We start from the raw sequence: 72089 nt of genomic DNA on the forward strand, positions 1-72089 counted from the left end.
GGGCATGGTACTTAACCTTGGTTTTGTTCAATATAATTTAGGATTAATAAGAAGGCTATCATCAGGCTCTGAGGATTAAATGAAATAATGCATGCTAAGTGTGTTATATATTGTCCTGTCGGCCTGCCTCTTCTTTGGGCTAGAGAAAGGCACCATTCAGCCCTTCAGAAAGCTTCAGCTTAAAGGTAGTGGTGGTGGTTGGCAGGGGCGGGGGGGGGGGGGGGGGAGGGGGGGGGGAGGGGGGGCAGGGAGTGCTACAGATCTTAGGATCTATTAGCCCCTCTCTGAGCTAAATGTTTCTCTGGCCAGTCTGTTCTTCCCTTCTCATCTTACCTGGGACATTGTAACCCTGAAGTTGGGTGATATAGGAGAGCTCATTTTATTTTACTTCATTTTTTGGTGTTGAAGCCATACCCAGAGGTGCTCATGGCTTACTCCTGGGTCTGTACTCAGGGACCACACTTTGATCCTCAAAAGACCATATGACTGCATGCAAGGGGAGGATCTTATGCCCTCATACTAATCTCTTTAAGCCAATAGAATACAATTTATGTTTTTTTTGTCATTTTTTTCTATGAGGTCACATCCAACAGTGCTCTGGGCTACCAGAAGTACTCATTTTAGATGGCCAAGCTTGGTAAATGTTTCCTCCCTTAGAAGAGAATCAATGTCACTCCTTTGGAAGGAGATGAAAAAGAGATAACCAGAATAGTTTAAGACTTAAAGCCTTTAGAATATACAATAAGTATGCTGCAAATCCAGGCTAGAAAGGGAAAAAAAACACCCACATATAACCTGAATGAAAATTTCTTCACGATCTGAAGTGGAAGCTTAGCCTCCAAAGCAGGAAATTTTACGTACTTGGAAAATTGGATTTGTTAACCTTTGAGATGTTGGAATTCTTGGATAACTTAACGGGGTGTGTGAAATGTGGGTTCCTGTGAATGATGACTGTGAGCGGTGCCTTTCTAACAGTGGGGACATGTTGCTATGGAAACCCTGAAGCTGGAAGTTCCTCCAGGCCTCAGAAAGGCTGTCAATTAGATCCATGCACTCGGGGAGTCTAATGAAAACAGACACTTGTCATTTTTCCAGAAGGCATCTAACATCATATACATTTAAAATATGTCCAGTAAAGAAAAACCCGTGGTTAAGATTAGCTGTTTATTTTAAGAGAATTCCCCTGTGTGGATTTGACGGGTCAATGTTTTTTTTTTTCTCTTGTGCTGTATTAGAGGAAAAAGTGAGACCCTTCAACATTGAGCAGAAATACAATTAGGAGAGTCACTTAAGGTAGGTGATTCTTTCGAGACAGAGGAGCTGTACTCTACAACTTTTTTTTTTTAAGACACCACAACAGTTTGAGAGATTTTCTCTACACTCCCCTTCCCATTCAGCCCTCTCAAACAGAGTCACCAGGGCTTTTTGGTATTTTGAATCTACAGTGACTGACTAATAGGTACTTTTGTTTTAATGGCGCAAATTAGAAAAGAAACCTTCATTAGACACCACTCTTTTCAAATGTCAGATGCTGAGGAATAAGGAGTCATGGTTTTTGCTTAGACTGACCTGCCTTCTGAGGCCAACTGCTGGGATCTGCCTTTCTCTGAAAACACAAATCAATACTCAGTTTGGAAACCGCAGACAAAGAACAACTAGTTCCAAGATTGGCTGTTACGGTTTGTTTTCGATAGAAAGTATGTGGAGACATCTTTGCTGATTTTTATGCAAACATGCCATTTTTCAGTTGAATTTGCCAAATGACTATCATACATCTTACTGAGGGTAGAAAAATAATAAGGTAGGAAAATTGTGCTGGGATCTCAGGCCCTGATGGTCATGGACAAAGTCAGGCAGAAAGAAAGATCTGAAAGTGGATATTTAATTAAGACTGTCTTAGCCTAAACCATCAGGCAGACCATTGGCAATTGAACATTCAGTTCCCCACACTGAGAATTAATGATGAGTGCCTCCTTGACTTCTGATTTCAGATTGTCGTTCCATTCTACTTTTTTTTAAATGTCATACCCTAAGCAGGTCAATAGAACCAGTGTTGTTAGTTTTCCCATTAAGTTGGTATATTAAGAAAGAAGCAAATTTTATTACAATTGTTTTTCAGTAAAACTTCAAAATTGCCTTATGCTTGAGACATGATTATATCTATGGAATATCACATCTATGTTTGTGGCAGAGAAACAATATTGATATGAAAAGGCATAGATAGTGTGTGATCTTACTGATTGAATTGGAAGAAGGGCAATAATTACACATATCCCCAAAGGATCTATATTATGCAGTCCTGGATAAAGATTCACGGTCACGGTCCTCATGTTGTTCATCGATTTGCTCGAGCGGGCCCAGTAACATTGTGAGACTTGTTACTGTGTTTGGCATATCGAATACCTCACGGGTAGCTTGCCAGGCTTTGCCGCGTGGGCAAGATATTCTCGGTAGCTTGCCAAGCACTCCAAGAGGGGCGGAGGAATTGAACTCGGGTCGGCCATGTTGGCTGCATGCAAGGCAAACACCTTACCTGCCATGCTATCGCTCCAGTCTGGATAAAGATTATGCTAAGAAAAACCTTCTTGGTATACAGTGTACTTAACTAATTGTGGGAGTTAGCACAATAAAAATAGGAAACAGCAAGCCCAAGTCAAATATCTGTCTCTACAGCACACTTTTCTGTTATCAAACTCTGAGGATGGGCGGTTGGCAGAATAAAATATTAAATATAGTGAAATAGCAAGGGGGACTGGAGAGATAGTATTTTTGGCAAGGCATTTGCTTTTCATGCAAGTGACTTGTAATCAATCTTTGACAGTACATTGCGTCCCTTGAGCTTCACCAGGTGTGGCCCTAGAGTCAGGAGCAACCTCTGAGCACAGCTGAGTGTGTTCCCCAAACAAGAGACAGAGAGACAGAAAAAGAGAGAGAAGGAAGGAAGGAAGGAAGGAAGGAAGGAAGGAAGGAAGGAAGGAAGGAAGGAAATAACTAACATAGGAAGAAATAGGAAGTGTTGTTAAATGGTTAGAACATAAGATTTGGGCTCTACTGCTTGTTGACTTTGTAGTCTTGGGAAATCACTCTACCTTATCTGGCTCTTGGTTTTTGCCACTTATATTATGAGCATTTATCTACTTCAACACATGGCTTCTTTTTGATTCTCTAGGTACAAAGCATATAGTAACTGTGCAATGATGTATTCCTCATGAGAGAAGAGTGAACTTCCTGCAACATCAGGTGTTATACTACAGCTACCCAGCTTATGATGGCATATGTGAACTAGAACATTTGTCCTGATCCTGCATAGCCCTGGCATGTATGTAAACACAATACTCATCTGTAAGTGCTCTTGCATGAAAAGAAGATATATGGTGCTCTGAGTGGGTCTTTTAGTTGGTATTTATAGGATTGGAAAGGAAAGTTGTGGCCACAGGCAATAGCTTAGATCCGAGATGTTCCCAAACTTATTTATACTACCAGCCACTTTTCAGAGGAATAATTGCTCAGCTGTTCCCTGAAAATTCAGGGATGTTTCCATAGTGCTCAGGAGACCCAGGTCCCACCTGAAATTCTTTGCTAGTTGGGTCAGAGACTGAATGCAAGGTCCTGGAGATACAGAAACATGCATCTAAATCTCTCTACTATCTCTCCCATTCTGGAAATTTACCTTCTTTGTGGTAACAAACAGAAAGCGTCCCCCGAATTGTACTCTGGAGTGTTCCAGCAGAGCTCCTTTCAGAGAGGAGGGAATAGTATTACCAACTTTGGGTAGCACTGACTTAGAGTCTCTTAAATTTTGTGATCTACTACTTGACATGGTAGCACAAAATTAGAAATCTGAAAACTAGCAAAGGTGTGGTTGTCTTTTTGATAAGCTCTATAATTGGCAATCGTCTTATAGAGAAAATTGCTCCCCTCTGGCCAGTGCCTCATCTGGCTTGATAGTTTCTGTCAGCAAAAGGTGAAATTATAATTATAAGCCTGATTTTGGCTGTGACCCCTAAATTGACCCTTTATAGGAACCTGGGATTTTTCCTGGCTTGGTTTTCTCTGTAAGGGGACAGGCTGACTTGAAAATTGCTTTTAGGGCCCTATCATGCCATCATGAAACTGCAGTTAGTAATCTTGCTAACATTTTTTTAGATCTGGTACAGATAAGCTTGAGCATATCTAGTTCCCTGCTTTCCAATGTTACTTAGAGAATTGGATGATTTAAAGTACTTATTTTTTTTAACTCAATTCTCATCATAATCCATCAACATCATAGTTCTTTCATTCTCCATTTTATTTTGATAAGATCCTATTAGTTGGGAGTAAGTCAAGTCATACTTTTCTTTACTACAGCCCTGTCTCCTCTTTGTCTTTCTGGAAATTAGGAATTATATACTTTTCCTACATCAAAAGACAGCCATCTACAGATCAACAATTTTCATAAGCCTAATTTCCTTCTTTCTTCCCCCCCCCCCCCCCCCCCAGAGATAGAATGGGCTGGAGCAAGAGCACAGCGGGGAGGGCATTTGCCTTGCATACGACCGACCCGAGTTTAGTTCCTCTGCCCCTCTTGGAGAGCCCAGCAAGCTGCTGAGAGTATCTTGCCTGCATGGTAAAGCCTGACAAGCTTCCCGTGACGTATTAGATGTGCCAAAAACAGTAACAACAAGTCTCACAATTTGTTGTGAGACGTTACTGGTGCCTGCTCAAGCAAATCAATGAATAACAGGAGAACAGTGCTACAGTTCTACAGAGATAGAATGAAGGCAGTTTAGTTTCTGTTCCACAAATGACATTTTCAGCAATATCTTTGAATCAGAGAACTGAAGTGCTTCCCTTAGAGAATAGATACTTTTGCAATCCATTGTGTCTTTATGCTATCTGCTGGAAACATGAGAGAGTTTAAAAACTAAGAGTGAGTCGAGCTTCCAGGCTCTAAGGAATATGGCCCCAGCATGACTTCTGTGTAATCTGGGACATGTGAAAGACTTTTGGAGATATGCATTTCTTGGCAGGTTTCCATGTGATACTAATGTTTGCTGTTGTCAAAGAGGTAGCGGCACTGAGTGAACTTACACAGAGTTGAGGACACTGGCCTGCTTACAGGAAATGTCATTTTTCCCCCTAAATGACTTGCCTGTGTTACAGGCCAAGATAGGAATGCAAATTTTACATCTCCACCAAAGGCCAAATAAGGCCAAATAAAGGCAGTTCCCTCCTGTATAGCCTCCTCTCTCCTTTCACAGCAGTAGAGGGAAGTGTGATAAATTGCCAGTTAAGTTAAATTTTATAAAACACTCATGGAGAGTCTGCTGCCTTGGAGAGACTGAAATGAAGAAGTGATAAGTCAGCCCCTGGTGATGCGGTGTTGCAAACTTGAGTGCATCTTATGTTGGATATACCAAGACAAGGTCCAAGAGGAAAGGGAGGACATAAGATCACAAATGATAAAAACATGAACCTGCTCTGGAATTTCCCCCCCCCCAGGTAGGTGGCTATCATTGTTATATACAGCTTAAGGAAAATTCCAGTACCTTACATCCTTCTTCTACTTCTTCTTTCTCTCTCTCCTTTTGGGCATTGTGGTTTGCAATACAGATACTGAAATCAGTATTTATCTCTTTATCTACTTTTAACATTCAGTTCTGTCCAGCGTGATTGTTTCCAACTAGTATTGTCATACTATTATTGTCATACTGGTTCCTTCTCTATCCTAATTACCCTCCACCCCGAACGCAGTTGTGGTAGATTCAAACCATTGATCAGTCCTCTTAGCCCCTATTTCCCCTGACTTTGTATATTAATGTTTTACTATACGCATTTTTATGTACCACAGATGAATGTAGTCATTCTATATCTGTTACTCTCCTTCTGACTCATTTCACTCAGCATGATACTCTCCATGTCCATCTTTTTATAGGCAAATTTCATAACTCCATTTTTCCTAACAGCTGTGTAGTAAGCCATTGAGTAGATGTGCCATAGTTTTGTATCCATTTGTTTGTTCTTGGGCACTCAGGTTTTTTTCTGGATTCTGGATATTATGAATAGTGCTGCAATGAACATAGGAGTTCAGATGGTGTTTCTGCTGTGTGTTTTTGCCCCCCCCCCCCCATGTATATTCCCAGAGGTAATTGCTGGGTCAAATGGAAGCTCAATTTCTAGTTTTTTGAAGAATGTCCATATTGTTTTTCACAAAGGCTGGACCAGTCAGCATTCCATAAAGATAATACCCCTGCTCATGGATTGGGAGAATTAATATTGTTAAAAAAGCAATACTTTCCAAAGCATTATACAGATTTATTGTGATCTTTATAAGGATACCCATGATATTTTCAAGGAAATTGATCAACACTACTGAAATTCATATGAAATAATCAACCCCTGTGAATAGCTTAAGAAATCCTTGGGAAAAAGAAGATGGGAAGCATCATCTTCTTCAACTTCAAACGTTACTACAAAGCAGTAGTAATTAAAATAGCGTGGTTTTGGAATAAAGATAGGCCCACAGACCAGTTGAATAAATTTGAATATCCTGACACACACCCTAAATATATGGTCATTTACTTTTTGATAAGGGGAGCAAGAAATGTGAAGTGGAGCAAGGAAACTTCTTTAATAATTAGTGCTGGGAAAACTGGACAGCTACATGCAGATAAATAAATAAAATGCACTCAGATTTCTATCTAATGCCATGCATAAAAGTCAGATCAAAATAAACTAAAAACCTCAACACCAGACCAGAATCCATAAGGCATGCGGAAGAAAAGATAGGTAAAATTCTCCACAATATTGAAGCTAACGGTATCTTCACAGATGAAACACCAGTGCCCAAGCAAGTGGAAGCAAAGATAGACAAACTGGACTATATTAAACTAAGAAGCTTCTGCAACTCAAAAGAAGAGTGATCAGATACAAAGACAGCCTACAGAATGGGAAATGTTATTCACCCAAAAAAGGGTTAATATCAAAGATATACAAGGCACTGGTAGAACTTCACAAGAAAAAAAAATCCAACACCATCAAAAAATGGAAAGAAGAAATGAACAGAAATTTTCTCAAATGTAAAATTCTAGTACCAAAAAGGTACATGAAAATATTATCAGGGAGATGCAAATCAAAACACCAATGAGATATCATCACACACCACCACAGAGACTGCTACACATCCAAAAGAACAAGAACAACTAGTGCTAGCATGGATGCTGGAGGAAAGGAACTCTCATTCCTTATTGGTGGGAATGCCCTCTATTGCAAAATTTATTTGTTTATTTTTAGTTTGGGGTCCACATCTGCAGTGTCTAGTGTTTATTCCTGACTCTGAACTCAGGAATCATTCCTGGCTGGTTCTGGGGACCATATGTGCTGGGGATCTAATCCCAGGTCTCAACTTCCATACTATCTCTCTGATTGCAAATGCAGATTTAGACGCAATAACTCCTGTGATACAGAAAGAGTATCATCTATTTTTTGCCTTGTTTTGTTTTGTTTTTCATCTGAGAAAGGTATACGTAAATATTCGGGGGAAAGTCAAACTCTTCATGATCAAATGACATGGCTTTCTTAGGAAGGCCCAAGAATATCATTTGTCACATTAAATATACACTATTTCAGCCTTGACACGCAAGGTGTAAGGTATTTGAGATAACTGACTGTATCTTGGAGATATGCCAGTTGAGTGAACCACCTGAAGTCATAGCAGTCGTCTTCGCTGGCATTATCAGTGCCATGGAAAGAAACTGCCTTTATCACATCTTTCATTTCTGAAGACTTGTGTACACATCTTTCTCGTTGGAAAACAGAATGATTTGCCTACCAAGTTCTTCCTATAGAACACTGATATGGTATGCACCCAGAGACTGAATGAGCAAATGTATATTTTAAAAATAAAGATACACTATTAAGATATAAAGTTTTAACTTAATCATTATAAAGAATAGAACAAAATGCAAATTGCAAAGTGTGGATTGTTGTATGATACAGAACATGTAGGGGGCGCTCCAGTGAAGATTTCAAACAATGCCTTTTAGTATATTGAGGTTTTGATGCTGTCAGACCTGTCTTAAATGATTTTTTAACTCTTTCGCAAAGGAAGATGATTGATTTTGATAGCCATCCTTTAAAACTCAAATCTGCTTTAGCTCTTTATACCTTTTCGGAGTAATGAGAAAGAGAAAAATTCATTGGTGATGTCTTTGCCACATAAATGAAAAGTGTGGAAAAAGACCAGAAACTTCCTGAATTTACAGTGTGTATGTGTGTGTGTGTGTGTGTGTGTGTGTGTGTGTGTGTGTGTGTATCTGTGTGTGTGTATGTGAAAAATGTTCCATGACTCCTAGAAAGTTTCTTAAGACTAGAGGATAAAGATTGCATTGTAGATGTTAGTGGTCTTAATTAGGAAAATTGACAAGAAAATCCTTATTTTTTTTATATAAAATGACAAGACAACACAACTTGGGGAATTTTTTATTTGTGATTGAAGAGGAATCACATTTTCACCTTACATATTTGTCTTAACCTGATTAGTTATTAAAAAAAAGTTTTTCTTTAGCTTCCTAGATTATGAATATTCTGAATGCTTAGCTTTTCTTATCAGCAAAGAAAAGAAATTTATAACAATGAGTCCTGAATCAACAGAATATTTTGGACTCTTTGCAATTTTCCTACTATAGAAGTAGAATCTCTGCTCAAATGGGAAAATCTCTTTTTCCAATTCCATGTTTTTCTTAATCTAAGAGAATGGGGCACATTTAATTTTCTGATTTTTTAAAAGAAAAGTAAAGTGTATTTTTAAATTCTAAAATACAAATTCAAAGATGATTTTATATCTCCATTGTGTCTCCTAATATAATCATTTATTCACTCTCTCTCCTAAAGGAGCTCAAAGATTTGTCAAACATTTCTGAACTATAAATTCTGAAACATATGCAAGAACTAATTTATCTTGTACAAGTCAGTAATTTCATCCAACAGTAAAGAGGCATATCTACTGTCATATGTGATATTATTTGCTATTGAAAATGTACAAGTCTGTTGAGATTCTCTGAGCACAGTATTTCTTACTATTTTTTTTGTTAATCACAAAAGTCTTACTATGAAAAATAGTTTGTATTTTTTCCTAATATGAAACATCTTTGAAAAATATCTTTTGTCTTTTGGTCTAATACATGATCTACCTGACTAAAAGATTTTGGGACACTAGAAATTATTATTGTTGCTATTTTTCTAAAGATCACACTATATCTTTGAAAATGAACCAAGAGAGGCTGGAGCCATAGTACAACTGGTAGGGAGTTTGTCTACATGCTGCTGACCTGGGTTTAATCCCGGGCATCCCATAAGTGCACTTCCAGGAGTAATTCCTGAGTTCAGAGCCAGAAGTAAGCCCTGAGCTTTGCTAGCTGTGGCCCCCAACAAAAAACAACAACAGCAAAATGAACCAAGAATGTTTATTACTTCTTGGTGTTGCTAGTTAAGATTTTCTTATAGCATGAGATGGCTTTAAGGGTTCCTTGGGAAAGGAAGAAGACATTAGGGATTGATCAGAGGTACCTATTTTTCTTTCTACTGGTTGATGTGGAAGTGGTATTGCAATTGCAAATTTTACATTGATTTACTAATGAGGAGATGGGAAGACACTGCACTGCACTGTCCTCCCGTTGTTCATCAATTTGCTCAAGCGGGCACCAGTCTTTATTGTGAGACTTCTTGTTACTATTTTTGGCATATTGAATACACCATGGGGAACTTGCCAGGCTCTGCTGTGTGAGTGGGATAGTCTCAGTAGCTTTTTGGGCTCTCCAATAGGGACGGAGGAATCAAACCTGGTCGGCTGCATGCAAGGCAAACGTCCTACCCATTGCTTCAGCCCATGGGAAGTTCCCATCATTGAACTGATGGGAAGACATAATTTTTGTAATTATATCCTTCAAATATGGGAAAATTCAGTGCATATTTTCCCAAAGTAGTAATGTAAATCCCCCCCCCAACTCCAGTGGCAAAACTATGAATTTTGTGGATGGTATATCTGTCTGGACCCTCTCTGTCTTACATCACAGGAGCAACAGATCTCAGAAACAAGTGTGGCAAGCCCCAAATGTTAGCCTGTGATTGGCCAAAGGCATGCTTCTTTAATGGTTCTGTTCCCTTTGCCAAACAAATTAGGAATTTGAATAGGTGTATTTATTGTATTCTTTAACCATAAATAGCACTGTAGCACTGTCCTCCTGTTGATCATCGATTTGCTCGAGCGGGCACCAGTAATGTCTCCATTGTGCGACTTGCTGTTACTGTTTTTGGCATATCGAATACATTACAGATAGCTTGCCAGGCTTTGCTGTGCGGGTAGGATACTCTCAGTAGCTTGCTGTGCTCTCCTACAAAACCTATTAATGGATATAGAATAACACACTAATAAGAGGGAGTTAATAAAATGCTTAGTTCAATTAATCCATATATTTTATATTTATTTATCAGGTAATTTCTAGTAATATTATATTTGCTAGGGCTACCTGCTAATTCACTGTAGGTACAGATTCACTATCTATCTATCAATCAATCTATCTATCTATCTATCTATCTATTTATCTATCTCCATGAAACATCAGGGGGAGTGATACTACATTTTCAATCTTTTCAGTAATTTTATCGAAGTAACTGATTAATAATAAAATGCACAGAGTATACAATCTGTTAAGCTTTATAGATACATAAATCTATGAAACCATCAAGAAACCATTTTATACTCATGATAATGAAAATATTATTCTCCAAAGCTATCCTATACTTATTTGTAATTCTATTCTTCAGGGTCTCTATTCCTAGACAGCAATTTCTCTGCTTTCTATTATTGTTACTTTGCACAATGGGAGAATTTAACATAATAGAATAATATTAAAGGTGCTATTTTTTTCTGGCTTATATTTCTTCAATAATTATTTCAAGAGTAATCTGTTTTGTGTATGCTAGTAGATTTTTTATTTTCTAATTTTGTTGTTAGTAGGATTCATTTATATATACTTAGAGTAATTTCTTTATTCAATTGATAGTCAATAGATATTCCTATTGTTTATGGTTGTTGGCTACTCAAACCCAATTATTATTAACCTTGTTAATGTCTTTGCATTGGCATATGCTGTCTTTTATTATGGGCACATACTTTAGAAGGATAAAATCTGCAGCATTTATGGCAGATATATGTTTAACCATTATAAAATGATAAATGTTTTGCAATGTGTTTATACCATTATAGATTTCTACCAGTAGTGAAAGAGGATTTTAGTGCAGAGCATTAAGCATTAAGTCAGTTTTTAATTTCTATATTTATGGCAGTAAAAGTGGGTTTGATTGTGATTTCAATTTGTTTTCCTAAATATTAATGTTTAGCTAATGATTTCAGACTAAGTTGTATGTACTTATTTTCTGAACTCATGATGAAGAGCAAGAAAATTCTCTTCAGCAAATAGTGTTTGGAAAACTGGACAGCTACGTACAAAAAATTAAACTAGATCCCTATCTCATATCATACAAAAAATTAAACTAGATCCCTATCTCATACCATATAAAAATGTTAATTCAATATGGATTAAAGAGCTTGAAATTAGATCAGAATTCATAAAACACATTGAAGAAAAGCATAGATAGAACTCTCTCTAGGATATGAACCTTTGGAGGTGTCCAGTCATTTGACGCCACTGGCAAAGAAAACTGAAACAAAATAAACAAATGATGTTACCTCAAACAACAACAAAAATGCCTGGCAAAAGAAAAAAAACTCACTTCAATACAAAAAAGGTATTCTATTATATGGGAGAAAATATTTGTGTATGCCAAATATCAGATAATGGATTAATATCCAAACTATATACATAAATATATATACATATTTTGTAGACATATTTTGTATATGTGTGTGTGTATACACAGAACTCAACAACAAAAACTCCAGTAAACCAATCAAAAAATGAAAGAGGAATGGGACTGAAAAACTGCAGTTGTTAGGCCATGCATGTATGTGATTCCTGGTTTGAATGATCACCATGACTATATGTGGTCTGCAAAGTCCCTCTTTGAGTGATCCCTGAACACAGCGCCAGGAGTAAGCTCTAAGCACCACCCGTATCCATAGTGTTTTTGTGTGTCCTGACCACACACACATACACACTCACAAACAGAGGGAAGAGAAGGTGAACAGAAACTTCCGTGAAAAGATGAAGGAATGGCCAGAAAACATATGAAAAAAATGTTTATTGTCACTTATCAGGGAAGTGCATATCAAAATAACAAGGAGATATCATCTCATACCAGAGAGAATGGCATATATCAAAGGACGAGAAATAGCCTTTTTTTGTGGGAATGAGGTAAAAAGGAATAGTCTTCCAATATTGGTGAAAATGTCATCTAGTTAGTCTCCCTGGAAAATGTCTGAAGATTTTTTAAAAAATAATAGAACTTTTTTTATAACACAGCTATTATATTTCCTGGCATCTCACTTCAAACACAAAAGCATTAATTTGAAAAGATATATGCAAAGCACTAGGTGCAATGGATAGATAAGGAAACAAGCCATATGCCCAAGAACAGATGACTGGATAAAGTAGTTTTGGTATATAATTACCCAATGAAATACTATAGAAAACAAGACCAGCTATAAGAAAAGATGAAACCTTGCAGTTTTCTGCAACTTGGATAAAACTGGAAGGTGTCATCTTAGATGAAATAAGTCATAGGGGCAAACACTGGATGTTCTCACTCATCTGTAATATAATAGAGAAACAAAACAAGGGGATAGTATTGAATGATGACAAAACTTTGGTTTTTGAGTACAAAATAGACTAGCAATGAGTGTGAGTAGAGAGTTGGGGAAAGAAGAGGTGGACTATTAAGGAAATTAGGACATAGTGGAGGGGGGTCTTGGACACTTTGATAGTGGTGAAGATGTAGTAACTTCTAATTAATAATAACACCTTAAATTAATACCAACATTTTAAAAATTAACGTTAACACTCTTGCAACCACAATACAAAAATTACAATAAATGTTTTTAAAGATAGTAAACAAAGGATGACTTTTAAAATGAATACATTCGTATTGCATCATCTCTGATTATCAGGGAAATGCAAACAAACATAACGAGAGATCATCTTATAGCAATTACAAGTCCCACCTCAAAAGGAATGGAAACAATGATTATAAAGGATCTTCCTTCACTCTGGGTGGAAAACTGTTCTCTCGGTCAGTCTTCGTGGAAAACAATTTGAAAAATCCTAAGAAAAATAAGAACAGTACTTCTATGTGATCCAGCATATCCCTCCTGAGCGTCTAACCCCAAAACACTAGCACATTAATCCACAAGGACATAGACATAGCTCCATTAATCATAACATTAGCCTCAATTTCCAAGAAACAACCAAGGTGCTGAACAGCAGATGAGTTAATAATGAAATTGTGTGTGTTTGTATGTGTGTTTGTGTGTGTGAGAGAGAGAGAGAGAGAAGAAAGAGAGAGAGAGAGAGAGAGAGAGAGAGAGAGAGAGAGAGAGAGAGAGAGAAGGAGAAGGGATTATGACTTCTGAGAAAAGGTGAAATCATGCAGGTTTTTACCACCTGGGTGAAATTGGAGGACATCATGCTAATAGTCAGAATGAAAAAATAAACAAATACCAGATAATCTTTCTCACATGTCAAGTATAAAGAAACAAAGGCTTAGAGAGTCTTCAGTAGAAACAAATCTCGAGACATTGCCGACACAACAGCAAACTGAGGCTACAAAACAGGGAAAGGAAGAGATTTCAGGATAGTGGTGTAGGGTTAGTGACACTCTAATGCTTGAGGTGATTATGTAGCCTTACATAATTAAAACAGTTATTTGGAAACTGTTGTATCCCCAATTACTTGATTAAAGGAAAAAGTTTATCTTGATTTTGGCTGGGGATATAGTTTAGTGTAAAGTACTAGCCTTGCTTGTCTGAGGTGCCAGGTTTGATCCTGGGTTCTACATGGTCCCCAGGAGTTATCCCCTAAGCACCAGAAGCAACTCCAAGCACAGCCAAGTGTGGCTTAAAACCAAATATATATCATGGAAGAGAAGAAAACAAATCTGAGAGGCAAAAACAAAAATTGAAAAAGAGTATCAGTTATACAGTGAAGGATAGAAACTAGACTTTTAGTAGTATACATAGATATCGATTTATAATGTTGTATACTTGAAACTTTTATAATTTTACCTCAAGAAACCATATTACTTCAAGAAAAAGCTTTTAAAAGTTAGTTTTTAGTGACCCTTAGATATAGATAGATAAATAGATAGATAGATATAAAACTTTCAATGTATCACTGCCTGTGTTGAATTCCAGTACTTTTGATCTGTTGTATTTTTGGTGTCAGTTAAAAACAATTTCCCATTTTGATTTCTTCATGATCCATGAATATTTACAAGCACAATTCAGAGATAGAGAATTAAATATACATGTAAATGGGGAATTAAACACTCATATTAGAGCTTGCTCAGAAATGCCCGCCAGTGCCTACTCTCAGAGGATTAACCAAAATGAGTGAGTTCAGTGAGTCCAGGAAGAGTTGCCCCTGATAAAATGATTTCCAAAAATATGGTCTTACCATCAGTGAAAAAATATATTGGAGCAGATTTGGGTTCTGATAATTTGGAAGAGTGATAATTGAATATCTGAAATAAAAAGACCAAAAATATACAAAGCCAGAGTGGTAGTCCTGGGAAGTGTCTTGCTTTCTGTAATGACAAGAAAAGAACAGTCACTGGTGATTTGTTAAGGATGAAGAAGGAAGCAGGTGGGGAAATAAATGATCTCACAGAAGCACAGTAGGATAGATAGAATCTCACTGGAACACATTCTAACCTCCTGCATTTAATTATATTCACAAAGATATTTTACTCTCTGTCACCAATGAGGGGGTGGGGCTTGAATTAACAAACCGATAGATTCCAAAATTTCTAACCCATCCTACAGAAGGATGTCAGTTTTTGATCTGGAAAACCAGAAGACATATAAAATGAAAGAAAACGATATCAGCATTCAAATAAATCATCTCTAAACAGAAAATAAAATGTGAGAATCAATATTAGTAAACTTATACTAATGCCCTCCTAAAATTAAAATAAAGCAGGGAAACAATAGCATAATGCTGTAGAAGGAATTCAGTATGATTAAACTTAGATTTGCAGGTATTAAAGTAACACTTTGGTCCAAAAGTGTTTCATTTTTAATTTAAAAAATTTACAAGAGAAATGAAGCACAAATTTGGAAAAAGAAAGGTGAAACAATGATTGATCAAATTCAGTAAAGGCTTTAATAAAAAGGACAAATCTCGGTTGCTAACACAACTCAATGGTTTAAGCACATGCTTTGCATGTGGAAAGCCCAGGTTTGATCCCTAGTACTATATAGTCCCCAGAGCACTGCTGGGTATGGCTCCTAAGCATAGAGTTGGGAGTAGCCTTGAAGTACCACTGGATATAGACCCAACACTGAAAGGAAGGGAGGAGGAAAGAAGGACATATAAGAAATAAAGTACTAAGTTTTAGTGTGAAAGAAGGAAGGAAAGATGGCAGTCTAAGAAAATACTATATTTTAAGTGCCTTGAAGGAGAAAGGAATGAAACAAAACACTAGAAAAAAGAAATAGATATAATTAAGCAAGTGGTTTCAAGAATCAGTTTTTTTCAAAAGGTAAGCAAAGAAAACACATTAATGTGGATTCTCAAATGAAGATATGGAATTAAACTCATATGTAACCTATAATCTAAGACAGTGCTTTTCAAACACTTCTCTGTGGGCCAGTGCCAATCTGCAGATATAGAGACTGAAAATCACTGACTAAAACAGTATGTAAATAAAAAAAATCTGTAGATATATATCTAAATGCTAGTGTGTATTTGGAAAATTGGTCAGTAATGATCAGTTGTGAGACAGATTGGTGAAGTGTATATATATATATATATACACACATACATATATATATATACATGTATACACACATATCTTGTGTACCTCTAGGAAGCAAAGGAAAAATCAAAAGAAGAGTTAGCTGAAAAGGAAAGAGAATCAGAGTGAAATAAAACTTTTTATCGCTATCCTAGAAGAGGAGCATCATTTAAAGAAATGCAAGGAAAAAAATCAATGATAAACAAGAACTTTATGCCCAAATTCTTCTTCATGTAATACAGATATAAAAATGTGAACATTCAAAAACCCAGGAAATACCGCTCTTAGAACCCCTCTAGACAATCTATGAGAGGTAAACATCACTTATATCAAAAGTGGGTTGAGAGTTTTGGCAAAGAGCTAGTGATTACTCTAACCTCTGACCCACTTCCTCTCTGTCCTTATCTTAAGGGCATGCAAGTTCAATTCTGTCTGTGTACTGTACTAGTATGGCTTTCAGACATGCAGACTAAATGGGCAGACCAGAGATCAATCAGGCAGAGATGTTCTTTGTGATTGTTGCCTGTATGTGAGCTGCTTATTCTTAGAATACAAACTGAAAATGTTGCTCATTTCAAGAGGAAAATATATTCTCTGTGGACTCTTTTCCCAGTTGCAGATGCTTAAGATAATAGATAACCAAATAACAGAAATGAAAGGCAGAACAGGGTATAAAAGCAACAGTCTATCTGTGAAAATTTGCAGAAGAGAATTTATGAATTTCAGTCACGCAGACAGGACCAGACTTGTCTTACATAGAGGAAATAACAAAGGTGAGAAGTTCTAGTTGTTTACAGCATTCCTTAGTGGGTATTTAGATTCTTCTATTGTTTCATAGACTACGCCCTGTCATATTATGTTAAATTGCACAGGGGTTTCATTAATACCCTAAACCCATATAAAATCCAGGGTACCAGGAGTAGGAAATGGGCATCACTGGTTGCTAATAATTTTATCCTTTTGTTTATATTCCCTGTAACACAAATCCATACTATTCAAACTGTGTCTAATGCCAGCAGTCTTAGCCCTAGTGAGGAGATGCTAAATTTGTCTATATAAATATATATATTTATATATTTTATATATAGCTATGTTTTGGGGGAACACCCTGTGGTTCTCAGGGCTCACTCCTGGCTCTGCATTCAGGGATCATTTATGGTGGCTTGGGGAACCATCTGGGGTGCTGAGATAGAACCCAGGCCAGCATTGCAATGGTAATATCCATTGTACTATCACTCCAGTCCCCTGTCAGCATATTTTTTTTAACTTTTAAATCTGAATTTTTATTTTCTTCCAAATTTTATCTTATTAAAGAACTGTGAGTTATAAAGTTATTCATAGTTGGATTTTTAAACATACAATGTTCCGTCACTGATCCCACCACCAGTCTCAACTTCTCTCTCCCCGTGTACCCAGGTTTCTTCATAACCCCTTGCTCCAGTTGTCAGCATTTCTAAGGTGTGTTTCCAACTTTCATACATGTTCAGACTATCTGTATATCTTGTTGAGAAGCAAGTTTAGGTTCAGAAGCCTGGTGTGAAGCATCTTTAATAGACTTTCAAGTGATTTCAAAGCGGTGATCCCTTCACCACATTAGTTGTCTTATGGTCATTTCCCTTCTTGAAGGACTAATTAAGAAACCCTATATAATAAGTCTTGATAAACTTAGTGTTTCATGTTTCTGTATATATATTAAATAAGAACAATAAGACATTTTAAGTAGAAAAAATAAGAATCATATGAGCAATCAGAACTGTTATCTATAGTGGTTAGTCCTAGACTGAATGTCTCTTGTCTTCTCAGGAAATCACATGAGTCATGGGTCATAGTTATTCATGCCTGTTTGAGATTTTATTAATCTTGTATCCATTGCACAGATTCTAGTAAAGACTGATTCTTAATGTACAGTTGATTTTGTTTTAAAAGACATTAGTAGAGTATATGATGGTCATGTAAAATCCAGCAACAAAGAACAATACAAACCAATAGTGCTTTATCTTGATTGCTGGTCATAATCACACAGGGCTTTTTTTTAAAAATGAAGGTTTCCTGGATCTCACCTCAAAACTATTTATTCAGAATGGGGGTAACTAACCAGTTTCCATATTAAAAAAAACCACAAAACCTTCCTGGGGAAGGGTCAGGAAGGTTCTGGGCTCAAAGGGCCAGAGAGGGAGGCCCATTCATCCCTGGCATTGCATGCTGCCCAGCGTGGAGAAACCCACACACACTGCAGGATGTGATTTAAAAAAAAAAAGAACAGCAAATTAACCCAAAACAAAGTAAACAAAACAAAAAAATTTCTGGATAATTCTGATGCATTCAGTTTAAAAACGGTACTTTTCGTATAACCTGGTGTTATAAGGTCAGATGGACAGAAAATGAACAAGGATAATAAGACAGCGATGATTCAGATAATCCAATTAGCAATTTAGTCTAATGGAGAAACACAGAACTGAACAGCTAGTTCCTGGAAAATATCCATTTTTCAAACAGACATGTAATAATTGCCAAAATTGTTCACATATTAGGGTATTAATCAAATTTTAATAAAAGCTATAGTGATTAGTCTTATAATCATAGATTACCTTTTCTATCATCAATACAACATTTTAAAAGAAAAGATTTCATGTTTCACAAAAATGGAAAAGCACAGCTCTAAATAACAGGTCAAAATAAAATTATAATTAATCCTAGAAAATGTTTGGCATGGAGATATAACAAAACCACTAAATATTGCACTTTGTGGGAAACAAAAAAGTGGTAATTCCAACTTATATTTAGAGAAAAAAACATTTGAAAATCCAGTAACTAAGACTCCAATTTATGACATTTGAAGTTTTGATAGTAGACTGAAGACAAAAAGGACAGAAAATAAGAAAATATAATGCAAAATTTTATCTTTGAAAAGATCACTGGAAAAATATTCAGCAAGACTGAAGAGTGAAAGAAATATATTAAGAATTTAGGAGGGCATGTGTACATACATAACAGAGATTAAAAATTAATTGGGGTAAAGACATAGGGGTAGGAGGGATGAGCAAATCTAAAATAAATAGAGTGGCACAAATCTTTTGGTAAATTTGTAGCAGTGGAGGTGCATCACTTATGTACCCAAAGTATAAATATTAACACTGTGGTATTAAAACCTAGTATTATAAAAATAGTCAATTAATTAGGGAATACATAAATGTGTGCTTATAACTTTTCAAATAAAAATTACTAGAAAATACAGCTCATCAGAATTGAATCATCATGAAATAAAAGCCAATAATATTGAGTAATTTACCAAAATTACCTCAACACCCCCCAAAATAAGACAGCAACAACAGCAAAAAGAAAAAGATAGGGGTGAGTCCTGCCTGTAGAGCTAGGTGTGGAGAGTCTGATCCCCAGACCACACAACTTCCTGAATGTCAGCAAGTATAACTCTGGATCTCTACGCCTACATCCCTGGTGGTACCAGCACTGCTGAGCACTTGCAGTACCACATCACACCTGCACACTGAACCTTTGGGTCCCTGTAGTCAGGCCAAGTTTTGGCAGGAGTGGACATTACCTCTGATCACTGATTAGGAGCCCACCTCCTTAAAAATTACATTTAAATTCTAATAACCAAGTAATTGACAATTTAATAGTGTAAACATCTGCTAGTATTATGATCTGATGAAGACAATAAAAGTAAATAAAGTGAGGAAGGCAGTCAGGTAGAGGGCCCCTTGGCAGTAAATTTTGGGGAGAAACAAAGAGCTATAAAACAATCAAGACATGTTTGGAAAGACAAAACACCTTAAAACCAGGAAATGTTCACAGGAGCTAATAGTCATAAAACACCAAGAAATGTTTGTAGAGACAAATTATACTCTGAAAAAGGAGGTCCCTGCTGGTACCTTATCTAGAGATCTGGGAATGGTTACTGATTAAGACTGAGGAGAACAAAGAAACCCCCAAGACTCAAAGTCCGTCTGACAATTCCTTAGTAATGGCCCTTTGTCCAAGCTGAGGTAGCCAGTAGAAAACAAAACAAGAAACAAACAAACGAACAAACCCTATAAAGGCAGCATCACAAAGCAGTTTAGCCCCTCCTTCCAGGGCTTGCTGCATCCCAGCTCTGGGATAACTGCTTCTGATAGCTCTCTACTCTGGAAGTAGCCATTCCCTCCAATAGGGTTTGACGCCGTCATTTGGGAAATTCTCTTTTCTCATATTTCCTAAAGAAAACCGTTTTATTATCTGTCTTCTTTGGAAATTATTGTCTTCAATATAAAGACAAGAGCTTGAACTGAGGTAGAAATTGGGGTTGATTTCTCTTACCAGTCCTGATTTCCTGAGCTGTGACCTATTACCACCAGCAGGGCAAGAAAGAAAACTATAAAACAATCTCACTCACTCATAAACATACAGGAACAAAAAAATATCTCTTAAGTCATTTTTGTTAAATGAACCCACTGTATATAAAAAAGATGATGTATCATGTCTGACATGAATTATCCAAGGAAGACACAGATAATTTAACATAAAAAATTGTTACTGTGTTGCATCATACTAAAGAACTAAAGGGGGAAAAGCACATCAGTAGATACCAAGAATGCATCTATATTGGGGCTGGAGCAGTAGCACAGAGGGTAGGGCGTTTGCCTTGCACGCAGCCGACCCAGGTTCGATTCCTAGCATCCCATATGGTCCTCTGAGCACTGCCAGGAGTAATTCCTGAGTGCAGAGCCAGGAGTAGCTCCTGTGCATTGCTGGGGATCAGACTCTCCACACCTAGCTCATTTTATTTAAAAAAGAATGTATCTATAATGTTCAAGTACATTAAGTAATGAAAACTCCTGGAATACTAGAGGCAATTGAAAGAAACTTCCAGAATCTGTCAAAAGGGTTCTATCAAGATCTTTCTGCATTTAACATATTCAGTGCTGAATCTGTAAAGCCAGTCCTTAAAATCAGAGGCAACAGTAGTAACTTAAGTCTAATTCTGTAGGTCATACTTAGAATAGTGAGATAAGAATAATTAACAGAAGTAGATAAAAATTATCATGACATAGTTAGCTATATTAGGTCAAGCAAAATTTAAAGATTATGTAGGCAATTATTTACAAATAATAACTTGAAATATTACTATTTATAGATTTCATATCCTAAATAAGCTATTTCAAATAAAAATAATAGAAAATGTCATTTTTTAAAAGATAAATTTAGGGACAGAGAAATAGATCCAGCACTTTGTTTTACATGTAAGAGGCTCAGGTTTGATCCTTGGCTCTGCAGAGACCCCGAGCACTTATAGGAGAGACCCCTGACTATGAAGTTGGGAGTAGCCCAGAGCACTACCATATACAGTTCAAAACAAAATAAAAAGATGAAATTCACAACAGCAAAAATGTTATAAATAAGAAAGAACATATTGAAATTTATGAGAAAATCATTAAATTTATTAAAATTTAAATTGATGGGAAGATATCATAAGTTCATGGAAAGGAAGTTTAAACTTAAAAATATAAATTCTCTGCCAAAGTAATTTAAGAGTAATTGTTGTTCGTTTTTGTCTTTTTGTGTTTGGGCCACCACTGGCTATTCTCGGGGTTTACTCCTGACTCTGTGCTCAGGGCACATTTTGGTGGTGCTAGGAGTACCATGTTTGGTGCCGGGGATCAAACAATTAGCTGCGTGCATGGCAAGCCCCTTCATCCTACTGTACTATTTCTCTGGTTCTTGAGCAATAATTTTAAGGGAGTTTCTTGGAATATAACAAAATGGAAGTTAAGCATATTAAGAGAACACTGTCAAGTAGAATAGAAAACATTTAAGAGGAGGAAAACATCGATGTAAAATGTCCCATTGTTATTACACTGTAAGAGTTACTTGGTAAGGAGCAAACAACTAAAGAAATAAAATAAGATTTAGAGTCCAGATGGAGACAAAACTTGACCTATGATATATATCCAGCCAGCATTGGTCTTCTATGGAAGATATCTATGCCATTGAAAGGTTCTTGGAAGCTAACTTAAAGAGAACAATGTTTCATAATAAGGCCCTGGAATTATGTCTTGTTTGTTTGATGTTTTACATTTGGGACCGACCATACAGGAGAGTGCTCAGAAACTACTCAGAACTTACAGAACCATACAGGAGAGTGCTCAGAACTTGGGGGTCTTTTCAGGCTGTGCTAGGGAGATAGTATGTAATGCCAGAGATTGAACCCAGCCTTCCTGCATTCAAAGCATATGCTGCAGCCAATTGGTGCCCCACCCAGTAATATGATTTTGTTCAACATTGGCCAGATTGCTCTCTCATCAACATGATAATAAAAAGACTTTGGGAGTACCTACAGGAAGTAACCACGATGCCCAGGGCTGGGAAACACCCCTGAAAGATAGAGAAACTAAAATCTTAAAGGGTTCCTGTAGAACTGGGGTTTAAAACTTTTGAGGAGTGGGTTCAATGAAACCAGTAAGGATGCATTAGAAATACAAAGATTAGCCTGACTGATTTGGGCTGGAGCGATAGCACAGCGGGTAGGGCATTTGCCTTGCATGCAGCCTGTAGGGCCCACCTGAATTCAATTCCTCCACCTTCGATTTCTCCACCCCTCTTGGAGAGCCCAGCAAGCTAACAGAGAGTATCTCACCTGCACGGCAAAGCCTGGCAAGGTACCCCTGACGTATTCAATATGCCAAACACAGTAACAACAATGTTACTGGGCCCGCTCGAGCAAATTGATGTACAACGGGTGGACAGTGACAGTGACACTGACAGCCTGACTGATTCAGGTTCAGACTCTGGGTAATGGGTGCTGTTGGGTGCTACTCAGAGGTCCCAGAGTAACTTCCGGAAGTTTGATCCAATTGCTGTATGGGGAGTGGGGGGTGGGGACAGGGGGGGATGAGCAGGGGTTGCTGCTGAGAGAGCGTCGTCAGAAACAGTTTGAAAATAGGAAGCTAGCTTCAGCTTTCCAGTTTCTTTCTAGCGCCTCCTATTGTGCATGGTAGTTATTGTTTTCATTTTTATTTAATTAATTAAAATGGTATTTCATGCATGCTTATATCTTTTAGCATTTATTTTAGCTTGGTTTCTACTGGTTTCTATAAGCGTTTTTGTTTGAAAGGTATTAAAATGTTCAATTCACTTGTTCTTAAATTTTATGTTTTGAACATTTTTACAACATACTTTTTTTCCCCCAGGGGTTGGGTACTCCAACGATTCAGTGCTCTGGGATTATCCTATCTCCGTACTCAGAATTAAACCCTGAATGTCACTGGTTATGGACTATACACTCTACCCCTTCCAAAGATGTGTCTGAAACCTTATGGTGAGTTATTAAATTTCACTGTGTTACTCGCATGTATTTTGGAGAAAATAAGATAATTATTAGCTGGAGCGATAGCACAGTGGGTAGAGCATTTACCTTGCATGTGGCCAACCTGGCCAACCCGGGTTCGATTCCTCCACCCCTCTCGGAGAGCCCGGCAAGCTACTGAGAGTAGCCTGGCAAGCTACCCAGATATTTGATATGCCAAACACAGTAACAAAAAGTCTCACAATGGAGATGTTACTGGGCCCGCTCAAGCAAATCGATGAACAATGGGAGAACAGTGCTACAGTGCTACTTCTGTTTTTGGTTTATGGGCTACACCTGGTAGTGGTAGTGCTTACTCCTGGTTCTGTACTTAGGGATCACTTCTGGTGAACTGGCGGGGAGTTGAGGGGGCACCATCTGGGGTGCTGGGGGTCGAACATGGTTTGGCCATGTGCAAAGCAAATGCCCTACCCTCTGTACAATCACTCCAGTCCCACATTATTAAACTTCTAAATTTCTTATTGTTAAAATTCTCAAATTTAAAGATACCATCAGAATATGGGATACTTTCTTTTACTTCCCTGTCAAATTTTATCCAATCTTATGCATTCTGTATCAGATAAAATCACAAAACTCCAAATTTATTTCTCCAGATTTCACTTGAGCTGCAGACTGGTATAGCCACCTATTATTTGACAATTCTAATTTGATGCCTTCAAAGCGATTGCAAACTCAATATTTGCCAAGTGGGTTTCTTGTCTTTCCAAACTTGCTTCCCTTCAGCATGCCTTTCCAGTTGTTAACCAGCGTTCACACAGTTCTTCAAGTGAGACACTCAGATATAGTGCTTGCTTTCTTCTCTTACCTAATCTTCCCAAACCCATCAATATTTTTGAGGTAACCTCTAAAATGCATCTAGACCTGTCCAATTCACCTAATATGCCTGGCTACTGCTGCACTTTTTAGATGGATTACAGCACTGGCTTTTCCATATCTCCCTCTTTTGGAATTTTAGTGCTTTTAACTTGTTTTCTTCATTACAGCCAAAGTGATCTCTTAAATATATATAAATTATATCATTTCTGTTACCATAAAATGGATTTATTGCTGAGCTCATGAATTCTTGAGTATTGTATGAAAAATTTGCATACAAAACTCAGATGCTTAAGAAGTTAAAGTTTATTGCACAGTTAAAGCAGATGGGTCCCTTCCCTGGGTTCATCTCTCTCTCCAGTTGCCAGTGTATGATGTCCCTCAACCTGTGTCCTGATGTCTAGACCAAGTTACAACATTCTGGTTCTGTCCCTGCACCATCCGTCTGTCTCCAGTGCACGATGATCTGGTCTTGTTCCTACCCGCTTCTCCATCAAGTGTAGATTCCTGGTCTGAAGTTTGCAGCTGAAACCCTGTATCCTGTGTGCCTTTGTGGGGGCTGGAGCAATAGCCCAGTGGGGAGAGCCTAGGCCTTCCTTGCCTGTGGCTGACCCGGATTTGATCCCTGGCATCCCACTTGGTGCCCCGAGCTCTGCCAGGAGTGATTTCTGAGTGAAGATCCAGGAGTAACCCCTGAGCATTGCTAGATTAAAAATCATATAAACACCCCAAACCCAAAAAAACCTATGTGCCTTTGCTTCTTTGAAATATTACCTGGGCCTCATTGGACCCATACTCAGTGTTTTTTTGTCCTCTTGGTTTTTGTTGGTTACTGGACATGGTCACGTGCTTGTGAGTGATGACCTCTGCTATCCTATCATCCATCTGGGCATAGGTGTGGGGGCAAAGAGGAAGCTGCTTAGCCGGGGCCTTTCTTTTATCTCTTGCTCTCTCCCATCCTCAGCCATCGTATTACCGATTTCAATTGGATATCTTTTCAGCAGGCAAGATTTCAAATGACCACTGAGATTAGCTCATTTACTGGGTTTCTCCCCCTTCTACTTCCACCGTAAATCTCTCAACTTAAAATCTTCCAAGGATATATGCTAGGGGAAATGAAACTGTCTATAAGAGCCCATTTGAGCGGGACCCTCCTCCATCCTCCTCTCACCCTGTTCTCCTTCCAGCTTGCTGCTGTTCAGCCACACTGGCCTAGGATGCTCTGTCGGTACCATGCATGGCTGACTCTGTCATCGTTCAGGTCTTAGGTTAAATATCATTTTTACACAGAGGTATTTCCTTAACATCTGTGAAATGTATTTACCTTGCTTACCAGTTGCTCTCTGTAATCAAACTGCATATTGCTTTCATATGAAGATTTGAATTTGGATTTTTGAAGTTATTTTGATCGCAAAAATGCAACACTTGTGTGGGCGGTGATGGGAGGTAACTTTTTCTTTTCATAACAATCGGTAGGATCTATAACAGTAACTAGCACATGGCAGGTACTCAGTAAACATGAATTAGCAAAAGTTATGAGTAGAGTCCAGCTTTCAGCTACTTCTGTGCTCATTTTTCAGGGGAAATTTAGTGAAAAATAGACCAAGGTGTGATAGGAGTCCCGTGACATCTAACACCATGTTTAGTTTCCTAAAGATAAAGGTTGTAAAGAATCTCTCTGATGCCCTGAAAAGTACCTAAGAAAGGTTTGTTCTAGGTATGCAACTGAGCAGTAGAACACATGCTTAAAATGGCCCAATCCTAAGGACCACACACACACTTACACAGACACATACATAGACACAGACATATACACACAAACACACCCCAAAGAAAGTTTTTTTTTATATAATTGGCTTAATGCAGAAAACTACCACTATTCCCTTAACTACCCACCCGTTTGTGTCTTGAGACTTCAGTAGACCACCCTGTGTAGAATAACTGAAGAGAACCAACTGACTGGTGCCAAGATTCTTCCCACTTCAGAACAGGCACTTACTGGTCTCGATTTGATTCAGAGGCCACATAAATCCTATCACTTATGAACACTTCTGACATCGATTCCATTCTTTTTCAGTGGTGGTCCAGCACATCGTTCAGCTGACAAGCCTTGAGTCCAAGAGATTAGAATTTAATTTCAGTTTTCCTTGCACACTTCCTTGGCATCTCTGAGTTGCAGTTTCCTTATTTATAATGCGCCAGTAGTAATATTTATATTCTGTTTTTGAAGATTAAAAGAATTAAAATGTGCAAAGTATCTCAAAGAGTGTCTGGCACAAAATAGGAATTAGATTGCTAGAAATTAAGTAACATTAACCTCATAATGTGTAAAAGAGCCTTTGCATATTTTTATATTCAGTGGGAAAGCTTTCTTTCTCTGTCTTAACTATGTTTGTTCTCCTGTGACCCTCTCTTTGCCCTCATTTTTGACCCATGGGCCAGTGGGAGACTCACCACTGGACCTGATGTGTTCTCGCTGGGTCAACATGAAGTATTAGCAGAACTGAGGAGGAGATGTGTGTTCAGCTTTCTTCCTGCAAGGCTGCCTGCTGGACGGTCATCTGATCAGCAAGCCTCAGGCATCTCTATCCCTCCCTTTCTACATTCTTCATCCCTCACTTCTCCCTTCTTCTCTTCCTTCCTTCTCCTCCCTGCCTTTCTGCCTTCCTTCCTCCCTGCCTGCCTGCAACTGGGCATTGTACCTAGGTTGACCACGTGCAAGGCAAGCATCTTACCCACTGTACTATCTCCCCAGCCATAAGTAAAGTGTTTTATTTTAGTCTTCATCCATACATCCTGCTCTAAACTCTATACACTTTCTGCTTAAATCCATAAGCTATAATAATAAACAACTTCTTCCCATTTCCACATAGTCATCATAGTATGGGTACAGAAGGAATGCTTTAAGTTGTCTTTTTAAAGCTCTCCCTTGGATAGGAATGTTATACTGCTAAATTGAAGAAATATAGTGGACAAAATGGGGCTATTTGCCATCATCTTTATGATCAGTTTGGAGAAATAAGAATGGACAAACTATGGTTAGTTGCATCTTAACTGATGACCCAGTGCTACCCAAAGGCTATTCGTTGTATAATATACATCACAGTGGAGGGAAACTTCTGAAAACCTGGCCTAGGATTTTTCTCATTCTCCTGTCCTCTTCAGGACTTTATCACCACATTTAATATAGGTTTAACAGGACTGTTTGTAATGATACAATTTATAAATCATTAAAACTAAAGCATAAAACCATAAAAAATAGTTGGGTAACAAAAATATGATCAAAGACTGAAACTAGCAAGAAAAAATACTTTCAAAGTATCAATTGCAGAGACTCTCATACACATATACACAGACAACCCTACCTCCCGCCTTTTCCCCCTTCCTCCTTCCTTCCTTCTCTCCTTTCTCTCTCTTTCCCTTTTTCCCTTCCCTTCTTTCTCTTTCCCTTCCCTTTCTTTCCCCCTCCCTCCCTCTGCTTTCTCTTTCTCTCCTTCCTTCCTTCCTTCCTTCCTTCCTTCCTTCCTTCCTTCCTTCCTTCCTTCCTTCCTTCCTTCCTTCCTACATTCCTTCCTTCCTTCCTTCCTTCCTCACTTTCTTTCCCACACCAGCAATGCTCAGGGATTACTCCTGGCTCTGTTTTCAGGAATCACTCTTGGCAAGTTTGGGAAACCAGAAGGGGTGCCAGGGTTGAACCTTAGTTAACCACATGTTGGCAAGTGCTCTCCTCACTGTACTATCATTTCTGCCTCACGGCAGCCATTCCTGATCCTAAATAGAGAATATGATGGGGATTTCTGCTGACCACAAAGCGAAATTTTTAAAAGTCTATATTGAAAAATTTTTAGCCAAGTGTGACATGGGAATGTGGCTGCTTGATAAAAAACAAACAAACAACAAACAAACAAAAAAAACTACTCCCTTCACTGCCTTCCTCGTCTCTATTATTGTGGGTTTGAAAAAATTTGAAAATGTCTTTGCCGCAACTGTTAATTTCCTGCAAGGGGACTAACTCTCTGTGGTCAAATGGTAAAAATTAGTTACCTCCACCTTATACCTTCCTATATTAGGGCCTTGAAGTCAAATGGCTCCAGGATTCAGATTCCATACATTGAGAAAAGTAAGGAGTTTGGGAATTGGGAGCAGGAAACTTTAGTGAACTGAAGCTGATGAAAGCCTATATATTTTTTTCCTATTCTTGCTTCTCATTTCCAATCACTGCGCTCTTTCAGATATGGGCATATAATTATTAGCCTCTTATTTCAATTTATGTTAAATCTGATTATTAAATGTTGACAATACATCCACTTTTCTTTTTTCTTTTTTCTTTCATAAAGTGTACATAGTATTAAACTTTTCATATTTTTTGAAGTGTATACTTCAATGGCTGAAGTGATAGCATGGCGGGTAGGACATTTGCCTTGCATATGGCTGACACAGGTTCAATTCCTCTGTCCCTCTCGGAGAGCCCGGCAAGTTATTGAGGGTATCCCACCCACATGACAGACTCTGACAAGCTCCCCATGGCTATTTAAATGCCAAAAACAGTAACAACAAGTCTCACAATGGAGACATTACTGGGACCACTTGAACAACTCTATGGACAACGGGAGGACAGTGCTACAGTGCTATACTTCAATGGCATTCTGTGTATTTAAATTATTAACCATTACTACCATCTATTTCTGCAATGATTTCATCCTCTTCATGTAAAACAGAGGCTACTAAACAGTACATTCTTATTTTCCCCTTCCTTCCAATCCTTAGAAAACACTACTCTGCTTTCTTTCTCTTACTATTTGGTTTCTTTAGAAAATTCATGTAGATGGAATCATAAAATGTCTATCCTTTTGTGTTGACTTCCTTCATTTGCTATATATCTTCATGCAGATAGCAGAATTTTAATCCCTTTAAAATATATTTTAAATTCTTTATCATATACCTCATTCAGTATCGTTCCAATTTTAGTATATGTGCTGCCGAAGCGAGCACATATACTAACTGGAGCGATAGCACAGCAGGTAGGGCATTTGCCTTACACGCGGCCAACATGGCCGACCCGAGTTCGATTCCTCCGCCCCTCTCGGAGAGCCCGGCAAGCTACCGAGAGTATTCGATATGCCAGACACAGTAACAACAAAGTCTCCAATGGAGACGTTACTGGGCCCGCTCGAGCAAATCGACGATCAACGGGAGGGCCTTTACCTTTACCTTTATACCTCATTCAGTTCAAAATTGATTCATATAAGATTTTGCAGTGGTTTTTCAAATGTTTTGCAAACTTTTGCATGGTTTAAGGGCAACAACGTATTCACCAGTGGTACCGAAACACAATTGTCTTCTCACACACTTAGTACTACAAGACTAGAATTCTCAGCATATGAACATTGCCAGTATGTATAAACAAATCCTTTACAGACCACTGGGGATTCACAATAGCCATAATCTAGGAACAACCCAAGTGCCTGAGAACAGATAGATGGGTTAAAGAAACTTTGGTACATCTACACAATGGAATACTATGCAGCTATTAGAAAAGATGAAGTCATGAAATTTGTTTACAAGTGAATGGTCATGGAGAGTATCATGCTAAATGAAATGAGTCAGAAAGAGAGGGACAGACATAGAATGACTTCCTCATTTGTGGAAAATTAAATATCATAATATGAGAATAACACCCAAGGAAATTAGAGACAGGGCCAGGAAGATTTCTTTACAGTTGGAAGCCTGTCTTATGAGCCAGGGGAGAAGGCAGCTTGGATAGAGAAGAGATCACTAAGTCAATGATGATTAGAGGGATTGTTCAGGATGGGAGATGTGTACTAAGTAGATAAAGGACCAAAAATGATGGCCTCATTATCTGTATTGCAAACCATAATGACCATAAGTAGAGAGTAAAGGGGAACTTGTCTGCCACTGAGGCAGGGAAAGGGGTGGGACAGGGATGTGGGGAGTGATACTAGGGATATTGGTGGTGGAAAATGTACACTGGTGGAGGGATGGGTGTTCAATCATTGTATGACTGAAACTCAAACATGAACGTTTTATAAGTGTAATTCATGGTGATTCAATTTAAAAAAAAAGATATGAGCACAGAAAGTTTCCATTGTATTAAAAAATCAACTACTTTTTTCTGCCCCTTACCCCCAATAAAATAAAGACCACTGGTGAAAGATAGTACAAAGCCTAAGGCAGTTTCCTTGCATGGTATTTCATTCCCACACCAACACTGCATTTGGTTCCTCAGCATGGTTAAGAGTAACAGCACCTGAGTGCTGGAGAACAGACGGCCGGTTAAAGAAACAATGGCACATCTACACAATGGAATACTATGCAGCTGTTAGAAAAAAGTCATGAAATTTGCTTATAAGTGGATAGGCATGGGGAGTATCATGCTAAGTGAAATGAGTTAGAAGGACAGACATAGAATGATTGCACTCATTTGTGGAATATAACATAGTGTGAGACTAACACTCAAGGACAGTAGAGACAAGGGCCAGGAGGATTGTGCCATGATTGGAAGCCTTCCCCAAATGCTGGGGGAGAAGGCAGCTGGAATAGAGAAGGGACCACTAAGTCAGCCATGGTAGGAGGGATCTCTCGGGATGGGAGATATGTGCTGAAAGTAGACAAAGGACCAAACATGATGGCTTCTCATTATCTGTATTGCAAACCATAATGCCCAAAAGTAGAGCGAGTAAGAAGGAAAGTGCCTGCCATAGAGGCAGGGATTGGGATGGGGGTGATAGGAGGGATACTGGGGACATTGGTGGTAAAAAGTGTACACTGGTGGAGGGATGGGTGTTTGAACATTGTATGACTAAGATGCAATCATGAGAGCTTTGTAACTGTATTTCACAAGGACCCAATTACAAAAAAAAAATTAAAAAAAAGTAATGCCTGAGCACAGAGCCATGAGTAAGTACTGAACACCACTGATTGTGGATAAACTACTCCCTTCATAAACAAAGACTGGCCACTTGGACCATATCTACAATGAGTGAATGATGAACATCTGATCATCAGTTAACACTTGTTGAAAATGTTAAGTGCCTGTCCCTGGGACTGTTATTCCTATGTGTAATTAAGTGTTACAGGAAGCAGTCCTCAAAAAGCTTCATAGAGGCTGGAATTTCAGGTGCATTAGATGGGAGTGAAGAAGATGCACTGTGGCAAAATAATGAAGTAAACACCTGGTCAAAAAAAACTCAGATATTATTTAACCCATCATGAACTGTGACCAGTCTCAAGGCATTTCCCAAGAGTTGACAAGCAAATTCTCTCACATTCTGTAGCTAAACAATTGCCTATTGTCAACTTGACATTTTTACAGTATAAAAATGTTTATTGCTTCAATTTAATTAACATTGAACTTCGTTTAGCATATTGTGCAAGAGGTATTCAATATGCGCTTCCCCCCCTTGTACCTTTGTTTCTTTCTTGAAACACATAGAGAAATCCCCACAGAACATACAAGGAAATCAAGGCTCGATTTTAATCATCTTACTGCTCACTCTGTTTTTTCAACACCCAGGTAAACCTAAACCAAAACATCTCAATGTACAAAGCTGATTGTGTTTATTTGGAAAAAATAAAAAAGAGTTTGACAGAGCATTATGAGAATATTTTCTTCAATTCATAATTTTTCTATTGCTATGTGAGGAATGCTGTTTGGCCTCCAATCAACTTTGGTCCAAGTCAGAATTCTTCCAGTACTTTTATGCTTTGTCTCCTGTAATTCTGAGTTATTAATTTTGTTTTAGCTTTAAATGTGTTGGAGTCTTCAAGAATTTAATAACAAAACTATGTAGATGTGTAGGTTGTTTAAAATCTTTTTTTTCCTGTTAAGAAGGCGATTGAGGTTGAAATTCCATAGTTAAAAGTAAAATGCTTTTTGGGGCTGGAGAGATAGCACAGCAGGTAGGGCGTTTGCCTTGCACGTGGCCGACCTGGGTTCAATTCCCAGCATCCCATATGGTCCCCTGAGCACCTCCAGGAGTGATTCCTGAGTGCAGAGCCAGGAGTGACTCCTGAGCATCGCCAGGTGTGACCCAAAAAGCAAAAAAAAAAAAAAATTAAATAAATAAATAATAAAATGCCTTTTTCCCTTTGTAATGATATCCAATTGTTTTCTGAATATTATTGACGTAGAAACTTGGAAGCCTGAGTCTTGCTTCTTTTGTGGGAACTACAAATTTTTGCTTTTAATAAAAGAAAGCTTTAAATGTGCCTTTAAATATTTTCTTCCACAGAGTACCTATGTATGATTTTTATACTAAAATTTTTTAAAGTCATTGATGGTTCTTTTAAAGGTAAACTTTTTCTTCTTTGCATAAGAAAATACTTTTCTATTATTTTATTGCTGTATTTCACTTCACTGCATATCATTGCAGATTTTATATCATATTTTTCTTTTAGCGAAAGAGTGGGTTGTGGGGCTGGAGTGATAGCACAGTGGGTAGGGCGCTAGCCTTGCACGTGGCTGGCCTAGATTCGATTCCCAGCATCCTATATGGTCCCTCAAGCACCGCCAGAAGTAATTCCTGAGTGCAGAGCCAGGAGTAACCCCTGAGCATCATTGGGTGTGACCCAAAAAGCCAAAAAAATAAAAAAGAGTAGGGTGTGATCATTATGTGAAGATTTCTTAAAATTGTGCCAGTGTTGTGTAAAAATACTTGTTGCAAGATTAGGATGCACAACATATTTGAGAATATATGTTAAAACTGAATAGTTGAAATTGACTCACATCATTTTTCATGATATTTTGGAAACCATTATTTTTCTGGTATGAAATGCTAAAAGTCTACATTAGTTATTATTGATTTGTGAATTATAGTCAAATATTATATTTGAGAACTTTGCTACAGTGGAGCGATAGCACAGCAGTAAGGCCTTTGCCTTGCACACAGCCAGCCCGGGCAAGCTGGGTTTGGTTCCTCTCTCCCTCGTGGAGAGCCTGGCAAGCTACCGAGAGTATCTCGCCACACGGCAAAGCCTGGCAAGCTATCCATGACGTGTTCAACATGCCAAACACAGTAACAACAAGGCTCAAAAATGGAGACGTTACTGGGCCCGCTCGAGCAAATCGATGAACAACTGGAGGACAGTGTTTGTTTTCTGTTTATTCTTCATCTGAAGATTCTTCATCACTACCATTGGTTTGCTAAGAATAGATATGATCTCAGTACATAAAATGAATGAGGAATTTATGGATAAAGATAGAGATGATCTCGTTTATATTCTAAGATGGTAATATCACATAAGATCTAGGATTTGGGGGCCTGGAGAGAGTAGAATATGTCTACAGACAATCGTATTTAACTCTCTTGAACCCCATCACAACACATGTGGTCCTCCAAGTAACATATAGTGTCACCCTGAGCACTGCCAGGACTGACTACTGAGCAAAGAGCCAGGAGTAATCACCAAGCACTGTCTCTAATTACTATTGCGGTTCCATCAGTGTGTTTCCTCGGGCATATTATAAGTTGCTTTATAAACTTTTCTGCCCTTATGTTTTCTGCATGTATACTGATAAGATTTAAGTCATCTTGATATATTAATCCCTTATTTAGTATAGAATGTCTTTGTCTAACACTTTCTATTTTCTTTAGATAGACCATTATTGGTTTAACACAAGTATGGTTGTTCCTGCTTTTCTTAGTCTACAATTAACCTGTATTATGTTTTTCCAAACTTTCACTCTTAGTCTATGTTTATTATAATAGTTCAAATATAGCAGGAGATTTGATTTTGCTTTTTGGCCTATCCAGCCACTCTGTACATTTTTATAGGAGAGAAAGTTTTATTCCCTTTAATATAAATTATTGTTATGAAGGTAGTTGTTACCATTTATTATGCTGATTTTGACAGCTTTTGCTATTTGACCTTATTTTTTTAATTTGAAGTTATTTAGTATCCGTATATCAGAGCTTGTTTAGATATCATCAACTGTTGTTTGAGAAAAATTTTTATTACTCATTCAAAACTAACTAATGACTTGCAGGGTAGAGTATTCGTGGTTTGAGAATATCATCTCATCCCCTTCTTTCTTGTAGAATTTTATTTGAAAATCTGATGAGAGTCGTATATTTTTTTCCTTTTATGTGAATCATTGCTTTATCTTTCTGCTTTAGAGAGTATTTTACTTTTCTCGCTATTTTATTAAATTATCTATTATTATTGTTGTTGGGTTTATTTTAATTAAATTTCTTTGGGCCTCCTGGTACAACAGTCTTCCTCTTCAACTGTAGAAGACTTCACCTATTATTACTTCATTCAGAATTTCTTCCTCTTTTTCTTTCACACTAAAATTCCTATAATTTTGAGGTTGTTTCTCCTAATTTTGCCCAACATAGCACTTAACTTATTTTAACCTTTTCTCACTCTCTTCTTTGTTGACTCTTCTTTATTGATGATGTTGCGTGCCTTGTCTTCAAGGCCACTTATTCAACTTTCAACTTATATTCTGCTGCTGAAATTCACTACTGTATTCGTTATGACCTTCATTTCTACTTGAATGAGTTCTTTCACTTTTTTATTAGACACTCTTCAAGATTACTGATATTTTTCTTCCAATTATTTTTCTAAAGCTACCTAACATGTAGAGAATTGTTGTTCTAAAGTCTTCTTTGGGTAGTTTAGAGAGCCCTGTTGTATTCCTGGACTTTTGTCATCATCTGTTATTGCAGCTGAAACTTTTTTGTTGTTTTCATTATTCTTGGTGGTCCATGAGTTCTAAGGATTGAGGAATGAGCTATCCCATCCAGCAATCTAGTGTATCAGGATAAGATATCAGCTCTTGGTCTCTTTGGGATAGGTCTGATGACAGCTCTCTCTTCAGGTTGGGTGGGCATTGTGGAGCCCCCAAATGTTTTACATGTAGTGTCTGATATGTCAGTTACTTCCTCAGTGGTGTCTATTGTCTCAAGGTGTGCTCTGTTCAGTGTTTTGTTCCTGTAGATGTGTCTGACAAATGCTTCACTCCAATAGTGATTAAGATCTGGTATAGGCTGAAGTAAATAATGGCAAAAATTTGTTCTGAAAAATCTAGCCATACTTCCATTGGTGTCAAAACATCTATGGCTTTTTATTTGCTTGGTTTAGAAAAGAGTATCACTTTATAGACAAACCTTCAATTGTAATCCTCCAGTGTGAAAAAATTTTTTATACAGTTTCATGTTGTTTAAACTCTTCCTAAGCCATCTGTGGTCACTTCAATGTAAATTTGACATTTCACTACTAGACAGTGAGTATATTCGTATTACTACCGTAATCTGATTCTTGTCTGAGTTGTCAAAGAATTCTGGACAAGAAAATGTTCTTCCCATCTACCTTTTTAAGGATAATACCAACAAATCTTTGTGATCTAACTTTGATATTATACATGCTTCTTTTCCCTCCATGCATGGTCAAATTCTGACTACTCTTGAGAAAGGTATTGCGTCCAGTACAAAGGGAAGCAACAGAATGGGAGGGAAAGGTCACTGCAATAGAGTACTACCATTCTTCTGCTTGATCCAACACAATGTTGCAAGCAAAGTGAAGTGTGGGGAGGTCAGGACTGATGAAAGTTTGCATGAGATCCTGTCATTACAAAAATACCTGCCAGTCTCACCAACACAGCCATCCAGACAATGAATCTGAGAGTTTTATTATGAGATTATGATTAAGGAGTTAAGGATAGTATTCCATAAATTATTAAATCTAGGTTGAGTTAGTTATGATGCAGGCCAGTGGAGTACCCCATAAAATAAAGTAAGAACTTACAAACCCCAAGTTTGGATGTATAAGTGACCACATAATGCAGTACTGTAAAGTAAAAGTAAAAGGAACAGAAATTATCCTCCTTGAGTTAGGATGTGGATGATGCCAATGATGGAGATCCCAGGAGTCTTGGCATCCATAGAGCATCCTGCCTTTCCCCAGTTTCAATAATTTGGAAATTTTATATGCAGCAAAAGTCCTTTTATAGGTCTTATAAAGAAAAAAATTCTAAGTTATGTTGGCCTTTATTCAGAGTATTATCAGGGCATTTGTTCTTTCTGGTTTGTCTCCTGTGGGGGTCCAGCCCTTGGGTTTGGGCTGGGTCATCTTCAGTATGGAGTTTCTGGATGGTGGCCTAACAGCAGGAAAAACCCTTTTAAGATTGTATATAACTTGATTTTATGGCTTCTTGCAATGCATTGCTAAGATGAACCCCATGTCTGTTTACCTACCTCAGAATGAATTTGGTTCATACTGAAAGTTCATACCTCAGTCTGAATGGTTCATTCTCAAAGTAAAATTTGAGAAATTTTACTTCACTGAATTGGCATTTTAAGAGTATGCTAAAGAAGTTTTTAGACAGTCTTGCTGGGAAGAGGCACACAATCAGAGTGATAGCATAGTATTAGTTGTGTTCTTCTAAAGTGCTAAGTTCCTTAAACAAACTTCGTAATTTATCAATATATTCTCAAAGCAATCCACTGGGTAGGCGGCAAGGTCGGGTTGGAGGGACATGACATGTGCAAGCATGTGCTAGAATTTGGCTTTGAACCCAGTGGTGGGTCACTGCTGTGTTCCATGGCCAGTAGACTGCAGAGGAAAACCCAGCCATTTCATTAAATAGGTTGGGCATCTTGGCTTAACCTTAACCTAAAATTTGGGCCTTCATTAAAACTTTCATTCCCACCAGATGCCTCCTACTCCCAGTCTGTCTACTCTTGATTCAGGGAACTGCCTGTAGGAAGGACTCTAGACTAAGGCCATGACAGAGGGGTGTGATCATTTTGACGTTATTGCTTCTCTCCAAGTCGGTGGCTTAGAGCTGCTTTTCATTCATCAAGGTAATGATAGCCCATCTGAATTAAACATGATTTTCCTTCTGAGGAAAAAAGCTCAAAGGAAACATCAGAGTTAATTAGAGAAAGTGATATTGTAGCTACTGACAGAAGGAAGCCCATCAAAGGCCATGTTAAGGGGGATCCCAAATCATCAAAGCTGAGCCATTCACTTGCAAATTGTTTTCTATCTCAACTTTGTAGGGCAGACAGGCATCGCTCTTGGATCTTGCAAACATAGGGCTGCTACTGGTGTCAAAAGAGAAGACCACATGCTCATACAGAAAATAAATTTGTAGTTAAGGCAGCCCCTCCTTGTGATAGCAAAGTCTACCAGATTTAAAGAGCTTTGAGGCCTTCTTGCAATTGGTGTCAAATAAGATGTTTATTCTGAGATTAGTGGGAGTCATTAATTTCTTGGATTTTCTACCGAGCATTGCCCTCTGTGCAAGTTTCTGTGCATGGAATGGTCTGCTTTTATCATTTCAGCTACATTGACAAGACCCATTTTTTTCTTTTTTCTTTTTGCTTTTTGGGTCACACCTGGCGATGCACAGGGATTACTCCCGGCTCCGCACTCAGGAGTCACCCCTGGCGATGCTCAGGGGACCATATGGGATGCTGGGAATCGAACCCGGGTCGGCCACGTGCAAGGCAAGTGCTCCACCCTCTGTGCTATCTCTCCAGCCCCAACAAGAACCATTTTTTATACCCAAAGTGATAGAAAGCTTAAAATTCAAACTTGTCATTATTATTATCATCATCATCATTATTATTATTATTATTATTTAATGTATGGAGACTTTGGGAGCATATGGGAAATTGACAGCGTTCTACTCTGCTTTAGGGACTGTTAAATCCACATAAGTTAGCATCAAGTTTCTCTATATATTGTGAGACTGACGTTTTTACCTTGTAACCAGATCATTCCTCTTCTTTTCTTAGCGACTAAAACAGATAAGAGAACCACAAGTGGTGATGAGGTGGTGATGGGAGGGCAGCTAGAATAGAGAAGGGACCACTCTGCCAAAGATAGTTGGAAATGATCACTCCAGACAAGAACTGAGTTCTGAAAGTAGGTAAAGCAACAAACATGATAACCTTTCAGTTCCTGTATTGGAGACCATAATGCCCAAAAGGAAAAAGAGAGACAGAAAGAGAGAGTAAGCGAGAAAGAGAGAAAGAAGAGAAAGTGCTTGCTATAGAGGTAGACTGCAGGAAGGGGTCTGGGAGTGAAACTGGGGACATTGGTGATGGGAAATGTACACTGGTAAAGGGACAGTTGATGGAATATTGTATGACCGAAACACAATCATAAATAACTTTGTGACTGTGTATTTCATGGTAATTCATTTAAAAATATATCTATATATGTTATATATAAAAGAGCACCTATACATCTCCTCTATTGCAGTACTTATAACAGTTTGACACTCTCTTCTTCCCATCTTTAGTTTTGTTTAGATCTAATTTAGGTATTTTTTTATATAAGGTGTATAATTTAATGGCTTCATATATGTATTCATTGGGGAATGATTACCATAATAACATTAACATCTATCATGTCATATAATTAACATTTTTGTCTTGTGATAAAACTTGAAAAACTTTTAGTAGATTTCAAATATACTGTTATCACTAAATACTATAAGATAGTAGTTATAGTATTCAATATTATAACTATAATAACATTAAAAGGTAAAGGTAAAGGTAAAGGCCCTCCCGTTGATCATCGATTTGCTCGAGCGGGCCCAGTAACGTCTCCATTGGAGACTTTGTTGTTACTGTGTCTGGCATATTGAATACTCTCCGTAGCTTGCCGGGCTCTCCGAGAGGGGCGGAGGAATCGAACTCGGGTCGGCCATGTTGGCCGCATGTAAGGCGAATGCCATACCCGCTGTGCTATCACTCCAGCCCATAATAACATTATCATAGTATTATAGTACAGCAATATTAAAAACAATGTTATAGTATTATTGTTTCTATAGTATTATAACAATGCTACAATATTACTATTAGCAATAAAATCACTATTGTTAGCAGGATCACCATGATGTACTAATATCCCCAGAACTCAGTATCTTGTAATCGGATTTTAATACCTTTTATAGTTTTCCCTTATTTATTTCAGACAGTACCACCACCCCTAATAAATACCAACCTATTATCTGTTCCTGTGAGTTAGGTATTTTTTGTATAGTTAAAAAAGAACTTCATGTATAAATGAGATCATAAAGCATTAGTAATTTTGTGTCCATCTTATTTCACTTAGAAATATACCCTCAAGGTTTATACAAAAGCAAGCTTTACTTCTTTTTAATGACTCAATACTATTCATTATGAACAACTATAGATCAAATAATATTTCTCATTAAAATTTTTTATTAAGGCACTATGATTTACTGTTGTTCATAGCTGAGTTTTAGGCTTGTAGTTTCCAATACTGGTTGGTCCCACCACCAGTGTTAACTCTCCTCCACCAATGTCCGCAGGTTCCCTTCAACCTCCCATCCGCCTAGCCTGCCTCCTTGACAGACACATTTTTTAAAGTTTGGCTATTGTAGTTTGGATCTAATACTTTCAGAGCTGTTGATTCTGTGGCCTGGGCATACTTATTTCTTTCCCTCTCTGTCCTTTTTCCTATACTCTGGTGTCAAGGGTGATTGAGATTACCCCCCCCCCCCCTTTAATACTGTGCATTTCCTTGTTCAGTTATTCTATAATGTCACAAAAAAGTGAGATCACTCTGTGATTTTCCTTCTTCTGGATTATTTCACTTCACATGATAACCTCCAGTTCCATCCAGGGTGCTTTGAATTACAGGATTACGTTGTTCTTTGCAGCTGCATAGTATTCCACTGGGCATATGCACTACATCTTCACTATCCATTTGTCATCAGACACACAGGCTGATTCTGTATCCTAGCTATTATATTAGGTGCTGCAATGAATAAATGATGAGCATATGTCCTTTAGTGTGTGTTAATTTTTATTGACAGAAACTTCGGTTGTTCCCAGACTATGTGTACGTTGTAAATAATGCTGAAATAAATATGAGACTGTAGGTGTTACCCAAAGATAACGATTTCATTTTCTTTCAAAGATACTGACTTCTAATTTTATTCTTCCTATGACTGTGCTCCTAATTGAAGTGACTCATGATGCCTACTCACTAATCCTGCTGGCACTGATCAAGTCGGATTTTTTTTTGTTTACCATCAGCAGTCTTTTCAGTGACTACATAGTAAGCCTCACAATCCCCGGTGACCAGAGTCATATTCTCTCTCTCAAGTAGACTTTCTCTACCTTTATCTGACAACCTGTTTAACTACTTTTTAAAAAATCCTTTGAGTTATGATAAAAATAAAGTCCACATACCCAATTTTCACAGTAACATCACAGATTTTATACCAAATTATTTTGCAAGAAAATGTAGCGTGGAACCACTCTGTGAAGCTTTTTAAAAATAAATGCTCCTGCATTATTTAAAAATTATTTATTCTTAGAATTGGACTAGGCCAGTGGCTTATTGTTGTATTGTAGTTGAGGTGGCCAGGAATTTTTCCATAGAATTAGGTGATAAAGGCTGGGATGAAATTCAAGATTGCGGGAGTGGGAAATGATGAGGCTGAGGCCGACTACCTCAGAGAAGGGAACGCCCACATTTGAGGATGCCACGCCCACGTTTGAGGAGGCCACGCCCCCTACAGTGATGGCCACTCCCTCTAGGCAGTCCAGATGCTAATCCACAGACCTATGGGGATGGCGACTGCTTTGGCTGGCGCTTGCTGCTGAAGTGGAGGCAGGTGCTCTATAGCCTCTCAGTATCTGTATTTCAAATTATAATGCCCAAAAGTAAAGAGAGAGTATGGGGGAAATTTTCTGCCATCGCGGCAGGGAGAGGGGTGGGGTCGGGGAGGGGGAATACTGGAAACATTGGTGGTGGAAAATGTACACTGGTGGAGGGATGGGTGTTCCATCATTGTATGACTGAAACTCAAACACGGAAGCTTTGTAAGTATCTCACGGTGATTCAATAAAAAAAATAAAAATTAAATAAATTATTAAATTAGTAAGCTGCCTTTGGTTAGAATGCACAGAATGCTATAGAGAAATATTTAAATGGTAACTCATGTGATAGCTTTTATATGATAAAATATGGGTGTTTTTATTATTTGATATATTATTTTTTGTAAATTTTCTAATTCAGAAATTGGTATACCTTTTTTCTCTAAATAAAAACCAGATAGTGAATTATTTTTTTGGGGGGGGGATGGTTTATAATCTTTGTAACAAATACCCAAGTCTGTCATTGTAGCAGAAAGACAAGCACACAAATTATAAATAAATGGAGGCTATATACAGATATATAAAAACAGTGTGGTGGACAAATCATTCATAGTTTGCTGGCCCAAGTTTTAATCTATAGGTGCTTTCTTTCTTTTTTCACTGTGCAGGTTATCTGAAGGAACACTATTCATTTGTTCTACAGTAAAATAAGCATTTTTAACTGGTTACAAAAATCTTTTATCTGGTCCTTCTGTCCTCTGTATCTTCCATAAATTTTTCAGTTAGATCTTGAGATTTGACATTTAAAAACATTTTTTTTTACCAAGACTGTCTCAAAGGTGGGATTGTATATTTCTTTCAATTGGTACATAAAATAAACGTGATAATATTTTTAAAATAAACTTAAAAAAATTAACAACTATTGGCCATTATATCAATAATTTTATTAGGCCTTTGAAAGTGCTTTTATAATTATTTAGTGTCATAACTAATTTATATCATATAATTATTTTACTAGCTGGAACATTGAGCATAAAGAGAACCATTTTCTTGCCAAGTTTTTTTTTGTATAAGTAATGCAGAATGTCAGTTTATTTTGAGATAATAAAGCAGTTATTTATATCCCACAGTTGATTCATGAGCAGAATTTTTCTTTAATATACTCACTTTAAACAACTCACAGATTTAAGAATATTTTAAATATTTAAATCTATTGCATGAATATTCTTTTGATACTCAAGGGTATCAAAAGAGAACACTTTTGATAGTATCAAAAATAACATTCAGAGAGTGTTATTTTTGGCCAATGAGAACTTCTTCAAAGTGATTCTTTAAACTCTTTTACAGGTTCTCAATATTGGATCAAAAATATATTTTGGTTTCATGAATAAGACATGTTCAACATATATTTCATATTTCTTAGTGTAACAGCATCACAGAGTTCTACTTCCTTTTGGGCAATAGGAGTGCTTATTATTATTGTCTTTTTTACGTAAACAAATCTAGAAATCTTTTAACGTTAAATCATCATGGTTTCATATTGGAGCGATAGCACAGTGGGTAGGGCATTTTCCTTGCACGAGGCGAACCTGGGTTCAATTTCTCCTTCTCTCACAGAGAGCGGGGCAAGTTACCAAGAGTATTCCGCTTGCATGGCAGAGCCTGGCAAGCTCCCCACAGCGTATTCGATATGCCAAAAACAGTAATAACAAGTCTCACAATGGAAATGTTACTGGTGCCCGCTCGAGCAAATCAATTAACAACAGTAGGACAGTGCTACAGGACTGCATTTAAATATAACAACAGGGTTTTAGACAACTATTTTGTATGTGTTCGAATATCTTTAAATTTTCCATAACTATTTTCTTTTATTATGTCTTTTAGCATGATGTTCATGCAACCACAGAATTGTTCTTATTTGTCATTTTATTTTCAAAAATAAAAAAAATTAATTTTGTTATATAAGTTAGTATACTCTTTACAGAATACAGAAGTAAAAGAAAGGCATCAGTATATGGCTTATTTACCCTACCCTTCATGTTCCTTCACTATATCTGTAAAATGCTAAAAAAAGATTGTATCATTTTGTTAAAAAGTAAATAGTAATTATCTGTATCACACCCCCTCTTAGATGAATAATAGAATTCTAGAAATATTTCTAATCATTTTGCTCTTTGAAAATAATGTAAGAATAATTTCTGGAGACAATGCCATGATGGCATGTAGAAATATCACATCTAATTCTTTTGTCAGAGCTGTGTGATACTCCATTGTTTTGGTGTATCATGGTTTATTCAGTTGTTCTCTTGTGAGTATAAGTGTCGTGTTGATAAAATATTTCTACATATAGCCTACAAAGTTATTTGTTTTTTCTTCTGTCAGTGTATCATACAGATGAAATCCTAGAATTGGATTGCTGTTTAAAAGGTTAAAGTATATGGCATTATACTAGACACTGTAACCTTACCCTCCACATTGTTAATTTTCATTTGATCTCCCCATCAGTAATGTACAAGGATGCATCTTTACCCATAGACATTTTAGAGTTTACTACCATTTTTTCATGCCTGTCAATTTGATTAAAAATTGTTGTATGGGAAAGTTTAATATGCATGCTTTTTCCTGTATGTGAGGCTGAGTATATTTTCTATATATTTAAGGGAATTTCTTTTCTCTGAACTGGGTCTTCAGTTCTCTTTTTTTGCCTATAAGGACATTCTTGCCCTTTTTCTCTATTTTTGCAATTAGGATTAACCTTTCACAATATAAATTGAACTTTTTTTAACTTAACTTGTTATTCAGCTTTGGAAACTTGTTTTGCTGAGATAACTATGGTTTAAAAGAAGGTGAATGTTTTAAATACATTGCAATTACAAACACAGTCACCAGCAAGTGCCAGTATTCAGTCTTCAGTGCCCTAGAGTGCCCTTCCCATCCATTTCCTGATAATCAGTGCTAATTTAGGATTATCTTGTTCTCCAGAATTTGTTTCATTTTAGTTTCATGTCTGTACATCCTTTACTTTACTGGATTTGAATTTTATGTTTGTATTTGGGGAAGTTTTCATTTTTCTCATGTTAGGGACTTCACCCACATTTAGTGCTTGGCAATTTTTGTTTGTTCCTTTAAAATATGTAAAATATCTGGTGCTTTTGTAATATGTATTTGAACATGATATAAGGAATGAATCCAATCTTAATTATGTAGCTATTCAAGTATTGCAACAGTAGTTACAGAATACTCCATTATTTTATCCCTGCTGAATTGAGATACTGTCTTTGCAGCAAACAGAATTTTAATATCAAATTGGGTCTGTCTCTGGACTTTCTACTCCTTACTAGTAAGTACATTTATTTGTTAACTGACAAATGTTTTAATTATAAAGGTATTAAAATTAGTTTCAGTATCTGAAAGGGCTGGCCAACACATTTTCAAGAGCCCTACTCTTTTTTTTAGGATTTTTCTAGATAATCTTACATGATTGTTCTTCCAAATGTAAGTTATAATTTCCTTTCAGACCGCTAAACATAATGATACCATTTTTGTTGCTAATTTTTAAAAATTATTGACCAACCTAAGGAAGATCTCTGTGATATCAATGGCTTCTCTCCCAAAATATGCTACTGCTTCCCAAGTGTTCCTGATTGAGTATGAGTACTTTAGAATTTTTTCTCTTTCTCTTCAGATCTTTTTGACCATCCTATCTTTCCAATTTTTGTATATTTCAGAATCTTGTTAGTTCCCACTTATTTCCCTTTGATGGGAAACGTAAATTCTTATTCCAGTTCCACCCTTCCTGGCAGTGACAAAACCAAACATATACATATCTTACCTTTCTATATACGCTGCCCTTTAACACAGATATAATTCCATTTGATCTTCATTAGCCTTGTGCATCAATGTTTTATATGTCCTCTAGAAATATGAGGCTGCCAGTCAGAAGATGAGTCAGGGCACTATTTAACCATCTTCCATATGCAGCGAGGATGAACTCATCAGTCATAAATATTTGGAAAGTTGGATGATTCTAGAGTGTACTAGTTGCTAGAACTCCACTTTTAGCTGTCAATCTTGTTGAGCAAAACTAACATGAGAAAGGCTGAGCTTGCACAAACTGTCCTAAAATGACAGGCATCAGTCATTATTTTCCAATTTTGATGTAATCCTCCAGAACTGACAGAGGTATAGAAAAAGAAATTCTTAAGAGATTATTTTGTTGTGAATCAGAACATGAAGACTCCCTGCTTTTCCCTTACTCCCTGTGGTGAAATTGGAACTTTAAGTGGTGCCTTAATAATGGAACAATCTCCAGGTTTATTGATTTCTTTCAGTAACTTCCTTAACCTACTCAGGCATGTTTTTGTTTTCCAAGATAAAGCAGAGTCTAATTCCAAGTGCTCGATGTTAAATTATTTGAAGAGTTAGAATGAACACGAAAGTTAGCTGGAAACTAATTTAATCCTCTCTGGTTACAAGGGGGAAACAATATAAACATCTATTAGGCAATATTTACTTATTGACCAGCACAAATATAAGATTTTTATAAAAAATAGAGAAAATAAAATTGACTTAATGTCAGAAATAAAATACTAGTATCTGGAAAATTTAAATCAAGATAAAAGACTATGATAGACAGGAAAGAAGTATGTTAGAATCCAGAAATAAAGTCTGGAGATTATCAATCACTAATGAATCACTTAATCACTTAATCACTTAACTTCCCATTAGTCGTCGATTTGCTCGAGCGGGCGCCAGTAACGTCTCCATTTGTCCCTGTCGCGTGCTAGTGTAGCCCAATGGCATCTGTTCGCTCCGGGAACATGAAGGGCCTCAAACCGATCGTTCATGATCTTGACGAAGAAGTCCGACCATCTGGTAGGTGGGCGGCCATGCGGTCTCTTGACATCCCGTGGAATCCAATCAGTAACAGCTCTAGTCCAACGGTCGTCTTTAAATCTCATTACATGACCAGCCCATCTGATTTTCGACACCTTGGCATATGAGACAGCGTCCCTGATCCTTGATCGTCGACGGATGTCAGAACTCCAGATTCGTTCTCTCATTTGAGCGAAACCTGATATTCCAAGCATAGCTCTTTCTATTCTTCTTTGGGAGACCTGAATGGCATTCTCATCTTGTTTGCTTAGGGCCCAGGTCTCTGAGGCATATGTTAATGCAGGAAGAACAGTGGAATCAAAGAGATGTGCCCGGAGCCGGAGGTTCTTCGTCCTCTTAGCTATTTCTTCGACGTTCTTGAAGGTGTTCCAAGCCGCTCTCTTCCTCCTGCGCAGCTCGGGTGCCAGGTCATTTGTCATGTTGACCTCTCGACCTAGGTACACATAGCTGTTGCATTCAGAGATGGTCCTTCCATTGAGAGCGAATGGGGCGTCAGGAACAAGGCTGTTTCTCATAAACATTGTCTTCGTAAGATTCAGCTGTAGTCCTATGTTTCCACACTCAACGGTCAAAGTCGGCCAGCATTTGTGCCGCTTGGCTGATGTTTGGTGTTATTAAAACAATGTCATCAGCAAAGCGGAGGTGGTGTAGTTGCCGACCATCTATCTTCACTCCCATTCCTTCCCATTCCAGTCGTCGCATGATGTTCTCGAGGGTGGCACTGAAGAGTTTCGGTGAAATGGTATCACCCTGCCGCACCCCTCTCTTGACATCAACGATCACTTCTTTGTAGAATGGTGAGATCCTGGTAGTGAATCCGCAATACAGCTCACGGAGGATCCTGATGTATTGGGCTTGAATGCCTTGATTGGCTAGGGCTTCAATGACCGCTTCCGTCTCAACAGAATCAAAGGCCTTCTTTAAATCAATGAACGTTAAGCAGAATTCACTAATGAATAAGATATTAATTTCTAATATTCTTTGAGTCCAAGGTAAAAACAAAAACATAATAATCAACTTCCTTTCCTACTGAGTGATGAATTTGCATGTCTTCTTCAAACTTCTTAGTGAATATGCTATAGGTTTTAATAACTTTATTGTGCTAGCTCTTATATTAAGTAGTGATGGTATTGAAGTACAAAGTATATTTCAGAGCAGTTCTGAAGACAATTAGTTCCAAAACTAATCATCTACTAAGCTCAGAATAATCATTCTGTGTAATGTAGAGAGTCTGGAGAAAATGGAGATCTTAGTTGATCTAAGAGTCTAAGAGTGATGATTGAAAATTATTCTGACTCTAAAATCAGAAGGTGATAAAGTTGTATTAAAAAGCGTTTACTACTACTGCCTTGGTCTTTGTCTCCTCCCCTTTCTTCCTCTCCTCCCCTCCCACTTCCTCCTCCCCTCCCCTCCCCTCTCCATCTCTCCTGTCGCCTCCCCCCTCCACTCCCCTCCCCTCTCCAGCCCTCCCCTCCCCTCTCCTCCCTTTTTCTCCTCTCTCCTCTTTTTCATCTCTACCCCTCTCCTTCCCTCCCTTCTCCTACCCACCCTCCCTTCCCCTCCCCTCCCTCCTCTTTCCTCCTCTCCCTTCTCTCCATTTCACTCATTCCCCTTTCCTTCTCTCCCCTATTCCCCACTCCTTCTCCCTCCCTCTTTCCCTCCCTCCCCATCTTCTCCTCCCTTCTCTTCCCCACTCCCCTCCCCTCACCTCATCACTGGCATTTCTTGGGGGTTACTTCCAACTAGGTGCTTGGGATTCCCTTTCTGGCATTGCTCCAGAGTTTATGAAGTTCAGGGGATCAAACCCAAATATACCTGAGCAATTTGAGTCATACTGGCTCCACAGAACATCTTTCATTGAGGTGCAGTTTTGGACACCTTTTTCACTGTCACTGTCATCCCGTTAATCAATGATTACTCAAGCGGGCTCTAGTAGCATCTCCATTTGTCCCAGCCCTGAGATTTTAGCATCGTAAACTTTATTCTCTCTCTCCGCGGATGTGGCCGGCTGGATGTTCTTGGGCATAATGGTGACATGCTTGTCCGGGAATGCACAAAGTTTGGTGTCCTCGTAGAGCCCCACCAGGTAAGCCTCGCACACTTCCTGCAGCAGCATGACAGCTGAGCTCTGGGAGTGCAGGTTGGTCTTGAAGGCCTACTCGATCTCAGGTACCAGCCACTGGAATGGCAGCTGGCGGATCTCACATATCGCAGCAGTGTTGGACCAGTAGCAGTGCAGGCACCTCATGAGTTAGATACAAAGTGGTGAAATCTACAGGAGTGATTAACGGAACTGAACCTAAAACATGTGTTTAAGAGCTTATGATGTCTTCCAAGAGCTGCCAAATATTGGTGAAGTTTGCTAGCTAGATAATACCCATCTTGAAAGTTGTAAATTGGAAAATAATTTTTTGTTAAGGGTTGCTATGCAGCGTTTTTCAATCTAAAATGTATTGGCCTCATTATTAATTAGCAAAGGTTTTATGAACAAAGCAATGTCATATAAACATTCAGCATATGCTATATGCTGTTTCAAATCATAGTACTTGCTGTGATTTAGGAGATGAAATCAGAATGGAAAAATGTGTATTATAGAATATGTCTCAGATTTAAAAAAAAGCAATTACAATCCTTTCACAGTTTTACACTGAGCCTCTTACTAATGAAAAGAAATGGTTCAAAGGGCATTGTTGTTAATGCATTTCATTCACCTGTGCTTGGTGGAAATCAGAGTATAAGGCCAAAATTCAGCTGAAGAGTTGCACATCCTACTTTGAAGTTTAGATTTCTATAACATCCTATAGGTCAAGGGAGTACACCTATAGATATGCAGTAAGGGTCCCATAGTAATCTTGGAGCCCCTAGAAAGTGTGGTTCTATATTTTCTTCTATTTATGATGCTCTTCATTTCCTCTTAGAAATAAACACAAGAAAACAATTGAAAATACTCAAATCTGACTTCTATCTCTCTTTATTTCTTTTTTTCTTCTCTTTTCAGTTTTTATCTTTTCTCTCTCCTTTTTATCTTCTTCTACTAGTAGATACTGTTGGGTAGTATCCTTCATTAGTGGGTTGGAACATACGCAGTTATACTGAAAACTACTTCTATTTCCTCTCCAAACATGAGAAGACAGTTTCTTTTGGAGTAAACTAGACAGATACATGTTTTTCTTTCCTTTTATTTTTTTCTTTCTGATTTTTTTGTGTGAGGGGATACAAACCCAGAGATGATTGATAAGGTCATTCTGTGGGCAGTGGGGAATCAGGGACAAGCTTTAGGGAAGCTACAGATTAATGTGTTGAGATTTTTTCACAGCTCGCTCTGCTTTCTCCGGGTTCACATCGAGAAAGTGTGCCATCTCGCGGTGCTGGAAACTTTTGGTTCTACACTCAGGAATTACTCCATGGAGGTGTTCAGGGGACCATAAGAAGTGCTAGAGATTAAACCTGGGTCGGCTGTGGGCAAGGCAGACACCCTGCCTGCAGCACTATCTCTCCAGCTCAAACACATGTATGAATATTATAGTAGTTGCTTCATTACTTCATCAAACCATATGTAAGTTTTCTGAATTTCACTGTCATCTTTGTAAAATAGGAATAGTGGTTTTAAATAAAATCAGTCTCACAAAGGGTTTTGTCCAGTCCTTGCCACTGAGTGTGGCATCTGGAAAAGTTTATGTATATATTTACCTTTCATGTAGATTGCAATGTTCAGTCCCTTTTAGAGACGAGGTCATTCTGTGGAATGGGAAATGGTTATTCTGTGTGAAAGCAGGGAAAAGTTTTAGAGAGACCCATTCATGCTTTGAGACTTTTTCACAGCTAGTTCTGCTTTCCACAGCCTCATACGGAGAAAGTGTGTAATCCTGCAGTGCTGGCAACTGATGAGATTCACAGAGCTGAGAATCTGGTAGGGGAGTTCTCTAGGACTTGGGGTTCATATATTCTAGAAGCAAGTAGAATTTTCTAGAACTAGGAGAATGTGAATGTTGATCAGATGTAAGGGCATGAATAGAAGCTTGATACATGCCTTAGGTAGGTACAGAAATCCTAGGACAGTAGAGCCCTTAGAATATTTTAAGATCTCCCCTGAGCCCTCATTTTTGAGACTTATTTGTTCTCACCGACCTAACCAGAGATGAAAATGAGAACCATATTTCATGTGTGATGGTTGTGGGTATTTTTCCACCTAGATCACTCTTCCAATTATGGAAGAACCCTATGAGCAATTAGGCCTCATTATTATAATCTCCAGAGTTAATTTACTGAATGCCCTGGCCACAAATAGTCTCTTAAATTTTAGCATGAGATTCCTGAAACATAGAGTGTAAGATTATAGCTTACATGGACTGAGTATATTTGGGAACTCGATCCCAGGAGGGAGGAATAAAGTAGGAAGAAGTGGAGGCAGTCTAAGGTATTATTGGATTTTTTACTTTGTGGCTGGGCTAGAGCAATAGCACAGCTGGTAGGGCGTTTGCCTTCCACACGGTTGACCCAGGTTCGATTCCTCCATCCCTCTTGGAGAGCCCAGCAAGCTACTGAGAATATCCCACCCACATGGCAGAGCCTGGACAGCTCCCCATAATGCATTTTGTGTAAACTTCAAAAAAAAAAAAAAGACAGCAGCAGCGGCGGCTCTATCTCTTCGCTATCACCGTTCGGTAGTCTCATGCCGGCTCCCCCACCCAAGGGAGGTCGATGGTGATGGGCAGGTGAAGAAAGGAAACGAGGACCAAGTTGGTTGGTGTCAGTTTCAGTTTATTCCAATCCCATCTCCATTCTCCTCTGATTCTCCTCCTGCTTCTTCCTCCCCTAAGCTACTTCATTCTCCTCCTCGATCCCCCTTCATTCTCCTTCTAGAATCTGGATTCTGAATACTCATCCCAATTCCCTTTCTCCTCTTGCTCTGGAGTCTGGATTCTGATCCCCCAGCCCACTCTTACAGTCTAGTTAAATCCCAAAGCATGAGGGGTTGGGGTAACAATTACACATAGGTGTGGTCACAATCAATAGGGGTAAAGTTCTTTCCCTAGGGGAAAGCCGCTACTAGGACAGATACTCTCTCAGCAGGACAACCCACCCTAGAATGGAATTCCTAGGTGTGTTTCTCCTCTCCTTGTCTAACAAACATATAAGCATATGTAATATAAATCATTTTGTATGGATACAGTAAGAAATACCTTAAACTTATAGGATTGCTCTCCTAGGGCATCTCGATTTCAGATTATAGTGCTCAGGCCAGATAGTCTTCCCTATCCCTAGCAGGGTCCTAGTCTCATCGTTACCTTTAGCTCATGACAGCATTTGCCTATGATCAAACTCTTAACTTATAGTTAAGAATAGTGGCACTTTGGCCTGGCCCATTTTGATGCCAGGGTAGCTCACCGCTTGCCCTGGGTCCATTCAGTCCTTCATCGGGACCCTGCTTTTGAGGTGTTAGGAGTCAAGGGAAACTGAGCCTTAAGTCAAGAAAGCAGATGCCCGGAGTGAATAATATTCAAAGCCAATTAAACCCTAAGTTACAAAGCATAATATTAATGGTCATCCTGTATCTATACAAAAAGGACATTGCATTAAACTATTCATAAGGCATAAGAAGAAGAGAAAGACAGTATTAACTTACAATACAAGTTCAATGTCCTAGAAGGACCTGACCTTACAAATTAGTAGAGTCTGATTAGGGGGAAAAGCTGATTAACTGGTTGGGGAAGAGAGCATAGAGAAGTGGTTACAGATAAACGAAGGAATGGGAGTGACTCGGGAGCACTGTGATGGGTGTAACCTGATAAACCTAAGCTCCTGTGGCAAGGGAGAAAAGAAAAAGCAATGCTATCCTACATATTTGATATGCCAAAAACAGTAACAACATATCTCACAATAGAGACGTTACTGGTGCCCGCGTGAGCAAATCAATGAGCATCAGGAGGACAGTGCTACAGTGCTATAGTGCACCTTTGGTCATGGTTTTACTAGATCTGAAGTAGTCTTTGCATATAGGATGCCTGGGATTCAATACCTGGCACCTTGTGTTCACCAAACTTGGAGTAGCCTCCAGCTGCTCCAGGTATGGCTATAAATAAATAAATAAACAAAGGTTTTACTATTTATTTATTTTGGCTTTTTGGATCACACCTGGTGATGTTTGGGGGATTACTCCTGGCTCTGCACTCAGGAATTACTCCTGGTGGTGCTTAGGGCACTAAATGGGATGCTGGAGATCGAACCCAGGTCGTCAGGGTGCAAGGCAAACACCCTACGTGCTGTATTATTGTTCCAGCCATGGCTGTGCTAACTTTAAGCATGTGCCAGACTTTTTTTTTATGTTATTGCTCTGGACTTAACACCTTCTACTTACTCATCTAAATTCTTTCTCCAACTTTCTTTGTCTTGCATTTCTGATCTGTAGGGATTTACACCAAAGTGCTCTTTCCCATAAGATTTTGGTTTAAATAGAATAGTGGAGGGCCTCCCAGCACCTCCAGCCCAACCTTAGTTTTGGGTCTCAGGATTACCTCTTTGCCTTGTCTTTTCAATCCAGGGTGGGACCAGTATTATCTATTTGTTGAGATTTTCTTATACTGTGCCAAACTTCTTTGGATTGTCTTTTTTGAGGATGTTGTGCTTTATAACTGAAACCCTGATTGCTACAGTGCCCTTCCTTATAAGAGTGAGAAAGTGTGAAGTTAGACATTCTAATTATTGTTGAATTCTGCCTGTTGAATTCTGCTACATTATCCCTAACCCCCAGAAGAGAGCCATTTCTCTACTGACCAAAGATTACTCATGACTTAGGCCCATTCTCCTACTTGGGACAGAAAATGGCCATATAGACAGAGAAATGGCCATATAGACAGATAACAGGCACCAAGCAGACATGGAGAAGGTCTAAGTTCTTCTGCCTCCAAAAAAACATACCAACCCACAGAAAGTCTAGTTACAAAAGTGCCCCATGGGAGAATGACGCCACCAACAAATCAAACTGTACCTGCAGGGCGAGTGTATCAGCAGCTTGATGGTGGTTTCAGGCTTCCTGACACCCCAAAATTGCCACTGCACCTTTGGCAGGACCCCAACAACTTGGAACCAAGTTTACCAAGAAAGTAAATGGCCAGTTGTTAGGTATGTGAGAGCCATGCACATAAACCACCTCCAGTTCAACTGCACAATCTCATTTATTGGCTTTATTTCAGAGACCCACCTTGAAAGAGACCAAAAGCCACAGTTAATCTCAGACCCACGCATGGCTGAACAGACTGGGGTAAATTGGAGGGTGGCAGGTTGACCTTTACCTGCCCAAACAGAGCCCCCAAGCAGCCACTTGTTTCCGAAATCCAAAATCATCGCCACAACCCTGGCCTGACTCCACTGTCTCAGGAAGAACCTCACCAAGATATAATCTGCTGAAAATTTGGGTATGCGGGTTTTGTGACTGAAATCTTCAGGCTTTCATGCAGTTGGAGTGGGATACCTCCCCCAATTCCCAATATACATTGAAGCATTGGCAGTCACCCCCACGAATCAACTCCAGATCCACCCTGTAAACTCTATTACTAGCCTTAATTCAGAGACCCATAAATAAATCTCCAAAGAGATCAAAAGCCAGAGACACAGTGAGTCCTGGAAGACACCACAGAGCCAGAGATCACTCTGGGCCCCATACTGAGCCAATTTCACCAGGGCACCCTAGATGGAGCAGGTGCAGTCTTCCTGCCTGCTCCAGGATGGACCCAGGTATGCGGGTTACATACTAAAACTCCATGCCACAAGATGGCAGAGGTTCCGGGCTCTGCCATCAGCTCCTTGCCCACTTGTTAGCCTAGCTGTCAGCCCAAAATATGTCTCCGGGCGCCAGCTTAGTTCACCAACAACCCTGGTCCAGAGATTCCCAATTGAATCCCAAAATGGATTAGTGCCCTACAGAAATGTCTCCAGAACCCAACAATTTATAATCTAGGATTCCAGAAGCATGACCGTGGCACCCATGATATTCAAAATGATCAATGGAAATAAATAATCTAGCATCTGCCCCTGGCAGGCAGGCTTGAATGGTGGTGGGAAAATTTGAGCAAAACATAATGCCCAAAAGTAGAGAGTTTTGGTGAAATTGTCTGCCACGGAGGCAGAGTGAGGACTGGGGCGGGTGCGGGGGAGGAATATACCGGGGACACTGGTGATGGAAAGTATGCACTGGTGGGGGGATGGGTGTTCAATCATAGTACATCGGAATCTTGAACATAATAAAGCTTTGTAACTGTATCTCACAGTGATTCAATTAAAAAAAAAGTGAACAAAAAAATGCCCCAAGTTCCCGTGTTATCAGCAAAGCAGGTAGACCCAGGTACTTTATCCACAATAAAATTAATAAATAACAATGGAGCTGACAGTCCTAGCTCCCCTCATATTTGGGTTAGGATCTTATTTTTTTGCTTGTACCAACCTGAGAGCAACTTGGCAGTTCCAAACTGACCATGAAAACTGTAGCAAAGGGAAGGAAGTTCAACTCCACTTTAAGGGATTAAGGTTCCAAGGACAAGACCATCTGCAAACCAACTGTTGAATCAAATATTCCACCCCTTGTAGAATGGAGTAAAGATAGTACGCTATGTTTATTTGGAACAAACGTCTTTCTAACTGTGCACTTCTTTCTGTTTGGGGAATAAAGGGTTGGGCCTCACCAGGTCATGCTCAGAGGGTTTTCCCAGTGCTGTGCTTGGTTATTATTCCTGACAGTGCATTGTCCAGGGGACCAAGAGGTGCTGGAAATCAAACCCTGGTCGCTTGCATACAACCCTTGCAGTCAGCATTTATTTAAAAAAATTTTATTAGTGAAACACCATGAGGTATAGTTGTAGATGTACAAATTTTTGTGCTTGGGTTTCAGTTATACAATGATCGAATACCCATCCCTCCACCAGTGCCCATTCTCTACCACCACTGATCCCAGTATCCCTCCCATGCCCCCATCTTATCCTGGCTCTATGGCAGGTCATTCCCCCCTTGTTCTCTCTCTCCTTTTGGGTGCCGTGGTTTGCAAAAGAGACATTGAGTGGCAATCATGTTCTGTCTATAGTCTACTCTCAGCATGCATCTCCCATCCTGGGAGGATCCTCCCAACACCCTTTATTTGGTGTTCCCTTCTCTATCTGAGCTGCCTTTTTTCCCTGGAGTGTGTGGCTGGCCTCCAAGCTATGGAGTAAACCTCCTGGTACTTATTTCGGCTATTCTTGGGTGTTAGTCTCCTATTTTGTTAATTTATGTTCCCCAGATGAATGCAATCTTTCTATGTCTATCCCTCTCTTTCTGACTCATTTTGCTTAGCATGATACTTTCCATATAGTACCACTTCTATATAAATTTCATGATTTCATCTTTTCTAACAGCTACATAGTACTCCATTGTGTAGATGTTTCTTTAACCAGTCATCTGTTCTCGGGCACTCAGTTTTTTTTCCAGATTCTGGCTATTGTAAAAAGTGCTGCAATGAACAAACAAGTGCAGATGTCACTTCGACTATACTTTTTTGCCTTTCTGGGATATATTCCCAGGAGGGGTATTTCTGGGTCAAATGGGAGTTCAATTTCTAATTTTTTGAGAATCGTCCATACAGTTTTCCAAAAGGGCTGAACCATTCGGCATTCCCACCAGCAATGAAGGAGGGTCCCTTTCTCTCCACATCTGCGCCAGCACTTGTAGCTTTTGTTCTTTTGGATGTGGACCAGTCTCTGGTGTGAAATGATATCTCATCATTGTTTTGATCTGCATCTCCCTGATGATTAATGATGTAGAGCATTTTATCATGTGTGCAGTCAGCATTTATAGCTTTCTCTTTGTTGCCTACTTCTTGTAAATTCAGCCAATGTTCTTGAAATACTGGCACATTCATAAATTCTTGCTTAGTTTTGATTTGTGTCACACCTGTCAGAAATTGGGGATTTCTCTCACTGGATATGTGGGATTTCTTCAGATGGTGGTCTGAGGATAATGTGACGAGATCGGGGGGATTTTCACACGTAAAGTATGTGCATGAACACTCCAAACTATCCCCCTAGCCCAAGTACATAGATTCTTTGGTGATTCACCTTGAGGCTCCTCTTAGCCTAACACATAGAGCAATCTCAGAAACATCAATACATTATTACACCTCATGTGGAACCTTATCTAAATTCATCATAGATGATTCTTTTCCTTCCACAATTTTTGGTGTACATAGATTCTTTGGTGATTCAATTTGAGGCTACTCTTAGCCTAACACATAGAGCAATCTCAGAAACATCAATACATTATTACACCTCATATGGAACCTTATCTAAATTCATCATAGATGAATTTTTCCTTCCACAGTCTCCCTCAGATACATCACTAATTTACATACTAGATTACCCTTGGTTATGCTTTACTTTGATGTGGAGGCCCATTTCTTATTTCAATTGGGGTGACATCTTATTTTTTTAGGTACTACTGCATATGACTAATCACTAGACTTCTGAATGGATTATGCTTATTGCCTCATGGGGGATCAGAGTATTTCTAAGTATTTGGGAGAGAGTGAAGTGCTGTCAGTTCAATGCACCAAGTGGCTAGCCTGTAGGACAGATATACCACCTGCCTTCTTGATAGCCAAATAAATTTATTTTCTTTCGTATTTAACTTGGCTGAGAGCAGGAGAGGGCGGACCTCTACCTCCTTCTGAACTCTGTAGACATTTCATGTCTCTCAATATGACACTTTGAGGTGTTCAACAATTTTCTGCATTTGAAAGAAATGGGGGAAAAACAGTTCTGGGCTTGAACAAAAATGTTTTTATTCAAGGTTTAAAGCATTTCTTTTATGGATCTCCTGCTGTGCCTCTGATTGTTTCCCTTTCCTAGCAACATGAATGATTGTTTATTAAACATAATAATAACAATAAAGTAGAGGTGGGGTCTCTTAGCTGGCATTAGTTCAGATTCCAGTTTAATGTTTCCCCAGCCAAACTTCATTACAACTCTGTTTGGTTGGATACTTCATAACCAGCGTGTGTTATGGTGAATGAAGTTGAGCTTCAGAATAAAATGTCAATAAGATGATTGTTTGAGAACATTACATACTTCTGCTCTATAATTAAAAAAACCAAAAATATGACTAAAAATGATGAGGAACTTGCATACGTTCCAGGAGTTATGAAGTGGCAAAGGTCATCTTCCTAAGCCAACAGACCTTCTCTCCCTGTGACTGATGGACAGGAAGTTATGTTTTGATGTTCAGATTGCAGGATTACAATATATGCAAATAATAAAGTGCTGAGCAGACTTTCTAGCACATAGCCAGTCTTCAATATGTTTATTACATCATAAAGAACCTTAACAATTGTCAAAGGTTATGACAGTCTTAAAGATACAGTGGTTAGGACTGGGAAAAGTGATTCTGTTCAGAATGTTTGTTGAAATAAATATATAAACTTAGAAAACTTATAAAATACCATTAAATTGTCCTTGATTATAACAAAATAAGGTTGGTCCATAGTTTGGGTATGGAAACAATTCTCCGAAAAGATTGTAAGGTTGCTTTAAAAATATGGTTGTCTCACAACAGTGATCGTGATGACAAGTAAAGATAGGTGAAGATACTCACATCCTATTTCAACAGGAAAGCACAAAATACCAAAGCATTAGGATACTACCATATCTCTATTAGAACTGTTAAAATTTAGCACACAGACAATATCAAACCCTGGTATAGGTCTGGAGTAAAAAGAGCTCAATTTATTGCTGATGAGAATGCAAAATAGTATGGCAACTTTGGAACATAGTTTGGCAGTCTTTTTTTTCCTTCAAAATGAAACATACTTTTAGCATATGATTTAGCAATTATGTGTCTTGATATTCAGTCCAAGCAGCTGAAAATTTACATTCACACAAAAATCTGTACATTTATACTAGCTGTATTAATGAAAGCCCGAACTTAAAAGCAACCAAGTTGTCCATAATAGGTGAATAGGTAGATAAAATTGGTAGGACTAGAAAATGTTAAAGAAAATGAGCTATCAAACTATGAAAAGGAGTGGAAGAAACTTGCATGTGAGGTCCTCAGTAAAAGAAACTTGAGGTCTGTCAGTCCTCCCGTTGTTCATCGATTTGCTTGAGCGGGCCCAGTAACGTCTCCATTGTGAGACTTCTTGTTACTGTGTTTGGCAGATTGAATACTCTCGTTAGCTTGCCAGGCTCTCCGAGAGGGGCGGAGAAATCGAAAAGAAACTTACCAAGTGTAAAGACAATCATAAGTATATGATTTATTCTATGTAACGGTCTGAAAGCCACAAAACTACAGCGATAGTGAGAAGATCAATGCTAACAGGGATTGAGATAAATAGATAAAATACAGAGCATCTTTTAGGGTAGCGAAACTATTTTTCATAATGCTATAGTTGTCACACACAACTATATATTTGTTCAAATCTATAGAATAGAGACTGTAGCACTGTAGCGCTGTAGCACTGTCCTCCTGTTGTTCATCGATTTGCTCAAGCGGGCCCAGTAATGTCTCTATTGTGAGACTTGTTACTATGAGACACATTTAGAAATTAGAACAAGAACTTACAGTTTATAGGACAACAGCACAAGCGAATCCTAATATAAACTATACTTTGAGTAATTATGATGAGTCCATGCAGGCCCATCAATTGCAATGAATGTACATACTCTTTTAGTGGGAGGTGTTAATAATAATGAGAGACTACCCATGTATGGATGCTAAGAGTTTATGGGCAACTTCTGTGCTTACCTCTCAATTTTGCTATGAACCGAAAATGTCTCTTTTTCAAAGACAGCTGCAGACTGTAATATAAAAAGTAAGAATAGAATTGAGAAAGCACCTGTAGTCTGGGAATGAAAAACTAACATAGAGTACTTATTGCAGGGTTGTGGAACCAAGGTTAAAAGAAACAGAAACTTGGGAAAACAGAAATGTCCAGGGGCTTTGGAAACTTTCTTGTCTATAGGGGCTACAATTTAAATCGTCTCTTGTTTCTCTCCTTCAAGTTAGCCTCAGCACATCCATCTAACTTACAAATCCCTTCTGTGTGAGTGAATTCTTTAGAGAAACTAAAAAATTTTCTCAGTTCTGCCAATGAGTTGATGCAGGTAAAACTGGGAGAGTTTCATATGTAAAGGAATCAGAGAAAGTTCTGGCATCTGGCCTTTAATAGGATACACATCTCTCCCTAGTCTCAGCCAGTCAGGGGAGAGAGGGAATCTGCCAGGGGGAATCTGTTGGCCTTCTGGTATAGGCACTCAGCCAAGGGCCTATGCCATAATTGGAGTTTGGTCAAATCCAATTCTCAGTGAAGCAAACACAATCCTCTCCCCATCAACTCTCCATAGCAGTGATGAAATTCTGCATTGAGGTCATCTCTATAGAATTTGCATTCTTGAGAATTTTTATTGAGACATATGTTCTGTTTCATTTAGAAACAAGAAACTTATTCAAGAAGGAGCTAAAATCAGAGATGTATGCTTCTTGCATAATGGTATGGCCATCTTGGGGCCTAGCCACCATTCTTGAAATGGGATGGTGCTTGCCTTGATTTCATCTTCTCTTTAGCAGTTTTGGCCTCCTCGGTGTTCCTTAAACATCAAAGATTCTGTTGCTACGGGCCTTTGGCCTTTATTTTCTCTTCCTGGACTGAGATTCTTTTAGATATTTCCATAACTTAACTGCTCCCTTCATTTAGACTTCTGCTTAAACGTCCCCTCTTACAGTTGTCATGGACAGCAGTATCTGAAATAGTGTTTTCATCGTTATTTTCTGCTCCTACCAATTATTCCCTTTTGTGTTTGTATTACATATCGATCTGTTTACATGTTATATTCCTTCAATAGATATTATGCTTTGTCTATATTGTTTACACCTATATTTTAAGACCTAGAATACTGTCAGACACAAAACAGGCACTCCAATTACATTAGTTGAATGAATAAAGGTACAGGTAAGTTAGAGGATAAGTATGTATAGACAGCCCATTGAAAAGAACATAGATATTAAACAGAATGCAATTTTTAAAAATTTCCTAATATCCAAGTAATCTTTTGAGAAAAGAGCTCCATCTGATACTTAGCAATATCTCCACATCTGAAATGAAGGAACTATTGTAGAGGTGGATGATTGTGGATGACCTGCTTTTGGTGACCACCTTTCTTTCTTTAATGCATTTTAGAGTTTCTGTCTTGTTTTGTTTGGGGGCCACACCTGGAAATTCTCAGAGGTTACTCCTGGCTCTGCACTCAGGAATTACTCTTGGTGGTGCTCAGGGAACTATATATGGGATGTCAGGGATTGAACCCTGATTGTCCATGTGTAAGACAATAGCCCTACCTGCTATAGTATTATTTCAGCCCCTGAGTTCTAGAGACTTTTTTTTTAATAGAAAGGATTCTATAGCTATGAAACTGAACTCGTACATTCAACAGCTCTTAATTCTCAAGGAAATTACTTAACCTTTCTGATTGCTTGCCTTCATTAGGCGAAAGGAAAGCGGAGACGTAGCTCAAAAGGCTGAGAGCATGCTTTGATTGCAGGAGGTTCTGATTTGATCCCTGGTACTTCATGGTCCGCTGAGTCACTGCACAAAGTTTCCTTCAAGCACAGAACCAGAAATAGCCCCTAAGCCATCAGGTGAGATTCAAACTGTGCCACTCTCCACTCCACACCAAAAAGTTCTTACACAGTTGTTATCAAGATTATACATGGCATGTATAGTGTGCTTATTACTGTGACTGCCACATAAGTGCTCAATAGAGAATAACTTCTCTGAAGATAATGAAAAAAGAAAGAGTAGAATGATGATATTGTTAAGTGGATGGAGGTATGAATAAAAGAAAAGATGGGAGCATAAGAACAAAGACTGCATCATTCAAGACTTCCCACAAGAAAGGCTGATATTAGACGTGGCATATATATATATATACATATATATCAAAGATTATATATATATCAAAGATTCTCATTAGTCAGTAGCCACTTCCTGCAAGAAGCTTTCCAAAGCTCCATTCTGGGTCTCTGGGGAAGCATTGTGAGAGTATGGATAGGAAAATGAATCTTGGTGGCATTACTGGTTCTACATCTAAGGTCCCAGTAGTTGAGGTTTATGTCTCTCTGAACATTGTTGGTTTTGTTCTTAAAATTCAGCTTGAGAAACCACTAAGGGCCTCTAATAAGTTCTTCTTCCACTTCATTTTTGCTTATGCCTGTGTGAATTAGTCTCTTACTCTCAAATGGAGTGCCCAAGCAACAAGGGTAGCTGTGTTAGCCAAGGATCTCTATAGTAACAAAACCCATAGAAGATTAATTTCAATAAATCAAATTTATTGTAGTGAGCTGGCACACATGATTAAGGAGGCGGGGGCTGAGAAGTGTCATGATCTACCATGTGCTAGCTGGAGAACCAGGAAATCTGATATTGTGGCTTGAAGGTTTGAGAGTTATGGAGCTGATACTGCAGCTTCCATTCTAAATCTGAAGACCAGAGAACCTTCAGGAATGCAGCCGTGATGAAATATTAGAGTTCCAGCTCAAGATGTTAGACAGAGATGAAAATATACCTTCTTGTTCTGAGCAGGACCTTTATAGGTTGGGTGCTGCCCACTCCCAGTGGGGAGAGAATCAGTTCACCGATCCACATGCACATCTCACAGACACACTCCGATATCATGTTTAAACAGACGTCTGGGCATCCCATGTTCCAGTCAAGTTGACACATAAGATGAACACATCACTGTGGTTTTGAACCTAGCTCTATTGTGTGTGTGGACTGTGTCTTTCTTTGTCTTCCCTCACTCTCCACCTACCTGCTCTGCAGCCGCCCGTGATATCTACCTGCTGAATCCCACTGGCAATTCACTTGACTTCTGAGTCTCACCTTTAACCTGTTAGTCGTCAAAGTGAAACTAAATTGTCTCCTGGGATTGAATTTAACAGTCTCAGCACAAATATCCTATTGTAATTCCAAGATGAAATAAAGGCATTGGAATCTATATTCAAAAGACTATATATATATATATATATATATATATATATATATATATATATAATGTTCTCAAATCTCTGAGTTTCCAGAAAGCACTACTTCTTTCTTATCTTTGCAGCTGTTTCCCTTCAAGCTGGCCTGAAGTCACTAGCTCTCTCACACAGAATTCTGAGTGATTAGTGTAGACTCCACCATAACCGTCTGCAGATGACCTTCTCCTGCATCCATGAACTGCAAAAGAACTGAGGAGCACAGGGTTGATGGGATGGGGAGAATGAGCGGGAGGGGACTGCAGGTCTCAGGAAATTGTTTAAACAAAAAACTGAGATGTTCCTCCCTGAGAATATGATGCATGAGATACTTTCTTCGAAATATTAGATGCGTGGCCAGGGTTATCTGCTCTTTTGTTTGGTGAGGCCTCATCCAAGGATACAAGTGTGATTCATAGCATAGAATATGGACTAGAAGATACTGCATTTTACCACTGACACCACTGTGTCCTCTTTTAGTTTGAGCAAATTAATGAACCTGCTTTGTTTCCTCTTCTGTTAACGTTGTATACTCAACATAAATGTAACATGTTACATATTTAATATAAATCGACACCAACGTTTGCAGTAACCAATTCTACTGTGGAGCACTGTAGCACTAGCACTGTCCTTCCATTGTTCATCAATTTGCTCGAGCGGGCACCAGTAATGTCTCATAACAAATTATGAAACTTGTTACTGTTTAGGGCATATCGAATATGTCACAGGTAGCTTGCCAGGATTTGCCGTGGGAGCGAGATACTCTTGGTAGCTTGCCAGGCTCTCCAAGAGAGATGGAGGAATCGAATCCATGTATTAAAAATGTGGATGAATCCACAAGTCTGAATTATGGTTTTTATTTATATTTCACTTTCGAATTCAGGTTGTATTTCATAGATATGACAAGCCTCCCCTTGCCACCAAACTGACCCAAAGGTAATGTGTATAAAGAACACAACAAGCAAGCTGGAATTACCCTCATTGTTTTAGTATTACATAGACATTCTTGGAGCATTTGTATCCAGATCCTCTTTATGGCATTAATGCAGGCCATTCAATTGTTTTGAAGGATCTGTCCGGTACAAGCCTAGCCTCCAGAAAATAGTCATTTTGATACTTACCTGTATACTTTAAAATTCTCCTATTTTTTTCTATAAATATTTTAAATAATTGCTGTTGAAAATCGCTCACAGTATTCAAGGGAATATGTTCAAAGCACTCATTCCCTATGGTATCTGATGGGAAAACTGCCTGCCTGTTGGAACAAACAAAATAAGCTTGTCAATGATTTCTATAGAACTTTTCTATTATTTCTCTTCTACATAAAATCCTATAAAACAACATTTTTGTATAGCAACTTAAAAAAAAGAAAAAAGGTTTGAGTGGATACAGCTATCTTACTGAATGAGAAATAATTTTTCTACTCTCCAATTATTTCCATTCTGCTGGTCTCCTTCAGTGTTGGAAAACAGGGGAGTAAAAATACTCTTTATTTCAACCCATTCTGGTAATTTAGATAATGACAACAATTATAAGACAGAAAAAGATTTTATAAAGCAACCCTTTCCTAACATCTATAGAAGAGATCAAAGAGAATGAAGGAGGGAGGGAACAAATTATTATTCTGAACCCTATGCTGAGTGCTTTACAATGTCCTTTATCTAATTGAATCCTAGAAATCCTATTTAAAAACACCCCCACATGTGAACACATGCCCAAACACCCTACTCACAAAAACAGAGAAATGCATACTTATAAATACATGCACATATGTCCACAGTCATATAAGGACTTTGAGTATATGTCACCTGAGGACAGCAGGTGACTAGTGGGACTTAGAAGAACACTTGTTTACATGGACTTGGTCCAGTCACTACCAAGAGGACTTTTGCATGTGAATGAAAATGTTTGAGGGCTCAAATTTTGTCCCTTTCTTCTCTAACACAGCCACAGATGTCCATGTTCCTTTTGGAAAGTCAGGCAAGGTTTGGGCAAAGCTGTCTCAGACTGAGCATAGTATCATGGAAGTACTCTCCGTGATGATGTAGAGGAAGCACTGCCAGTTACTGTATCTCTAGATGAGACTCATAGAGGTTAGGGCTAACTGAAACTCATTTCCTAGAAGGGCAAAAAGGCTGAATTTGACTTACATTTTGGAAGAACAGCTAAGAGTCATGCTCAAGGGCCTTCATGAAGGTGGTCCCATATGGACAATTACATGGGCCACTTGCAAATTCACAGCTCTTCTTGGAGCCACCGGAAAATGAGATCATAAACAGATCTAGCCTTTGCTTGCAGGGAGATAAACTATTCCTCTCAATGTGGTTGACTACAGGAAAAATGTTGCTTGTGTGTGTGTGTGTGTGTGTGTGTGTGTGTGTGTGTGTGTGTGTATTGGGATGCTTCTGAAAACTGTGTAACAGCATTTGCAAGGAGTGCTATTAGATAGAATGTGGTAGGGTAATATGGTGTGCAGATGGTGGGGTGTTTGCAGTTTCACAGACTCCTCCTTAGGAAAGGCTGTCCCCACCTTCCAGGGTGGGTCTCTCTTAGGAGTGCATAGAGCATCTCCTGTGTCATCTGCTGAGTCTCCAGGACACCTGACTTCACTGAGTCCAGGGTGATCTGTGTTACCCTGCAGCAAAAACTGATCATCAGAAATGACTCAGTTCTTGTTCGGGTTATGAGACTGGTGGGAAGGAAACTTTCTTGCAGAAGAACCCCGTTGTTTTACCTGAGGACTAGATGAGAGAGATAGAGGGAGTCATAAATATACAAAGCCAAAGAGAGGGAGAGTGAAAGGGATAGGAACAGCATGGGAAAATATGATAAAGAGAGAGCAAAATATGGATGGAGGGAGAAAAACAAAGAAGAAAATTAGAGGCCGAATTAAAGGAGAGAAAACAGACTAGAGGAAAATAGATAAGAGGGATAAGTAAACAGACTCCAGAACTCCCTGGGAGAAGTGTGAGTTCTAAGTTTGGGTCATGCCTGTGCCTCTCATGTAAGCTGCTCAGACACTTATGAAACAGACATCTTTCCTCCAACCTTCTGGAGGAGACTCCTGCCCCAGGAGGAGATGCGTAGGACCCAGAACTTATAGACTCAAGACTGAGAGCGGGCACCTAATTGAGCTCACAAATGTCCTAAGAGACATTGACTCTGAGGCTGGGAACTAGAGAACAGAGAGAAATCATATTTGGGTACATCAGAATAGGGCTTTGTGGGGCCAGGGTGTTGCTCTACCTATGAGACTGTTTCCTGGTAAAATTTAAGGAAGTTCCCAAAGTCCAAAGAAACAGATAGTGACATCCAAGCCAGTATGGTTCACTGGAAGAGCTAGGTTTGTGGGATCGTAGATGTTATGGAACAAGAGACAAATTGTGACTAGGGAGTAAGGGACTGAATAGAGCCCCCTCGACAGGTTTCTGCTTGAAGTCTAACTCCCCTTGTTTAAACTGAGCCTCTTTCAATTCTCAGGTTATTATTGTACTATCTTTTCTGAGCAACTCTCCCCCAGTCAGTAAGAAATGGAAGAGGAGTGTTTTAGACCTAGGCTATACAAATTCAACACTATCTTTATTGGACAAGAAAATTTCTCCAGGTTAGTGAAACATGAAAATAAAGACATGAACAGTGGGGCTAGGGAAATGAGGCAGAAGTGCCACCACTGGAATTGAGTCCTCTGCTAAATCATCAGCATGTGTAAAGACTGCAGACCCAGCCTGGGCATCTGAGTACAAGAAGAAGAGATATAGTGGAAGCCTTACCTTAATGCAAGGTTCCAAGGCATGAAAGTCTAAACCAATTCCAACTAAATTAAAACTAGAGGAGAGCATGCTGAACCTTTCTCAAAAAGGGAGGAATATCACTGTTAAATTAAGTTTGTCACTTCTTTAATTTAGAATTTCTGCTCCTGATTACACTGTACCCCGATGCTATAGTCACCTAAGTTAGAAGCAGCTCCCAGAAAATTGTGTTTCTCAGACTGCCTCTTTAAGCATTGGGGGGCTTCATCCTGCAGAGTTAGTCAAAACTAAATTTGACTTTTCAGAACCCTACCCATCTGTTTCCATGGAAACAGGTTCTCTGGAGATCGGTTGGGGTGGGCATGGGGACTAAACAGGGCCAGTAGGTGCTATAGGCTGGGAAACAACCTTGTAAATACTAGTCAGTTTATTCAGTGAGCTCCCCAATTCACAATGTAAATTAAACACCTCATCACTCATTAATGGTTCTAACTGGGAGTCATTATAAACAGCTTCAGCAACCTGAGGCCCAATCAAGACTGGCAGTGAGAAAAACTATTTTCCCCAGGAAGACTCTGTCAGTGAACCAGCATTACCTGATCTTCTTGGTTAAGGGACACTGCAAGATAATCAGTAAGAACCGAGGAACGGTCCTTGGTGAGGTATTGTCTGCTGATTTGGACGAGTGGTTTGGGCATAAAGTCAACTCTCTGGCTTTGACATAGGTGCCCTCGAGAAGTTTCTTTAGGAACTCAGGTTCCATTTTTGTGTTTGTATAATGAATTCTGTAGCTGCCCAACATATTACATGGAGCATATTGTTTGGGGCTATTTGCATTTTTTCTATCTATGTCTTGCTTTGCTGAAATTCCCTAATGTTTCGCATCTGTATCTTGCTAGAAATTTACTGGACAGTTAACCACTATAAATTCATAATATTTCTGGTCTGCAGTGTCAGTGAAATAACTTGACTTAACTTTCTTATTAAGTCTCTAGAATAATCTTGAGGGAACCTAGAATCTTCCACAAAAATAACATTTTATAGTATAAAACTTATTTCTTTGGTCTTCATAGCTTGTTTATGAATTATATCCAGTAGACCTTACAGAAGTTGAGACAACATGAATAACAATATAGAAATGCAATGTTACATATAAAAAGTGACTCCAGATGATAATAAGTTTTGGTATGAAATGTCATCTAATACCAAAGAAATGGCAATCCTTATCCTTGAGGATAAAGAAACTCTCAAGATACTGCATCAGTAATTGTGGGAAGAGGAAGGGTACATCTGGTTTATTACTCATCCTGATACTTGGATGTTTGTAAACTTTTCTCTCTATCCTTTAACTTTTAAATTTATTATCTTTTACTTTTTACTGGCTTTATATATATACATATATAATATATTTTATAATTTATATATAAAATCCTGTACTTCTAATTACATGGCATTCTTTTGAATTCCTAAATATACCAGTTCACTGAACCACTTAATTATGACAATGAATCAGTTTAATATGCCTGGAAAAGATCTAAGAATAGACCCTTACCTCTTTATTGATAGGCTATTTTAAGTCATGAAATATTTTGATCTAAAATCAAGCCTAGTTGATATCAATTATGAGGAATGCCCCCCATACATATTGCTACAAGACACAAAGAAAATTCTAGTATAAAACCAATTTAAGGATAGATCCTTAAAGAACATGGAGGCATGTACCAGATTTACATGTTCCAGTAGAGATTGGTATTCTTCTTCTAACTTTTAGTTACTTCTACACATTAATCCTCCTCTTTGATAAAAATAGTCTAATGGAGGCCCTGACATCCTGTTCTGTTCATCTTCCTTAGATCACCTATCTGAATTGCAGTTAGGAACCCTATGTGGCATTACCATGTTGCAGGAGATGCTTGCATCAGAGATGAACCCTGAACTGGACACTCTTAAGAGTGTATTAGGTATGGTTATGTGGTTCATAGTAGAATCATAGCAAACCTAATTATCCTCACACAAAATAATTGCTAAGCAACTAGGATTTTGAGAAAGGAGCATCCAGTGGACATTCCTATCGAACAGAATATAACTTTTTAACAGGGTATTTTTATCTTTTTTAACTATAAAATATGGAAAGGATTATATTTTACATTTATTCTAAGATCATACATATAGAGATAAATTCTTAAGTTTATTCATAAAACCAAATTTATGAATTTAGTATTTTTAGTTACATATGCAATGTATTATGGAATTTTATATGTCATTTATTGTATTTGATTTTTCTCTAGCGTGGTAGTTATTACTATTACTTCCAGCACTTGATCTTAATTTACATTCCCAAATTCTCCAAAAAGAGCATGTTTAGTTCTTCTTTGGTTGTGTGTTGGTCCTAATAAATGACTGTGTATTCTAAGTATAACTTCTTATGTCTATGTCTATTGATAATATGGGCACAGGACAGATGATTCACATGGTATCTGCTACAGGCAAACATTGGGAATTGAGAAACAAAAAAATGAATCAGTCATGTGGTGATAAGAATCATCACTCTACAATGAGTACAACTAGCTAGAGTTGAAACCATGGAAATTTATAGACAGAGAAAAGTTCATGGAAAAAATAGAGCTGTGAGTAAAGATGTCTATAGATGCTACAAATGTCTATAGATGTTACAGAGATAGAGAACAGAGGATAACAGTATTGACTTGTGGATGTTACTGGAGGTTAGTCTATATCTCACAAGTTCAATTTCCTTGTTTAATTAAGCAGGCACTTGGGATATTGCATTCTTAATCTCTTATTTATTAAATGTTATTTTAGAGGACTAATTCCATAAGTTAGAGGAATTGAAAACTATATGCAGTAAAAATCAGGTGGAAAAACTAGCCATTTTAACCAGTATTTTTCCCTCTGAAATAGGAGTAAAAGATTCTGTGTCTGTGAGAGGTATAAAGCATTGGAGTGCAGTACTTAGTTATTACCTTTGATCACTGATGCTCAAGTCACTCCTCCCACAGTTATTTATGTTCCCAGCAGAGGTGATGAAGTATAACCACAAGAAATTAAGGTTACCATAGCATCACAATCCCTAGAGTGAAGAAAACAGAAAGCTGAAAGTACTTTTATTGGTGGTGGTAAAGGCATACATTGGAAGAAAAATTGAGATACTTGTGGACTGAAGCCAGAGTGGAGTATCAATAAGAAGTAATAAAAAGAAATGGACTATCAAAGTATGCAAAAGCATGAATAGACATTCAATGTATCTTGATTGGTAGAAATAACTGTAAGATTCTATTAATGAGGCATTCAGGAAAGGGTAAAGCTGCAAAGGAGTTTAAGGGGAAAATGATCAAAATATATAACATCAAATATATTGACACTTGTAAAAATTTATAACAGGAACTCTTTTTTAAAAGACATCTGTTGAACAGAGAAGAGATAAAAATTTGCACAAGAATTATATGAGTTTATATTTATATAAATTCCAACATAAATTCTTTGAGTTAGTAATTGATACCATGTACACAGACTGAGACGCTCAGAAAGACTTTGAGTATCGAGGTGGGTCTTTGTTATGGGACTACTTGGTTTGTCACTGAGAATAAACATCTAGAGAATCCTTCAGAAATCTCTTCCATGACAGTTGTAGAAAATTAAAATCTGGAGAAAGAGTAAAAATCCCAGCAGTTCACTGACTTTCTTGAATTCATTTCTGAGAATATCTTACCACCTGGAGAGGGGGTGCATGCATAACATTTGAAACTGTCTTGGGAAAGCTGATGCTCCTTAAGCTACTGTGACATGATTTTTGACCTTACCTATCACTTTCCTGAAGGTTTAGTGAGGTAGGAAAATTTTTCTTGTCTTTAAAGTATTTATTTTAACATTTTAAGTATATTCCTTTAATCAGTGTCTCATTTATGAATATATGATTGACACTTTTGTTATTTCCTCTTCTTACCCCTTTGTACTAATTTCTTTGGTCTAGATTTTCATGGAGCTATTTTGATTCTCATCATTCTATGAAATACATTGTCTAGTCCACAGGTCCTGGAATGATGTACTAATAATAACTAAGCTGCTTTTGTTTTTTACTAGTTTCTATCAGAAAAATAATGAGAACTTTTGCCCAAGCCTCTTCTCTCTCAAAATTTTATCATATTAGATTAGAAGATATATACTTAAAATTTTTGTTTCTAGGTAATAGCATAGTTTTCCTCTTTCAGGTTTTCTTCCCCTCAATGCCTATCTTAACTCCAGAAAACTTTATTTTGTGATATTTTGGGTGCCCCCATGCACAGATGACCCAACTCACTCTTAGCTTTGTTCTCAACTATCATCTGCATTAATTGTGACAAATATATTTAACCCTTTTGTGAAGTAAGTTAAGTGTAGGTTTCCTCTTTTCCCAGTATTTTAAGGAGGCTTCAATGATGCACTTTTTGTTTGTTTTCTCTTTGAACCAAACTCAAGGATGCTCAGGGGTTATTCATAGGTCTATGCTCAGGAGAGATCCCTGGCAATGACTGGGGACCATGTGTAATATTGTAAATTTGAATAGAGATCAGTGGGTTGTAAGGCAAGCATATTTATTAACCCCTGTGCTATCTCTCTGGCCCCGGTGAATGCACTTTGAGAAAAATGATTTTTACACAGTTTGAAATCTGCCTTTTGAAGGGTTTGAGAAATGTTACAGAAGGTAAAACATTTGCCTTGCACATATTTAACCCAAGTTCGATCCCCAGCAACACATATGGTCCCCAAGTCCCATGGGAATGATTCCTGAATACAGAGATAAGAATAAGCCCTGAGCACCATTTCGTGTGATCCCAAAACTATGAATGAATAAATGAATGAATAATAAATAAATAAGTCGTTTCTCTCTTGGTCTTGGCTATAAGTCTAGGAGAAGCTGGGTGAATGAAAATCTGAAGAGCAGTCAGTTTGCAGAAATCATTCTCTTACCTACATATACTTCAATATAGCTCAGCATTTTCTGATAATTATATCCTCCAAGCATCGATATTTCTAATGAAAGGCTCCCACACAGTGAGTGTCATACTGATCGTCTAGGATATATTACTCACAGACAAATACATACACACACAGACACGACACACACACACACATACACACTGGAGATTTGCACACATATAACTATATTAAATCTTATCTTTCCATAGACTTAAGTCTCATTATGACAGAATGGATATATTTTATTCTTAAAAATTTCAGTCCTGATAGAAGCAGGTTTCTTCTAAATGGATCAGCTATATGGACAATCAGTTCTTGTGTAAAGAAGGTCACTTACCTGTTGTACTCAAGTTAACTTCAAGAGCAGTCATCAAGAATCCTAGCTTCTCTGTTTTCCTGCTAATAGGGAATACTGAAATCTCTTTAGGATATATGGTGTATTTTAAATTTACATATACTCAAGGGGCGGGGAGATATTACAGGTCTTATATGTCTGACCCCAGTTCAATCACCAACACCACATTGCCCCTGAGCACCACTGGGAGATGTAACCATGGCATGGCCCTGTGTCGCAGACATCATAAGACTCAAATAGCACTGCACTTTTAGACTATCACATTCAACTGACTGCCAGGCTGACTTCTTAGCCTGGAGTTACCCCTGGGCTTCTTAGCTTCTTAGCTAGGAGTGACCCCAGGGCCCTTTGACAATAGTGACCCCTTGGCCTCTGAGAACTGCTCTAGAAGGCTCCCTATATATGTACTACATACAAATATGCATATCACAGTCACAGTCACAGTCCTCCCATTGTTCATTGATTTGCTCGAGCGGGCCCAGTAATGTCTCCATCATGAAACTTGTTGTTACTGTGTTTGGCATATCGAATGCAGGCGAGATGCTCTCGGTAGCTTGCCGGGCTTTCCGAGAGGGGTGGAGGAATCGAACTAGGGTCGGCCATGTTGGCCGCTTGTAAGGCGAAGACCCTACCGCTGTGCTATCGCCCCACGCCCATGTCAAATATGCATATATGCATAATAAAACATATGTACTTATAAAAAATAAGACTTGATTAATCAAGTGCCATTTTTTAAGATTCTATACTTCCACGAGAAAAACTTGATAAAAAAATCTTTTACCTTATCTCTATAGTCTTCATACAAAAATGATTGCTTAACAGGATGGAGTTGCTGCAGTTCACTTGAAAAGAAGTTCCAGCATAAATCTCATGGTTTTTGTTTTTGCTTTTGTTTTGCCACACTTAGTTTTACTTGGGGAACACTCCTGATTCTGTGCTCAGGGATCACACCTAGCGGTGCCAAGGGGACTATATGTGGTGTGAGGGATTGAACTGTGGTCAACCACATACAAGGCAAGATTCTTACATTCTAAATTATCTCTCTGGCCCAAGAGCTTATGGTTTACTGCTTGTGTTAATAGTCACTGGAATGCAATGTGGTAGATTCCTAAAATATTTATGCTTTAATAATTCACACTTCTAAAAAAATAATTCACACTTCAGTTTCCAGGATTGTCTTGGCATAAATATGGTCCCAAGTAAGAACCTTTTCTTATTCCTATAATTAATGGGAGTCTGACAAACGTAAATAATGTACAATGTGATTTTTTGGATGAAACTTTTACTTTGTGTTTATCAGAGTTATGTATGCTTATTATAGAAAAAGGAGAATATAGAAGGAATCATAA

The sequence above is a fragment of the Sorex fumeus genome, unplaced genomic scaffold, assembly GCF_029834395.1.
Source record: "Sorex fumeus unplaced genomic scaffold, SorFum_2.1 ptg000078l, whole genome shotgun sequence".
NCBI classification, from domain to species: Eukaryota; Metazoa; Chordata; class Mammalia; order Eulipotyphla; family Soricidae; genus Sorex; species Sorex fumeus.